This window comes from Medicago sativa, chromosome 8 (assembly GCF_051527215.1).
Source record: "Medicago sativa cultivar Bolivia chromosome 8, Bolivia_mono, whole genome shotgun sequence".
In the NCBI taxonomy this organism is placed as follows: Eukaryota; Viridiplantae; Streptophyta; class Magnoliopsida; order Fabales; family Fabaceae; genus Medicago; species Medicago sativa.
In genome coordinates this window covers 74,907,151-74,979,239 of record NC_140756.1, presented here as the reverse complement: position 1 = coordinate 74,979,239, position 72,089 = coordinate 74,907,151, and the positions used below count along the sequence as shown (strand labels likewise).

At 35.0% G+C, this 72,089-nt stretch overlaps 4 protein-coding genes and 2 pseudogenes across 6 annotated transcripts; 4 read left to right on the top strand and 2 right to left on the bottom strand.

Annotated features, from left to right (window-relative positions):
* Window positions 1-28,269: 28,269 nt before the first annotated feature.
* Window positions 28,270-28,812, bottom strand: LOC146901491 (glutathione S-transferase T3-like). Its single transcript, XM_085737056.1, has 2 exons — window positions 28,634-28,812; window positions 28,270-28,591 (listed from the first exon to the last, which is right to left on the bottom strand). Exons 1-2 carry the CDS (start codon window positions 28,810-28,812, stop codon window positions 28,270-28,272), a joined length of 501 nt encoding a protein of 166 aa, XP_085593182.1.
* A 4,172-nt stretch (window positions 28,813-32,984) lies between these two features.
* LOC146901490 (21 kDa protein pseudogene) lies at window positions 32,985-33,880 on the top strand (annotated as a pseudogene). Its single transcript, XR_015021164.1, has one exon. The product of XR_015021164.1 is annotated as a 21 kDa protein pseudogene (transcript).
* A 2,165-nt stretch (window positions 33,881-36,045) lies between these two features.
* Window positions 36,046-41,389, top strand: SCO1 (Translation elongation factor EFG/EF2 protein). The gene is made up of 4 exons (XM_085731623.1): window positions 36,046-36,393; window positions 38,267-39,681; window positions 40,121-40,633; window positions 40,888-41,389. The coding sequence occupies exons 1-4, from the start codon at window positions 36,150-36,152 to the stop codon at window positions 41,053-41,055; spliced, it is 2,340 nt and encodes a 779-aa protein (XP_085587749.1). The 5' UTR covers window positions 36,046-36,149; the 3' UTR covers window positions 41,056-41,389.
* LOC146901489 (nudix hydrolase 24, chloroplastic-like) lies at window positions 36,992-37,683 on the bottom strand. Its single transcript, XM_085732862.1, has 4 exons — window positions 37,666-37,683; window positions 37,479-37,543; window positions 37,206-37,383; window positions 36,992-37,093 (listed from the first exon to the last, which is right to left on the bottom strand). The coding sequence occupies exons 1-4, from the start codon at window positions 37,681-37,683 to the stop codon at window positions 36,992-36,994; spliced, it is 363 nt and encodes a 120-aa protein (XP_085588988.1).
* Window positions 41,390-43,388: 1,999 nt separating the features above from the next.
* Window positions 43,389-45,473, top strand: LOC146901487 (elongation factor G-1, chloroplastic-like). The gene is made up of 4 exons (XM_085731624.1): window positions 43,389-43,463; window positions 43,752-44,014; window positions 44,395-44,907; window positions 45,139-45,473. Exons 1-4 carry the CDS (start codon window positions 43,454-43,456, stop codon window positions 45,289-45,291), a joined length of 939 nt encoding a protein of 312 aa, XP_085587750.1. The 5' UTR covers window positions 43,389-43,453; the 3' UTR covers window positions 45,292-45,473.
* A 6,790-nt stretch (window positions 45,474-52,263) lies between these two features.
* On the top strand, window positions 52,264-58,517 carry LOC146901486 (legumain-like; annotated as a pseudogene). Its single transcript, XR_015023804.1, has 9 exons — window positions 52,264-52,632; window positions 52,801-52,965; window positions 56,170-56,326; window positions 56,610-56,695; window positions 56,784-56,983; window positions 57,262-57,310; window positions 57,418-57,627; window positions 57,721-57,927; window positions 58,193-58,517. The product of XR_015023804.1 is annotated as a legumain-like (transcript).
* Window positions 58,518-72,089: the final 13,572 nt, after the last annotated feature.

Here is a 72,089-nt window from a genome sequence, read left to right as displayed (position 1 = left end):
TTATATTAAATGTGTAGTTTTTTAATAAATAATAGTTGTTTTCAATAAGAAGTTATTACTTTCAGTTGCTTTAACATGTGCAATATTGCATCTAAAAACCCATAGGTCTAGCCACTGTATATGTTGTACACCTAATTTTCTAGTTCTATCTAGTGGAGGTTCGGTTTAAAATTAACATAAAAAAAAATACACATTTGTTGGCTAGTGCCCCTTTTAAAATAGATATATTTTGATTAATGTGTATATACACTCTTTCCAACTTTGTTTGTATGAGAGGTAGTACAATTCTTATATTATTGAGTAAACGTGTTTTATTCAAAATATTGATTGTTATAATGATTTTTTTAAATTACCATTTACATGCTCTTCAAAGTCAAATGAGGTTTGGGTTTTATCATTTTTTAAAAGTGAAAACGAACCAAACTGAATTGATGGTGTATGGTTTGGTTCGACCAAAATTGCATTTAAATAAAAGAGGAATTCCCTCAAAAAAAAATAAAAGAGGAATTTTTTTTTCTTCAAATGTTAGTATTTATTTAATACTGAAAATAAAATATATGAAATTCCGTGAGAACACATAATTCAGAAATAAAGTTGCAATAAAAATTTAGATTTTTTTTTAGCAAAATTCAGAAATAATCATAGTAATAAAATTCAGAAAAACTTTTGCAACGTAAGAATCTAGAATATGTCAAAAAAGAAACTTAAGAATCTAGAAGAGAAGCTGCAACAAAGAAAAATGAAACCCTAATTCAAAATTCTTATAATGTAACACTAATCCAAACAACACAAAGAAGAAAAATAAACAAAAGCCTTAAAAAGACTAAAATACACACTTATTACATATGATTCGTGGTATAAAATGAGTATATGACAAATTACCAAAAAAAACGAAAGTTTGGCCCTGACAGTTAATATAGGATGCGCGACCTTGAAATGAATATATAGATAGGAAACTACTTTGTTCTCAATATTATAAAGGTCTCTGCAAAATAATGAACACATTGTAAACAAAACCGATAAAAGAAATTTCAATAATGTTGAGTTTTCTCCCAATTAGAAGAAACACAACCAAACTGGAAGGAATTAAAGTCGATTAAACTGAGATATACTTTAGTTATAAATCCGATAAGTTCTTTGTAAATTTGAGGAACATTGAGTAGCAATATGGTCATCCGCAAACAAATATATGGGAAAATAAATATGTTACATTAATAGCAAAAGAAATTTAATGAATAAGATCATATCGTTATATGATGAAAATAATGTCTCAAATGAAGCATTTTCAAAAATGATATATAGTAGACAATTATTTGGAACAAAATATAAATCATGAGAGAATTGGAACAAAATATAAATCATGAGAGAAGATTCAAGATCCCTTTCGTTTATGCCTTTCTTCAGCTTCAAAATCAATTTCTCAACAAATTATTTGATAACTAACATTCTCCCTCTTATTTTCTCCTGTACAACTAAAAATCCAACTATTAGCAATAAAATCCTAAACCATGGTCACAAACGATGATGAAGGGGAACGGTCTGATGCAATCAACAATAAAATTTGATGAAATTGTAGGAACTAAAAGTGTTTTTGATCTTCTTACCGTTCTCAAAACCATTTTTGAAAAATAGTAATAGTGATGAGAATTTGATCTTCAAATTCCGGCCACCACCAATAATACTCTTAAAAGAATAATCAATTTGTTCGAGATAAATGATGATTTATGAACACGAAATCCCATCATTGAATTTAACAAGATTGAGTACTTCTAAGAAGAAATTGTTAGGGTGAATGGTGCTAACACTATTTTTTTTGTTTTTTTTAAGGAACTATTCTAAAAAGGTTTATTAGTGGTGACTGCTCATACATTTTTTGTTTTACTATTTTTACAAGACTCGGTCAAATAAAAATCCTATATCAGAGATTTTCATCTCATACGCAAGATGCCTTTATTAAATTATTAATAGTAAAAACCTTAGTCTTATTTATTTAAATTAAAATGTTGTTGAACAGGAAAATTCTCGACTTCTCGTGGTATAGTCTTACTTTTACATGATGACCATTCAATTCAACGGTTTATTATGAACCGATTCTTTAGTAGTTGAATTTGACCATCTGAAAAAGTTCCATAAGCCCCATATGTGGAAATAGAACCCAAATCCAATCGAAAATCATACAGTAAATCGCTATTAAATGAATACATGATCAACATAATAGTGTTGTCTATCGAGAAACAAATGAAGTACTCCTTGGTTTTTTTATTTTATAAGAAAACTAGTATGTAGACCCGTGCCAAGCACGGGCTAGATTTTCGACTTTTTTTATTATATAAATATTATTTAAATGGAAAATTCTTTATTTTATATTCAATTTATCAATAACACGTATTGTTATCGTATTTTTAATTAAATATTATATATCAATATTAACGTGTATATATTTATTTGGATTTTTGTAACATTAAACAACAGTAATTTAACGAATGTAATGTTGAAATATTAATCTTTAACGTTGAAATATTTTACACGGTTGACTAAAGTTAAGAATATATTTTGAACATATTTATCGATAATAAATGGATTAATTCAAAAACGAAACAAAATTAATTATGGAGTTTTTTTTTTTTGTGTTCTATGTATATATAGTGTTGCTTGCTTGGTTTTTTTTTCTCGTCGGTCTCTATTGATCTTGTGCAGGGAATTGACTATTAATAACTTATTTAATAACTGGGGTGTCTGAGTTTCGAACTCGGCCCCTATATATATATATATATATATATATATATAGAGAGAGAGAGAGAGAGAGAGAGAGAGAGAGAAGCAACATACTATTTTTTTTGTCAATTTATTATTATATCACCAACACTACTAATAGTTATTCTCTCAAAAAAAAAAACTGCTAATAGTTATGTTAGGTTTATGACATTAAACTAACAACAACATCACAACCCCATATAACATAAAAAATTAAAAATAAAAACCGAACATATAAATGAAAAATATGGACACTCGTGCCAAGAACCGACTAAAATTTAATCATACTTGAGGGAGAGAATATTGTTATGTATGAAGTGTCAGTTAAAGGCTCCCTAAAAAAATGCCAGTTACAGGCTTAAAGTCGAACATTAGATAAATGAGTGGATGTTGAGCAACAAATAAGTAAAAAAAACTTATATACTTAAGCCTTAAACATGTGGTATCATTCTCACTTGCGTAGTTTCTTTTTATTCAAGAAGTGGATCCACACCTGTGTTGCTTGCTCCAGAAGGCCCAATGATGGTATCATATCTCGGTTCAACATATGGGAGAGCGGGAGTGTCAATTGTGGGTTACAATTTTACATTATATGCAAGAGTAAATGTTGAACAACATAAAAGTGAGATAACCTATACACATCATGTCTCAAGACTTTGGATGAACACGTGATATCAACCTCATTTGTGTGGTTCATCTTAGTCTAATGTAACGATACAACTCAATGTAGACACCCAAGAAAGTCCCAACAATATCATGATTTATTTTGTTAATTTCTGGATGTTTTTTTTTTAATATTTTATCTTAAATTTTAGTCTTTGGATATCATTCGCTTTCATGCAAATTTTTTATCAACCTCTATTATTTCAAAATTCCTTCACTTTTGGTCTTTGGTCGGATCTGATAATGCAATAATGTAGATGTGTTCTATTGAGTTCACAAAATATGTGGTTATTAGACAATGTAAATTAATGTGACTTTTGTTTAGTCTAATATTTTGGCAGCATAATTACCCAACAATTAATCTCAAATTCCTTCAATAAATTCATAAAATTACCAACAACTCACTATATTTTCTATACTTTTACAGACTAAATACACACTACTTAGTTGTTTCCCTTATCATTTCTCTCATTTTGAAGTTGCTTTTTAATCTTTTTTTTCTAATTTACTTTCTCTTTTCTAAAAAAAGAAAAATGGAACAAAGACACCCATCTATGAAACATCTACTAACTCATATATATATATATATATATATATATATATATATATATATATATATATATATATATATATATATATATTTATCATGTTGTGTCTCTGACCTTATTTTACCATCTCAACATATTACAAACACCAAGAGTCTCTTGTATAAGGAGAAAGGTTAATGTGTCATATGTGAGGTAAATTTTACATTAGATGCATGAGTATATATTGAGAAACATAAGTGAGATGACCGATATATAAGTGTGATTCCCAAATTACAGACTCAAATCAAACGAGGTTACCCTAAAAAATAACAACATGCAACCTTGCTTAAAAGCTTAGATGCAGTTCACAATCTACCTAGCTCTTTGCTTAAAAGCTTCGGAGTAGTGCACAGTATTACAACTCAAAGCGCAGTCCTAAACATGCATCAAGATGATACACGAAAGGCTCACAAGATATAAGACTCAAAACCTAAACAAAACTCTATTTTGTAAAACAATGTCTTGAATGATTCTTCAGGTCTTGCAGCCTCCTTTATATACTGAAGCGAGACGTGTCATTCCTTCAATCAGGCTTCAGATCAGATCAGTGACTTAATGCTCAATCAACATAGCCGGATAAAGAAACTCCTAGAAAGTAGGCTCATTAAAAGTCGCATTAAAAATACTTTCCTAAGTCATTTTAACAATTCCTTAAGAAATCACATATATTTTGATCTCCTCATGATTGCACACGGTTCAGACCAACTCAAGCTGGTGTGGATTCCTTGAATCAAGCAAGCGCGTGCGTAAACATAGGCAAAACACAGAACGTATAGACCAGGTCTGGATGTTGGAACATTGTGTTCCACATCTGAAGTGAATATTTGTTTTAGGCAAAAGTGAAGCCAACATACACATATCCAACAATCTCCCCCTTTGGCAAATTTTTGGCTAAAACAAATTAAGCCCACACCTGTTAAAAACAGAGAGATAACACATGCAACCTTTCCTTCAATCTTCACAATAAAATCTTCCTTGAAGAAAGGTTCACATTCTCAGATTTCTAAAAGATACCAAAATATAGTTCTTCAGTCATCACTCATAATCTTCAGGACAAAGAAGAAGTATATTACAGGTCTCAGATTCTGCTTCCAATATTTTCACACAACAATTAACATATGGAATTATGCAGACAAGAGAAACTAAAAGGTATCAGAGAGAAAATCAGAGTCTTGCAGCAGAGGACGTATAAGGAAAAATAAATTCCTGTACATCCTAAACAGACAGTCAACTGTCACAACACGCTACTTAGAGAAATATAGTAAAACAGTCTTCAGTAGCTCAAACCAGCAGGATGTTCCAACATCCACAAGGACATTCAGGGACACAGAAGTTTACTCCCCCTCAAGGAGTACAAACAGATATCTTTTACTCCCCCTGAATACATGCACTATATATATAATTTTTTTTTACAAACAAACTAACAAGAATACCAGAAAAACCAAAATCACAAGAAAGCCAGAATCGAATGTCTCAACATCCATAAGCACATAGTCAGGAAACATACAGCAAGGATATATCTACTCCCCCTTTTAAGCCATAAAATATGCCAAATTGAGATTTGATAAAAGCATAAATTACAGCTAAAAGTACCTGACACATTGAACAGTGGTTGCTATTCCTCATGGATGCAAACACCCATCTTGCTCCGTAGTTTCTCAAATTGCTTGACATTTAAGGCTTTTGTGAAGATGTCAGCCAGTTGTTCTTCAATTGTTACATGCTCCAGAGTTACTATCTTGTCTTCAACAAGGTCCCTAATGAAGTGATGCCGGATGTCAATGTGCTTTGTTCTGCTATGTTGTATAGGATTCTTGGAGATGTTGATAGCACTTAAATTGTCACAGTACAATGTTAGAACATTTTGTTGAACATCATACTCTTCCAGCATTTGCTTCATCCAGACTAACTGAGAGCAGCTACTACCTGCAGCAATATATTATGCTTCTGCTGTTGATAGAGACACATAATTTTGTTTCTTGCTGAACCAAGATACCAGATTGTTTCCAAGGAAGAAACAGCCTCCTGAAGTACTCTTTCTGTCATCTGCACTACCTGCCCAATCTTCATCACAGTAGCCAATCAACCTGCAACTTCCACTGTGAGAATAAAGAATTCCATAGTTTATGGTGTCATTTATGTACTTCAGAATCCTCTTGACTTGAACAAGGTGACTCATTTTGGGATCTGCTTGATATCTAGCACAAACCCCTACAGCAAAAGTTATGTCAGGTCTGCTTGCTGTAAGATATATGAGACTTCCAATCATGCTTCTGTACAGGCTTTGATCAACAGCTACACCATTTTCATCTTTGGATAACTTTACGTGAGTGGCTGCTGGTGTTCTTTTGTGACTGGCATTGTCTAGCCCAAACTTTTTCACAATATTCTTGGCATACTTGCTCTGGGAGATGAATGTCGTGTCTTCCATCTGCCTGACTTGCAGACCAAGAAAGTAAGTCAGTTCTCCCATAAGACTCATCTCAAATTCAGACTGCATCTGATGAACAAAATGTTGAACCATTTGCTTCGACATTACTCCAAACACAATGTCATCAACATAGATATGTGCTATCATGAGTCTTCCTTTGTCCTTCTTAACAAACAAGGTCTTGTCTGTTCCTCCCTTCTTGTATCCTTGATGGATCAGAAATTCTGTGAGTCTTTCATACCAAGCCCTAGGTGCTTGCTTCAACCCATACAGTGCCTTCTTCAGCTTGTACACATGATCAGGAAAATTTGGATCAACAAATCCCTTTGGCTGTTCAACATAGACTTCTTCATGGAGACACCCATTTAAAAAGGAACTCTTCACATCCATCTGAAACAATTTGAACTTCAGGATACAAGCCACTCCCAAAAGTAACCTAATAGATTCCAATCTGGCTACATGTGCAAATGTTTCATCAAAGTCTAATCCTTCTACTTGTGTATAACCTTGTGCTACCAGTCTTACCTTGTTTCTGGTAACAATGCCATTTTCATCTGACTTGTTTTTGTAGATCCATTTTGTTCCAATGACATTTATGTCATTTGGTCTTGGCACCAGATCCCATACTTCACTTCTTTTGAACTGGTTGAGTTCTTCAAGCATGGCTTCAATCCAGAAATCATCAGTGAGAGCTTCCTTTATATTTTTAGGTTCAAATTTGGACACAAAACAGGAATTAGAGAAAACATCATTAGATCTCCTGGTTCTGAATCCCTGATCTGGATCTCCAATAATGAGCTCTTAAGGATGATTCTTCTGAACTCTGATTGAAGGTCCTTTGCTTGATTCCGCATTCTCCAGTTTAATATCTTCAGAGTTAGTCTCAGGTTCTTCATCAGCTTCAGACCTTCCTTTCTTTTGAGCAGATGTTTCAGGATATGCTTCAACACCTGATACAACTTCAAGCATTGGTTCTTTAACCATATCATCTACCACTACATTGATGGATTCCATAACAACTTGAGTTCTGTTGTTAAATACTCTATAGGCTCTGCTGTTAGTAGTGTAACCAAGAAAAACTCCTTCATCACTCTTTGGGTCCATTTTTCTTCTGTAATCTCTATCTGCTAGAATGTAACACTTGTTACCAAAGACATGAAAGTAATTTACAGTAGGCTTTCTTTCCTTCCATAGCTCATACAAGGTAGTTGTAGTACTTGTTCTCAGAGTGACTCTGTTATGAACATGACAAGTTGTATTCATAGCTTCAGCCCAGAAATAAAGAGGTAGGTGTTTAGCATGTAACATGACTTTGGCAGATTCTTGTAGAGTCCTATTCTTCCTTTCCACCACTCCATTCTGTTGAGGTGTTATGGGAGATGAGAATTCATGCCTGATTCCTTCATCTGCACAAAATTCATGAAATCTGGAGTTTTCAAACTCTGTTCCATGATCACTTTTTATCCTGACAATACCTCTATTTTTCTCTCTTTGTAGTTGGATGCAAAGTTCCTTGAGTGATTCAAAGGTATCAGATTTCTCTCTGATGAAGTTCACCCAGGTAAATCTTGAAAAGTCATCAACAACCACCAGAACATACTTCTTTCCACCAATGCTAGCAACTTGCATGGGTCCCATTAGATCAATATGAAGAAGTTCAAGAGTTTTTGTGGTTCCACGATGTTCCAATCTAGGATGGGACATCCGAGTCTGTTTACCAACTTGACATTCACCACAAATATTGCTATCAGTGATTTCCAGTTTGGTTATACCTCTGATTGCTTCTAGCAAGATAACTTTCTTTATTCCTTGCATATTCAAGTGACCTAGTTTTTGATGCCACAACTTTACCTCTTCAGCTTTGCTCAGCATGCATGAGGATATGAGAGCCTGTTCTTGAGAAATCCATAAGTAGCAGTTGTCATTAGACCTAGTACCCTTCATACTCACCTTACCCTTCTCATCTATGATCCGGCACTCAGTTTTACTGAAACTTACACTTAGCCCATGATCACATAATTGACTAATACTGATCAGGTTGGCAGCCAACCCTTTGACCAACAAGACATTATTCAGTCTTGGTGATCCTTCACTAACTAAGTCTACAATCCCTACAATATTTCCTTTAGCACCATCCCTAAATGTGACATAACTTTTGGCATAAGGTCTGACATTTCTTAGAAAATTGTCCATCCCTGTCATGTGACGAGAACACCCACTATCAAAGTACCAATCTTCACTGGAGGATACTCTTAAGGAGGTATAGGCTATTAGACCTAAGCATTTAGGTTTCCACTCCTTCTTGACCCCTCTCAAGGTTGAACTAGGTTGATGTTGTCTAGGTACACCATACAAATCAAAACAAACAGATGTTTTATGACCCTGTTTGTAGCAAAAATGACACTTCCAAGGGAGATTCTCTTTTACTGAGTCAGTTTTAAGATGTTGTACAGGATGTTCCAACATTGGACCTCTATCAGTGACATTATCTGCTATAAATGAGGGTACAAACTTAATTTTCTTTACTGGTTTTCCCTTTTTGGCCTTATGATAGTGTTCTAAAGCCTGAATATAGCTACTGTTTTGTTGTTCCTGTTTCAGGTGTTCATGTGTAAAGCCTATGCCATTTGGTTTACCTATCACTTGACCTTCTAACATCCTATCTAGAACATCAGTTCTAGTGGTCATCATTCTAACTTGTTTAAGGACATTATCAAGTTGAGAATTTAGTAACATTACCTCTTTGTTTAGATCAGAGATCTTAGCCAGATGACCAATCATTTCTTTCTGAAGATGATTAATGATTTCTTCCTGCTTCATCACATGTTTGGAAGTGCTATCATTATGAATGTCTTGATAACCACGAGGCACAGTTACTTTCTCATAGTCAGAATCTTCATTTTCAGACTCAGGTTCCACTCTCCCAATCATAGCACTGACACGTTTAGCAGCATCATGTTATACCCTAATTTTGGACCTAAAAATACTAATCAATCTTTCCTTTCTTGCCTTATAAGTCATTTGAACTGTCTTTGACCAATTGCATCTTTCTCTGCATTTTATTTCAATGTTATTTGCAAAATTTACATGCAAGGGTATTTTAGTCATTTCCTATGTCAAATGTCTCTCAATCTTTCAAAACTTTGTTGAGCCCTTTCAAATAGGTTGAATAAGTCTGTGTTTCATTCTATGTAAAAATCCATTTTAAAAAAAAATTGCATTTGAAGTCATTTTTGAGTCAGTTTTGCCCCTAGGGGCATTTTGGTCATTTCAAGTGTCAAGTTACTGTTTAAATCCTAAAAATTGTCTCTGAGTCTTTTAATGTTGCTTGTACGAGTCTTTGATTCAATCCCTTGTTAAAAATCCATTTTAAATTTGCATCTGAGTCGTTTTTAGCCCTAGGGGCATTTTGGTCATTTCACACGAAATTTCGGCAGAGAGGTACTTTAAAGTACCTCATTTAGGCCATTGGTTCGTTTTAGTCCGTTTTGTCAATTTTAGACGTTCCACTTTACGTTATTTTCCAATTACCAATTTTAATTCATTTTATTTTATTTTTAGTCCTAAAGTTTCTAGTATTTGCATTTTAGTCCTTTTTTTGTCCAAGTCATTAGGTCTGTACAAGTGTCAGTTCCTTATTGGTCCATTTGTCCAAGAGTTTGTTACAAGGTCCAGTGCCACGTGGCAATATTCTATTGGTCCAGAAGCTACACTTGGCAGCCTATAAAAGGCTCCAATCATTGCAGTGCCATTCAGATGCTAACAACTCAGCAAAGAATCAGAAACAGAATTTGCATTCTCTCTCCACCACCAAAACAGATCAAACGCAGAAAAACTGAAGAACACATTGAAGTTCATCAAGAACTTCATCATCCAAGAACCCTAACAACTTTCTCAGATTCCAATCCAGCACCAATACAGAATCATCATCAACAATTCATATCGCAAAATCAACAAAAACACCAGAAATCACATCAGATTGAGAATCAATTTGCAAAGTGTTCATCAACAACAAATCACGAATTCAACACGCAACAGAATCCAGCAATTGCAACAAGTTTGAAGCAAGGTTCTCAGAGATTTCCTACGAAATCATCATCATCGAATCCATCGACTCTGCAATTCCAGCGCAATTTCGTCATTAGATTGACGAATTGCACGATCACAGAGAAATTCGGGAGAGAAGAAGAAGGAACAAAGAAGATTCGAATCAGAGAGAGAGAAGAGAAAGTTCATCGTTTCAGTTCCACAAATCGTTCATCAGAAGCACAAAGGTCCTCGTCATATCATCGTTTGAGTTTCCAGGTAAATTCGCAAAAACTTCCTCGTCTAGGTTTCAATTCATCATCGAAAGTTCATAAGCATGCATGAACGGTGAATCAAAGCAGAATGTCCAAAAAGTTTCGAAAAGATTTGAAACCGAAACCCTAGAAATGCAGTCTGTAAAGATCCACCGTTCAATTTGCAAATCCAAGTGCATAATCATAATTAGCGAGGAAAATAGTGCATATTAGGGTTTCAACTCAAGGTGTTCGAAGACCTTTGAAAATCTGAAAAGTCATAGGATTCAAACTTAGATCTACTCCGATCTAAACCTTCTTTGCGAAAAATAATTTCAAAACCGTAAAGAGGAAGAGAAGACGAGTTCAAAGATGTAAAAAACTTTGAAAAAACTCCACCGGTACGGCGGCGCCTCCGGCGGACCACCGTACCGGCATGTTTGAACTCGCCGGAAGAAGATCGAAGAAGAAGACCTGTTGTTGCAGAGCTTCTCTCTCTAACTTATGTTAGAGAGAGAAATATGTGTGTATTATGTCCCTCTCTCTCTGAAAATTGCTTATATACCCTGCCTGTGATCACACGCGCGCGCGTGTTATATTCTCTCTGTGCTCCTTCATGTTTGGACCGTTAGATCTGCCTTTGTTATGAGTTGTATGGTCCTGATGCATGCCTGATTTGTTTCACTTTGTTTTGTGCATCCTCAGCCCTTGGATCTCGGTCAAGCGTGGACCTGGATCAATCTAAAGGCTGTGAAGCCAATGGATGATCCAGGATCCATCAGAGACCCTGGACCTGGGTCTTCTTTGCTAGTTTTGTCGTTTTTTTGGTTTTTCTCACTAGTTGCACCACTGGACCTTGCTTCCTGCACCTCTTGCGCATCAAAACTTTTTACAAAAATTCCAAAATATATTTTCATGACTTCTTGATGACTTTTAGATGTTTTCCTGATATTTTTGCATGATAAATCTTGATAAAAATTTTTATAGCTTTTTCCTTTTTTTTTTTTTTTTTTTGCTAAAACTAGCAATTTTCTTGTAACTTTTAGCTTAAAAAACCTTTAAAAAATTCCATAAAATTCATGTAGATTTCTTGATATTTTTGTAGTATCTTGTGATAATTTTCACATGTAAAATTGGTTAAAAAATTAGGTGTCAATTTTCTTGCTATTTTTGTCATATTTTGTGCTAAAAATAAGTGGATCTTTGCTTGATTTTGATCCAATTTGCTTGATAAATGTTGGTGACCTATACTACTTGAGTTCATAGGATTTTAGCTACTGTTTGTGCTTAATTTTGTTGCCTAATTGTGAATTTTGGTAGGTTACTTAGCTTACAAGTCATTAGGTAGTTAAATAATGTAAATATGCTCCAAATTTGTTTTAAAAAAAATGTCAAGTAAATCATGTAGCCTTAATTCCCATTCCAAAACTTGTTTCTAAACCTTTAAAATGTAATTGGAATGTGAGAATTATAGGTCACTTGGTTCTTGCATTTTATGAACAAATTTTAGCCATATTTGCACTTATTTTCTATCTTTTATATTCTAGTATTTCTCTTACTTCACTTCTTTGATATTGCCTTATGCTACTAACCTTTTCATTTCATATTTCATATTCATCATAAGCATCTCCATTTCATCCTATATTCATCTCTATTTGTACCAAAAGTTAGAATGTAAACACTTAGGAAATTTTGTAATATTCTTTCATGCTTTTAATTTCTTGGCAAAGAGGCCATAGAATGTATCTAGGGTATGATGTAAAGGACAATGGACTCTAATGATGTACACCGACACAAGCACCGACACATGCACACACATCACTATATAGCTAGAATATGCATGTTTAGATGTATGTTTAGGATTGTATGTTTAGATGAATGTCTAGGATTCGTACTTAGAAAAAACCAATTTTCCAAACAAATGTGAACAACTTCACTCAAACCTTTTCCAAATAAACCTTGGGATCCGATATCCCATTGTATTTTCTTTTCCATTTTCTTAATCAAATTTCAATGAAAATAATCAAACTTTGACTTCTTTTGCAATTCACTAATTCAACCTCACTATTTTCCAATCTCATGCCCTTGAGGCCTCTTTCTATTCTTCAAACTCCATTTTCAAACTTAAAATCAACCAACAAAAATAAAAACATTTTTGAAAGAGAACTACGGTGGATTTGATCCCTTAAACGGGTACGTAGGCAAGGAACAAAATTCCTTCAATTCAACTAAAATAAAAAATCCAAACACATTCTTCTCCCTCCAATTCTTCATTTAGCAAATCTTAGGTGTAAATAACATTTCAAAATAGCATTTAAAAATAAAGCGCGCGCGTAGAAATTAAAGACGGTTCCTATAGGTTACTATAGTCGTTATGGGTGCCTAACACCTTCCCGTAGCGAAAACAACTCCCGGACCTCGATTCTCAAGGGTTTTGCTTACTTTTTCCCTTCCCAAGAAAAAATAAGATATCACCGGTTTGAAAGGTTCAAACGTAATCAATGTTTGACACCCGAAAACCAAGATAAAACAGCTGGCGACTTCACTGGGGAGATTCGAGAGTTACGCCTAGTTTTTATTTCCACGTTTGCGCTTGTATTTTTACTTGCTTCTTTTACTTGCTTTCTTATGTGAATAAATGTTTAATTTCTTGCAAACGTGTGGGGTGAGAATATCAAAAGTCCTGCACCCGGGCTGAGTGAACTTAGGATTTAGGAGGGATATAATCGACAATTCATTCCGGGGGTTGCCTCGTGTTTTGGATTATGCGATCAATCCCACATAGCTGAGGCATTTTGGGGGTGATGTTGTCGGCGCGAGTTGTCGCGTTTAGGCACTTTGCTTCTAATTGTTCTATGACGCTATGAACCGTAGATAACCAAACCCATCCATGGCCATTTTCTAGGATGTAGTGCGGAGGCTAAACCGGGTGTTGTCTCGAGTTTTAGTTGTCACGCGATACTACACTCAAGTTAGACCTTCCACGTATAATCATGGAGCGAGTGTTGACTCGTGACACCATGAGATACGTCGGAGAGGTTGCAACTTGGGAACCTTTTTAGAACCCGGTTACTATTATCCTAAAACCCTAGTTTCACCGGACACCGTGTCCACCCATGACTCCTCGACTTTGAACTTCAAACCCACCATGTTTTCTCCGAACTTGAACATAATCATGCATTCATGCATACATGCATACATGCATAAACTTTTTTCCATGCATTTATCGGAGGACTTAGACAAGCCATCTTTTGAACATCACAGATGTGAACACCAAGTGATACCATCTCAACTAAACTTCTAGTTTTGCTCAAGATCTTCAAATAAAACCGTGTTTCTCCGTGATGTTCACAACCACTTTGATAAGTCTTCTGACAAAAAAAGAGTCTTTTTGCATTTGCATATCATGCATCATATGCATCATTCATCGGTCACAAATGGCTTCCCGTGCTCATTGTCTCCTGGTTCTTCTGCCGCAGTCTGAAAGGTGGCTCGTGCTCGCAAGATTCACCAACCAGATAGAGTTTATCAGACAAGATTGTGCAAGAGAAGAAACATGGCTAACCTTGAGGAAGAGAATGCCAGCCCCTCGGGCCAGCCCATTAAAGAGTCTAATCTGGATGAGGTTTTGAGGCTCATCGAGAAGAGCGATTATAAAATTGTTGACCAACTGCTGCAAGCTCCATCAAAGATATCCATCTTGTCTCTGCTTTTGAGCACAGAAGCTCACAGGAAGGTGTTGATGAAGATACTGGAGCAAGCTTATGTTGACCATAAAGTCTCTGTGGATCAGTTCGATGGAATAGTGAGTAATATTACCGCCCGCAACGACTTGGGGTTTGGTGACGACGAACTCCCCGAAGCAGGGAAACGCCACAACTTGGCTCTACATATCTCGGTGCATTGTGGATCTGACATGATATCTAATGTGTTGGTAGACACTGGATCATCTCTGAATGTAATGCCTGAATCCACCCTAAGGCAATTGAGCCATCACAGAATTTCTCTGAGGGGTAGCAGCTATCTGGTTAAAGCTTTTGATGGATCCCGCAAGGATGTTCTCGGGGAAGTGGACTTGCCAATTACCGTTGGACCCGAGACATTCCAAATAACCTTCCAAGTCATGGATATCAATGCCTCTTACAGTTGTCTCCTCGGAAGACCATGGATCCACGACGCTGGAGCAGTCACATCCACTTTGCATCAGAAGCTTAAGTTCATGAGGAACGGTAAGATTGTCACTGTGCATGGTGAGGAAGCATATCTAGTTAGCCAAGTGTCATCTTTCTCTTGTGTTGAAGCAGGGTCCGCCGAAGGGACGTCATTTCAAGGCTTGACTGTTGAGGGTGCAGAGCCCCGGAGGGCTGGTGCTAGCATGGCCTCACTGAAAGATGCCCAGAAGGCTGTTCAAGCAGGGCAAGCTGCCGGCTGGGGCAAGGTGATTCAGATCTTGGAAAACAAGCGTAAAGAGGGCCTGGGATTCTCCCCGACATCTGCTGTTTCAAAGGGAACTTTCTACAGTGCTGGGTACATCAATGCTATTACTGAAGATGCTGCTGGAGGTAGCCACGTGCCTACATTTATTATACCAGGAGGCACTGTGAGAAATTGGGAAGCCATTGATGTTCCTTTAGTCATGCATGCTTCCATGTAATGTGTTTTGTTGCTCATGTTTCTTGTTTTCAAAATAACAATCCTTTCGCTCTGCCCAAGGCGAAAGTGATATCTTTGTAAGGGCGTGTTTGTTTCGGCATTGCCGTTAATCAATAAAAAGTTGTCGTTTTTCTCACGACTCTTTGTTTTTTTACTTTTTTAGTGCCTTTTTTCTTGGAAATAATGGTAATGCCAGAAAAAACCAAAACATCTGTATTTTTCTTATTAATTTCAAAAATCTGCATGAAAAACTTTTTCTAAAATCATCCCAATCATATTATGCAGATTGAACCATAATAAACCCGTTGAACACAGTGACCCTATGGTTCCTCCAAATTTTGAATTCCCTGTATATGAAGCTGAAGATGAGGATGATGATGATGAAGAGATACCGTATGAGATCACTCGACTGCTTGAGCAAGAAAGAAGAGCCATTCAGCCTCACCAGGAAGAGATTGAGCTTATCAACCTAGGTACTGAAGAGAACAAGCGAGAGATCAAGACCGGTGCTGCACTGGAGCCAGAGGTGAAGAGGAAGATCATTCAACTTCTCCATGATTATCCAGATGTCTTTGCATGGTCCTATGAAGATATGCCGGGACTAGATCCCAAGATTGTGGAACATCGGATACCGACAAGACCTGAATGTCCTCCTGTCAAACAGAAATTGAGAAGGTCTCGCCCAGACATGGCTCTTAAGATCAAGGACGAAGTACAAAAGCAAATTGATGCAGGTTTCCTCATGACAGCTGAATACCCTGAGTGGATTGCCAACATCGTACCGGTACCAAAGAAAGATGGGAAAGTTCGAATGTGTGTTGATTACAGAGATTTGAATAAAGCCAGTCCAAAAGATAACTTCCCATTACCTCATATTGATGTGCTTGTTGACAGTACTGCTCAATCCAAAGTGTTCTCCTTCATGGACGGTTTCTCTGGTTATAATCAGATACGAATGTCTCCGGAAGATAGAGAAAAGACGTCCTTCATCACTCCGTGGGGAACGTTCTGTTATAAAGTGATGCCGTTCGGCTTGATAAATGCTGGTGCTACCTATCAAAGAGGTATGACAACTCTGTTTCATGATATGATTCACAAAGAAATTGAAGTATACGTTGATGATATGATTGTGAAGTCAAGTGATGAGGAGCAGCATGTTGTGTATTTGAAAAAGATGTTTGAAAGACTGAGAAAGTACAAGCTGCGGTTGAATCCTAACAAGTGCACATTCGGTGTACGATCCGGAAAGTTGCTAGGCTTCATTGTCAGCCAGAGAGGCATTGAAGTTGATCTTGACAAAGTCCGAGCCATCAGAGAAATGCCGGCCCCTCAAACTGAGAAGCAAGTCAGAGGTTTCCTCGGACGTCTAAACTATATTTCAAGATTCATATCTCACATGACTACTACCTGCGGACCAATTTTCAAATTGCTCAGAAAGAACCAGCCTATTGTGTGGAATGATGAATGTCAGAGAGCTTTTGATAGCATTAAAGAATACCTGTTAGAGCCACCTATCCTTGTCCCGCCAGTGGAAGGAAGGCCTTTGATTATGTATCTGTCAGTGTTAGATGATTCAGTGGGTTGTGTTCTCGGTCAACAAGATGAGACTGGTAAGAAAGAGCATGCTATCTACTATCTGAGCAAGAAGTTCACCGACTGTGAGACTCGGTATACAATGCTTGAAAAGACTTGTTGTGCTTTAGCTTGGGCTGCCAAACGCCTGCGTCATTATATGGTGAATCATACAACTTGGTTGATATCCCGAATGGATCCAATCAAGTACATCTTTGAAAAGCCTGCTGTTACTGGAAAGATCGCACGTTGGCAGATGTTGTTGTCTGAATATGATATTGTGTACAAAGCTCAGAAAGCAATCAAAGGAAGCGTCCTTGCTGAGCATCTTGCTTGTCAGCCTCTTGATGATTACCAGCCAGTTAAGTTTGATTTCCCTGATGAAGAGATTATGTATCTGAAAGCAAAAGACTGTGAAGAACCACTGATCAATGAAGGGCCAGATCCCAATAGCAAATGGGGATTGGTGTTTGATGGTGCTGTTAATGCTTATGGTAAAGGAATTGGAGCCATCATTGTAACTCCGCAGGGGCACCACATTCCTTTCACCGCTCGGATAACTTTTGAATGCACGAACAATATAGCTGAATATGAAGCATGCATCTTGGGCATTGAAGAAGCCCTTGATCTGAGAATTAAACACCTTGACATCTATGGAGATTCTGCACTTGTTATTAATCAGATAAAGGGTGAATGGGAGACTCATCATGAGAAGCTGATCCCGTACCGTGATTATGCAAGACGTCTGTTGACATACTTTACCAAGGTTGAGCTGCATCATATCCCTCGGGATGAAAATCAGATGGCTGACGCTCTTGCTACTTTGTCTTCCATGTTTCGTGTCGATCACTGGAATGATGTGCCTGTAATCAAAGTGCAGCGTCTTGATAGACCCGCTCATGTGTTTACTATTGAAAATATGCCAGGTCAAGCTGATAGAGATGTGAATGATAAAAAGCCTTGGTATTACAACATCAAACAATTCTTGCAGAATCGTGAATATCCACCTGGTGCTTCCAACAGGGATAAAAAGACTTTGAGACGATGGGCTAGCAAATTCCTTCTGGACGGAGAAATCCTATACAAGAGGAACTATGATATGGTCTTGTTGAGATGTGTTGACAAACAAGAAGCTGAGAAGTTGATGCATGATGTACATGATGGTACCTTTGGGACCCATGCTTCGGGTCACACCATGTCAAGAAAGCTGTTAAGAGCCGGCTATTACTGGATAACTATGGAGCGTGACTGCCACAAACATGCTAAAAGATGCCACAAATGTCGAATTTATGCTGACAAGATTCATGTGCCTCCACACGCCCTCAATGTTATATCTTCCCCATGGCCTTTCTCTATGTGGGGCATTGACATGATCGGAAGAATTGAACCAAAGGCTTCCAATGGACATCGTTTCATTCTAGTGGCAATTGACTACTTCACCAAGTGGGTTGAGGCTGCTTCCTATGCAAATGTGACCAAACAAGTGGTTGTCAAGTTTATCAAGAATAACATCATCTGTCGATATGGTGTTCCCAACAAAATCATCACTGACAATGGTTCCAATCTGAACAATAGCATGATGCAAGCTTTATGTGAAGAATTCAAAATTGAACATCACAACTCTTCTCCTTATAGACCTCAGATGAATGGTGCAGTTGAGGCCGCTAACAAGAACATCAAGAAGATTGTTCAGAAGATGGTCACTACTTACAAAGATTGGCATGAAATGCTACCTTTTGCCCTGCATGGTTACCGTACTACAGTGCGCAGTTCAACCGGGGCAACTCCTTTCTCTCTTGTATATGGTATGGAAGCAGTTCTCCCTTTGGAAGTGGAGATTCCATCTCTTCGAGTAATCATGGAAGCAAAGTTAACTGAGGCTGAATGGTGTCAAAGTCGGTATGATCAATTGAATCTGATTGAAGAGAAACGTATGGATGCTATGACTCATGGACAGTTGTATCAAGTGCGAATGAAGAATGCTTTTGACAAGAAAGTCCGACCTCGAGAATTCAAGGAAGGCGAACTGGTATTGAAAAGAAGAATAAGTCAGCAGCCCGACCCAAGGGGCAAGTGGACACCTAACTATGAAGGTCCTTATGTTGTCAAGAAGGCCTTCTCTGGTGGTGCTTTGATTCTTACACACATGGATGGTGTTGAGCTTCCAAATCCTGTCAATGCCGATATAGTCAAGAAATACTTTGTCTAAAAAGAAAAGAACAGCGTGGTAGGTCGAAAACCCGAAAGGGCGGCCTAGGCAAAAATGCGCTTCCCGGTGGATCGAAAACCCGAAAGGGCGATCCAGGCAAAAGTTAGGGACAAAAAAAAAAATGAATATGAAAGAGCTCGCTGAGATTGTACGCAACTCAGGCAAGAATGAGCGCCTCGATGAGCCGAAAACCCGAAAGGGCGGTTCATGCAAAAATGAGGTTGATAAAAGACAAGTAACTATATCTGGCAAATCACCATCACCCCTTGGGGCATCTGCAACTGTCAATGATCATCTTCATCAGAGGATTCTGTACTTGTGAATTCAAAATTTCTATGAAATGTAGCGGTCATCGTGTTCAATGTATCACCAACCAATAAAATTACCATTTTCCAAGCTTTGTAAATCCGTGAAGTCATGCCTTTGGCTGACTCTCACTCTCCTACATCAATTTGAGCCTGTGCTATTGTTTGAAATTCTATTTTTCTTTCTACTTTCAATGCTTTATACAAAATATTTCCTTTCCATTTGATAAACATCAATACCGGAAACAAACATCTTTTGAAAATTGAAAAAATCTTTTTCTGTCTATTTTGAAAGCAAACCTGAGCAACAGGGTATATTTCAATGAAACATGCATGAATGAATGAATGTCAATGTCTATTTCAATACATGTTACAAGCAGGTTACTCCCCAGGATGATCTGTGGTCAATGGCAAGAATGAAAAAACAGAATGAAGATGAAAAAGGAAAAAAAATGAAAACAAAAGCTCGCTAAGTTGAAAACCCGAAAGGGCGGCTTAGGCAAAAAATGAGCACCCCGCTGATTGACAACCTATGAAGGCAATTCAGGCAAAAATGGGGCAATGAAAAGAATATTACTCCCCGGTGAATCGAAAACCCGAAAGGGCGGTTCAGGCAAGAGTGGGTTTTGAAAGAATGAAAATTGAAAAGCATTGACCACAGATGCGAACATCCAATGTTTACCCAGCACTGACACGCCTAGCAACGGCGACCTGTATCCAAGAACCTTCCAAGGGTCCCTCCTCTACAAGTTTTATTGCCCTCAGCCATGGTCTTGATACGTCTCTCAAACGACGGTCTCTCCAAAGAGGTTTTTCCCCTGTGAATATGTTGCAGCACGAGCCACTACGTGCCCAATCTTCCAATGTCTTGTCTGTCTCTGTGAAACTTTCCCTGTCAAACTACAAACCAATCATGCATTTCAAGCATTCATACATGCATAATCATGCATTTTATGTGCTCATACATCCAATAACCTTGTTATACCATACATACATGTAGCATATCCAACTTTCAACCGCCAAATTCAATGCAAGTTTCAACTCTCCAACTTCAATTCCAATCATGTCAACTGTCAAATTCGAAGCAATTTCCAATCTCAATTTCAACTTCAAATGTCAAATTCGAAGCAATTTCCAATCTCCAATGTCAATTCCAATCTCAATTTCAATGTCAAACTGTCAAATTCAACTCAATGTCAATTGTCAAATTCGATGCAATCTCAACCTTCCAATCTCAATTCCAAACCATGTCAAATGTCGAATTCGAAGCAATCTCAACTCCAATAACAATTTCAATGTTGACATCCAATGACAATGTCGATGTCAATCTCCAATTCCAATGTTGACATCCAGTAACAGTGTCAATGCTAATCTCTAATTCCAATTCCAATGCCAATTTCCAATTTCAATCCAATTCCAATGTCAAATTCCAATTTCAATCCAATCTCAATGCCAAAATTCCAATTTCAATCCAATCCCAATGCCAAAATTCCAATTTCAATCCAATTCCAATGTCAATTTCCAATTTCAATTCCAATTTCAATGTCAATGTCAATATCCAATGTCAATATCAATTTTCAATCCAATTTCAATCCAATTTCAATATCAATTGCAACTCTCCAATCCAATGTCAATGTCTATGTCTCAATCTAATTCCAATTTCCAATATCTATGTCTACGTCTCTGTTCAATCTCAACTTTCAATGTCAATTCTCAACCCAAATCAATGTCAATTTACCCTTGGGCCAACAAAATGGTCATGTCTATTCTCAGATCAAGTCAATGACAATTTACCCTCAATTGGTATCTTGTTAAGCCAGACTTTCAATTTGTATCTTTTTACTGGTCAAGTGCCAGGTTCGATCCAAAAAAGAACCACTTGTACTTACTTGTATACCTATGCTTCCGGACAAACGGCAAGTTCGATTTGCAGAACAGTTTGTACCCAGCTTATACTCTGTTATCGGTCAAACGGCAAGTTCGATAGAACAGTTTGTACCCAGATTATGCTCTGTTATCAGTCATACGGCAAGTTCAATCTGAAGAACAGTTTGTACCCCAGCTTGTGCTTTGTTATCGGTCAAACGACAAGTTCGTTCTAAGAGAACAGTCTGCACTCTCCCACATGATGTGGTGATAATCCAACAAGCAAGTTCGATCCAAAGAAACAGCTTGTATCAACCCTTTTGTCTATGTCTCCAGCCAAACAGCCAGTTCAATCCAAAAGAACAGTTTGTGTCTGCCTATCTGTTTGTATCTTCAACCAAGTGTCAAGTTCGATCCAAAGAACCGCTTGCGTCAGCCTATATGTCTATGTTTCCGGTCAAGTGCCAAGTTCAATCCCGAGAACAGCTTGCACCTATCTCTTGTTTTGTATTCCTTGGTCAAGTGACTAGTTCGACCCAAAGAACAACTTGTACCCTGTATTCTACTCCCTGGTTTGTTTACCCTGTCAATGTCCACCTGAATCCCCAGTGACATGATAGGTTCCATAGACTCCAGTTGTTTGTCTTGCATTCATAATCAAATACTGCATAGCATCCATAACTTTGAAAATCTGAAAACGTATTTTTATGTCCAAAAGCAGTGCAAATGTTAATATTTAAGTATCTTCGTCCCGTCAACTCTAAGACTTCGTCTCTTGACTCTCCGGACAAAGAAACTTAAATAGGGGCAGCTGTTATACCCTAATTTTGGACCTAAAAATACTAATCAATCTTTCCTTTCTTGCCTTATAAGTCATTTGAACTGTCTTTGACCAATTGCATCTTTCTCTGCATTTTATTTCAATGTTATTTGCAAAATTTACATGCAAGGGTATTTTAGTCATTTCCTATGTCAAATGTCTCTCAATCTTTCAAAACTTTGTTGAGCCCTTTCAAATAGGTTGAATAAGTCTGTGTTTCATTCTATGTAAAAATCCATTTTAAAAAAAAATTGCATTTGAAGTCATTTTTGAGTCAGTTTTGCCCCTAGGGGCATTTTGGTCATTTCAAGTGTCAAGTTACTGTTTAAATCCTAAAAATTGTCTCTGAGTCTTTTAATGTTGCTTGTACGAGTCTTTGATTCAATCCCTTGTTAAAAATCCATTTTAAATTTGCATCTGAGTCGTTTTTAGTCGTTTTTAGCCCTAGGGGCATTTTGGTCATTTCACACGAAATTTCGGCAGAGAGGTACTTTAAAGTACCTCATTTAGGCCATTGGTTCGTTTTAGTCCGTTTTGTCAATTTTAGACGTTCCACTTTACGTTATTTTCCAATTACCAATTTTAATTCATTTTATTTTATTTTTAGTCCTAAAGTTTCTAGTATTTGCATTTTAGTCCTTTTTTTGTCCAAGTCATTAGGTCTGTACAAGTGTCAGTTCCTTATTGGTCCATTTGTCCAAGAGTTTGTTACAAGGTCCAGTGCCACGTGGCAATATTCTATTGGTCCAGAAGCTACACTTGGCAGCCTATAAAAGGCTCCAATCATTGCAGTGCCATTCAGATGCTAACAACTCAGCAAAGAATCAGAAACAGAATTTGCATTCTCTCTCCACCACCAAAACAGATCAAACGCAGAAAAACTAAAGAACACATTGAAGTTCATCAAGAACTTCATCATCCAAGAACCCTAACAACTTTCTCAGATTCCAATCCAGCACCAATACAGAATCATCATCAACAATTCATATCGCAAAATCAACAAAAACACCAGAAATCACATCAGATTGAGAATCAATTTGCAAAGTGTTCATCAACAACAAATCACGAATTCAACACGCAACAGAATCCAGCAATTGCAACAAGTTTGAAGCAAGGTTCTCAGAGATTTCCTACGAAATCATCATCATCGAATCCATCGACTCTGCAATTCCAGCGCAATTTCGTCATTAGATTGACGAATTGCACGATCACAGAGAAATTCGGGAGAGAAGAAGAAGGAACAAAGAAGATTCGAATCAGAGAGAGAGAAGAGAAAGTTCATCGTTTCAGTTCCACAAATCGTTCATCAGAAGCACAAAGGTCCTCGTCATATCATCGTTTGAGTTTCCAGGTAAATTCGCAAAAACTTCCTCGTCTAGGTTTCAATTCATCATCGAAAGTTCATAAGCATGCATGAACGGTGAATCAAAGCAGAATGTCCAAAAAGTTTCGAAAAGATTTGAAACCGAAACCCTAGAAATGCAGTCTGTAAAGATCCACCGTTCAATTTGCAAATCCAAGTGCATAATCATAATTAGCGAGGAAAATAGTGCAGATTAGGGTTTCAACTCAAGGTGTTCGAAGACCTTTGAAAATCTGAAAAGTCATAGGATTCAAACTTAGATCTACTCCGATCTAAACCTTCTTTGCGAAAAATAATTTCAAAACCGTAAAGAGGAAGAGAAGACGAGTTCAAAGATGTAAAAAACTTTGAAAAAACTCCACCGGTACGGCGGCGCCTCCGGCGGACCACCGTACCGGCATGTTTGAACTCGCCGGAAGAAGATCGGAGAAGAAGACCTGTTGTTGCAGAGCTTCTCTCTCTAACTTATGTTAGAGAGAGAAATATGTGTGTATTATGTCCCTCTCTCTCTGAAAATTGCTTATATACCCTGCCTGTGATCACACGCGCGCGCGTGTTATATTCTCTCTGTGCTCCTTCATGTTTGGACCGTTAGATCTGCCTTTGTTATGAGTTGTATGGTCCTGATGCATGCCTGATTTGTTTCACTTTGTTTTGTGCATCCTCAGCCCTTGGATCTCGGTCAAGCGTGGACCTGGATCAATCTAAAGGCTGTGAAGCCAATGGATGATCCAGGATCCATCAGAGACCCTGGGCCTGGGTCTTCTTTGCTAGTTTTGTCGTTTTTTTGGTTTTTCTCACTAGTTGCACCACTGGACCTTGCTTCCTGCACCTCTTGCGCATCAAAACTTTTTACAAAAATTCCAAAATATATTTTCATGACTTCTTGATGACTTTTAGATGTTTTCCTGATATTTTTGCATGATAAATCTTGATAAAAATTTTTATAGCTTTTTCCTTTTTTTTTTTTTTTTTTGCTAAAACTAGCAATTTTCTTGTAACTTTTAGCTTAAAAAACCTTTAAAAAATTCCATAAAATTCATGTAGATTTCTTGATATTTTTGTAGTATCTTGTGATAATTTTCACATGTAAAATTGGTTAAAAAATTAGGTGTCAATTTTCTTGCTATTTTTGTCATATTTTGTGCTAAAAATAAGTGGATCTTTGCTTGATTTTGATCCAATTTGCTTGATAAATGTTGGTGACCTATACTACTTGAGTTCATAGGATTTTAGCTACTGTTTGTGCTTAATTTTGTTGCCTAATTGTGAATTTTGGTAGGTTACTTAGCTTACAAGTCATTAGGTAGTTAAATAATGTAAATATGCTCCAAATTTGTTTTAAAAAAAATGTCAAGTAAATCATGTAGCCTTAATTCCCATTCCAAAACTTGTTTCTAAACCTTTAAAATGTAATTGGAATGTGAGAATTATAGGTCACTTGGTTCTTGCATTTTATGAACAAATTTTAGCCATATTTGCACTTATTTTCTATCTTTTATATTCTAGTATTTCTCTTACTTCACTTCTTTGATATTGCCTTATGCTACTAACCTTTTCATTTCATATTTCATATTCATCATAAGCATCTCCATTTCATCCTATATTCATCTCTATTTGTACCAAAAGTTAGAATGTAAACACTTAGGAAATTTTGTAATATTCTTTCATGCTTTTAATTTCTTGGCAAAGAGGCCATAGAATGTATCTAGGGTATGATGTAAAGGACAATGGACTCTAATGATGTACACCGACACAAGCACCGACACATGCACACACATCACTATATAGCTAGAATATGCATGTTTAGATGTATGTTTAGGATTGTATGTTTAGATGAATGTCTAGGATTCGTACTTAGAAAAAACCAATTTTCCAAACAAATGTGAACAACTTCACTCAAACCTTTTCCAAATAAACCTTGGGATCCGATATCCCATTGTATTTTCTTTTCCATTTTCTTAATCAAATTTCAATGAAAATAATCAAACTTTGACTTCTTTTGCAATTCACTAATTCAACCTCACTATTTTCCAATCTCATGCCCTTGAGGCCTCTTTCTATTCTTCAAACTCCATTTTCAAACTTAAAATCAACCAACAAAAATAAAAACATTTTTGAAAGAGAACTACGGTGGATTTGATCCCTTAAACGGGTACGTAGGCAAGGAACAAAATTCCTTCAATTCAACTAAAATAAAAAATCCAAACACATTCTTCTCCCTCCAATTCTTCATTTAGCAAATCTTAGGTGTAAATAACATTTCAAAATAGCATTTAAAAATAAAGCGCGCGCGTAGAAATTAAAGACGGTTCCTATAGGTTACTATAGTCGTTATGGGTGCCTAACACCTTCCCGTAGCGAAAACAACTCCCGGACCTCGATTCTCAAGGGTTTTGCTTACTTTTTCCCTTCCCAAGAAAAAATAAGATATCACCGGTTTGAAAGGTTCAAACGTAATCAATGTTTGACACCCGAAAACCAAGATAAAACACATCACTATCAACATCTCCATCTGTTCCTTCATCATCAGACCAGGACACAATCATCCCTTTCTTTTGCTTCTTGAGAAAAGTTGCACATTCAGTTCTGATGTGACCATAACCTTCACATTCATGACATTGCACACCTTTGTATCGGCTATTTTTCTCTTCATTTTTATCATACCTTTGATTACCTTGTTGCCTGTCAGTGTTCCATCTGATGTTCCGCCCTTTACCTCTGGATCTGCTACTTACTTGTTTGAGAATCTTGTTAAACTGTCTCCCTAGCATTACAAAGTCCTCTGACAGATTCTCATCCTCTATGCCCTCTTCCAATCCTTCATCATCAGCTGTGTTTGCTGTGAAGGCTATGCCTTTTCCCTTCTTCTCAGATCTGTTATCAACAACAAGCTCAAAGTTTTGAAGAGAACCTATGAGCTCTTCCACCTGCATGTTGGATACGTCTTGGGCTTCCTCAATGGCTGTGACCTTCTTGTCAAATCTCTTTGGCAGAGATCTGAGAATTTTTCTTACCAATTTTTCATCTGACAGTTTTTCTCCAAGAGAGTCAAATGAATTGTCAATGTCAAGGACATTCATGTAGTAATCATGTATAGTCTCATCCTCTTGCATTCTTAGACTTTTAAACTTGGTCGTCAGGAGTTGAATCCTTGAGCTCTTCACCTTGGATGTACTTTCATGAGCTGTCTTCAGGATGTCCCAAGCATCTTTGGCAACATCACACTTTTTGATAAGTCTGAACATATTTTTGTCCACTCCATTGAAAAGGGAATTTAGGACCTTGGAGTTTGCAAGAGACAGTTCATCTTCAGGCAGTGTCCACTCATCTTCTGGCTTCAAAACCGTGGTTTTATTGCCATCTTTGTCAAGAACAACTGGATGTTCCCAACCTTTCATCACAGCCTTCAAAGTCTTGATGTCAATAGACTTGAGATAGGCACTCATACGTGACTTTCAGTAGTCATAGTTTGTTCCATCTAGTAACGGTGGTCTGTTAACGAAACCTCCTTCTTTCTCCATATTGCCAGAATAGATCTCCTCTGGATCTCACCCAATAACAGGCAGGGTGCATGCTCTGATGCCAATTGTTATTCTGGCACGTTAGACTTACGATGTTCTAAACGATGTTCCAACACAGAACGCAGTAAACAGATGTTGTATATGATGTTTAGAACATTAAGCTAACAATCATAAACATAACAAAGAGAAATAACATACATGAAAGAAAAGAGGCACATATAAATTGTTAACCCAGTTCGGTGCAATGTCACCTACTCTGGGGGCTACCAAACCATGAAGGAAATCCACTAGTGCAGTCCGTATTCAAAAGCTCTCAGCAAACCACGTTTGTACTTATGACCTAGGACCTACCCCAACTAGACTTCAACCTAGAAACTCCTAGATCTGAGATCCCATCTCACTCCCTTACAACAGATCACAATCCCCTGTGATTCCTAAATTACAGACTCAAATCAAACGAGGTTACCCTCAAAAATAACAACATGTAACCTTGCTTAAAAGCTTAGATGCAGTTCACAATCTACCTAGCTCCTTTCTTAAAAGCTTTGGAGTAGTGCACAATATTACAACTCAAAACGCAGTCCTAAACATGCATCAAGATGATACACGAAAGGCTCACAAGATATAAGACTCAAAACCTAAACAAAACTCTATTTTGTAAAACAATGTCTTGAATGATTCTTCAGGTCTTGCAGCCTCCTTTATATACTGAAGCAAGGCGTGTCATTCCTTCAATCATGCTTCAGATCGGATCAGTGACTTAATGCTCAATCAACATAGCCGGATAAAGAAACTCCTAGAAAGTAGGCTTATTAAAAGTCACATTAGAAATACTTTCCTAAGTCATTTTAACAATTCCTTAAGAAATCACATATGTTCTGATCTCCTCATAATTGCACACGGTTCAGACCAACTCAAGCTGGTGTGGATTGAATGCATCAAGCAAGCGCGTGCGTAAACATAGGCAAAGCACAGAACGTACATGCCAGGTCTGGATGTTGGAACATTGTGTTCCACATCTGAAGTGAATATTTGTTTTAGGAAATATGAAGCCAACATACAAATATCCAACATCTTTGAATTGAACCCACTCCTTTTCCACCTCCTCCAAGCCAGCGTCCTTGCTTTTCTTTTTTCCTTTTTTTTAGCTGCCTCCCTACCCATTGGACGAACACTAGATCCTACAGAGTCCTCGTGAGATCTTTTAGATCCGCTACTTCCTGAGCCAACATTTCCTCCCACTTAACTGCCTCCCACTTGACTGCCATAACGAGGTTGATCACGGAGAGCGCGACATTCTTCCTTTAAAGTAAATTGAACATTCTTCCTACATGCATATATTTCCTGGGCTTTTGCCAACACATCATCTTCCGACCAACCGCTTGCTTGCTTACGCTTAGCGGTATCATAAGCACCAACCCATTTATTTATTAATTTGCTCATATAATTAAAACGGTTTCGGCATGCAATGACATCGCGTGGAGAATCGAATGAGCAATGGTCATTACAATACTCAGCAATTTTACCCCAATATGCTTCACTTGTCTGGTTTCTTCCGACAACACTGGATGTTCCATATTTTATCCACCCACTAATTAACACCTACTTTTGTTGGTTTTTCTTGCTCTTAGGAGTTGTATCCTCTGGAGTGACTTCATTAGATCTTGTCATTCCACCACGATTTATTTGTGATGAAAATTCAGGATATTCACCAAGACTCTGAAAATTTTCATTCATCATCGGCATATAACCATTAAATGGGGGTGTTTGAGATGAATATCCCATCATAGATCTATATGGATGAAAGTTGTTTGGAACAGAGGATGGGTGATTGAAATTTGAGGCAAAACCAAAATTAGGCATGTTTTGAGGATTTTGGTTGAGAAATTGATTTGGGTTTTGAGGATGTTGGTTGGGAAATTGATTTGGGTGTTGATAATTGTTGGGATTTTGGTAGTTAAATGGGTAATCAGAAGAATTTTGGGTGTTGAATTGATTGTTATTGGGATCCATTTCACTAATCAAAGACTAAAACTTCAAAAGAAAGGCTAATAATAAGGTTAAGAGAGTGAAAAACTTGATTTTTTTTTTCTGTGTCCAAATCAAATGATCCAAGTCTCTATTTATAGAGGAAAAAAATCACGAATTTTGGTAAAAAAAAAATTAAAAAAATTATTTGCAATGAAATAATTGAGTCCAAATTATTAAGAAGATAAAAATCCAGGCAGCCAATCGTAGCAAGCCACGTGTCAATGCTTTATCAACAAAGTCTTCTCTCTCTCTCCGCGTTTGGCTTCTGTCACGCTCCCTGTAGGAGCGTGAGCTACACGCGCTCGTTTGAGCCAGTAAAATTTGGACGCGTGGCAATGCGGGACAAGCATTAAACATGTTGAATGTGTTAATCTACTCTCTCCTCCACATCATGTTCAATAAGCTTGCTTCCAATGGTTCAATAACTCTCAATACCCTTTCAATAGGGTCATTGGAGATGGTCTTATTTGGAAAGAACGTAATAATATAATTTTTAATAATAGTATCACTCCTATTGAGGAGCTAGTGGAAAAGGTCAAGTTCCATTCTTATTGGTGGTTGCGTGCTAATAATGCCGCTTTTGTGTATGGTTGTCAACAGTGGCGGTTGAACCCGTTGCTTTGCTTGGGTATAGGCCAATGCTTGCTTTTGTTTTGATCCGTTTGTTGACAGACTATTTGTATTTAGAGTGACCTCTTTGGCACGCCTTGTGCTAAAGAGGCGCCTTGGTTAGTGTGAATATATATATCATTTTAGCTTTTTCAAAAAAAATAAAATAAAGTAATGATAACCATTAATAAATCAATCATTCTCTAAGAGCATCTACAATGGTGAGGTCTTCACCATTCAAGACCTGGTACCTAATAGGTACTCCCATTGTGGAAAAAAAAATTAGAGGTCTTAAAAGATCCAAGGTCTAACTTAAGACCTTCATTCTTAAATGGGCCTACATCATTTTTTATTACAATAATAATTTTCATGGCTATTAAATAATATTTGTGGGACCCTATTAGACTCTTTGTTAGAAGATCTCTATTGGAGTGGTTGACTACCTATTAAGTACTATTATTAAAAAATTATTAAAAAGTGATGTGTCCATGTGGGACCCATTTAAGACCTCAAAATTGAGAGTCTCCATTGTGGATGCTCTAAAAATTGCTCTTTCAAAAAATGTGACAGATTTCTTCATTTTTCGTGATATTTTCCACCTTCCAAAACCCTCCATTTTCCTTCCATCCAAACTCCCAAACAAAACTCAAATGTCATATTTTGATGATAGAAAAATCATTTTCCTTACTAAAAGTCTAAAACTGGGCAATCTAGGAATTGATAAATTTGCTATCCCAAAAATTATAAAGATGATTTGGTGAGGAAGTTAAAAAGTTGATTGCTAAAGAGCTCAAAGATTTGATACCCATCTAGTCTGGCCTAAAAACTAAATATACTACTTCAATATATTACTATCCCCGCCCAACATAAATCATCTCACATGCAAATCCCTCCTTCCGGTCACTATTATAAGTAAAAGTTGACTTTTTAGATTCATTCAATAAATGATGTATGTGGTCTATATATAGGCTACATACATCATTTATTGAATGAATTTAAAAAGTGAATTTTTACTTATAATAGTGATCAGAGGGAGTAATAAGTTGGAATGAATCCATTTGGAAATTAAAGCCCACATTTGCAGACTGCCATAATCTGTCTTTACCGAATCTCAGAACCCGACGAATCAATGTTTGAGCTTTGAGTGAGAGCGATATCATGATATGCCACAAATAAAATTACATATTTAGTGTTCTTAATTTTTAAATGGAAAATGCTAACCAATATCTCGAAAATACCAACTAAGGAAGCAAATATAGTAGATACTACATTGAAAATTGTATAATCAATTCATAAAAAATCAAGAAAATATATTTTTCAATTTAAAACTTACATTTTTAGTTTCTTTAACCATTGCACCCCGTTAACAAGACCCATTTTATATTTCTCTATCAAAACTAGGGGTGAACATGTTTCGGTTCAGGATAAAAATTGAACCGAACCGAACTAAACTGTTTGTTATATTTAAAATAACTGAACCGAATGGAGCCGAACTATTTGTATTTCGAACTGAACTAATTTTAAGAAAATTCAAAATTTATTATTCCAAACCGAATAATTTTTTAACCGAATTCTTACTATTAATCGATTTTTTCGTTTTTTTTTCTCATCCCTGATCAACACACTTAGAAGGGTTCAATTTATAATTCGTTTAATGCCTACAAATACATTGTACCGACAACCCTGGTTTAAGTGTGTGCATAATCTTAAACAAGCATATTCTTAAATATAAAAAAAAAAACACACACACACATATATTCTCATCTCACCCTTGCAAATTGCAAATCACATAATGAAAGTAATAACACGCTTGGAATTTGAAAATTACAGCACACATCTGCAGACATATTCTTAAATATAAAAAAAAAAACACACACACACATATATTCTCATCTCACCCTTGCAAATTGCAAATCACATAATGAAAGTAATAACACGCTTGGAATTTGAAAATTACAGCACACATCTGCAGACATATTCTTAAATATAAAAAAAAAAACACACACACACATATATTCTCATCTCACCCTTGCAAATTGCAAATCACATAATGAAAGTAATAACACGCTTGGAATTTGAAAATTACAGCACACATCTGCAGACTGCGATAATCCATCTTTACCAAATCTCTCACACTTTCTCCATTTTTTGGGTCCTAATCCAATAAAAACATAGTTAGTCAATAATAATGTCGTGGAGGCAAACATTCCGCACACAGACATCTTATTATTATTATTTTATATATAAGTTTGGCTGGGTTACATGAGATATGTTTTTTATGTAGATGTACTATATAATTCTCATACATATTTGGATTACTATTTGTTAAAAATAAAGTAGATAAACTTTAATTTGCATTCATTAAATAATATTATTTAAAACGATATTGCTCAAAAGTTCAATATTTAATAAAGGGAAAATTACACTCACCTCCCTTAAGTTTTCTTTAAATGACAGAGACACCCCCTCTAGTTTTAAAATAGACACTAACCTCCCTTAAGTTTTCATTAAATAGATTGATTCCTCCATTCTCTCTTAACACTCTCTTAAGTCTTAACAGTGTTATCTTTCAGAAGTGAATGTTTACCCTCTTTCTCATTTTCAAACTTATCTGGTTTCTATATCAATGAATTGAATGATCTTATGCCTTAATTGAATGACCTCTAGTTTTATGTAGAAATAATTTATATAATCTGATGAGCAACAAAATAGTTTTCGTAGAAAAGAGCGAAAAGAGTTCTGATGCAATAGAGAGGGGAGCAAGTGTAAATTGTTAACATGATTACCATTTCAAGTATCAACAATTTATTTTGGTACTAGTCTGTTATGAGTTATGAAAGATTTTTACATTGAGTTAACCAAAGAATATTAATCGATTTCTTACGACTAATTAGTATAAATGAAAACAAGTAGAAGAGGAATACAGTGTCATCACATCATTTCATGTTGCCATGTCTAAAGATTTGGATTAATATTGGTGGGTTGAATCAGTGTTGCAGATGCATTCAATCATATAGAGAGGGGTAATTCATAGCATTAAGGCAAGCTAATGTTAGTAAACTAACAAATGGTTAAGAGAGTTAAATTGAGGGGAGGTTACTAAATTTTTAAAACTAGAGGGGAGGTATGTGTCTTTTAACCAAACCTTAAGGGAGGTCTTTGTAATTTTCCCTTTAATAAATATTGAACTTTTGAGCAATATCGTTTTAAACACATTGAGCTTGATCACGAATTAGCATCCAAACACACTAAGTTTAGGTATGGAAGCACTGGAAGAAAGTTGATAAGAAGCCACTTCCATTTTTTACTAGAAAAAATACATAAAAAAATTATTTTTCATACTCCATTGGTACCTATAAAAGTCAAGCTCCACATTTCCATTCTTTACATTACATTTGATATTAGAAATCATAGCTAAGGCTCATGAAAGGAAGATTATTACTCAAACTTTCTTTGCTGGTCCTGATGAACCTTGTTCTTTACATGGCTAGCCCTGCTGAATCAACAATTGCAAAAGGATCCAACCAAAATTCAATAAGCTTTATCAAATCCTCATGTAGAGCCACTCGTTACCCTGATGTATGTGTTCAAACTCTCGTGGGCTATGCAACCTTGATTAACCAAAACGAGCAAAAACTAGCCATCGTTGCCTTGACAGTGAGCATATCAAGGACTCAATCAAGTGCATCATTCATGAAGAAATTTTCCAAGGTAAAAGGGATTAGGCCTAGGGAATATAGTGCTGTGCAAGATTGCAAAGCGAACATGGATAGTAGCGTGGACCGTCTTAACAAATCGGTTAAGGAGCTTGGACTTTTGGGTAAGGCTAAGGGAGAGGATTTGGTTTGGCACATAAGTAATGTTCAGACTTGGGTTAGTGCTGCTCTTACCGATCAGAACACTTGTATTGACAACTTTTCTAGTCCTCATATGGATCGAAATTTGAAGGCTGCAATTGGTGCTAAGGTTGTTGGTGTTTCTCAATTTACTAGTAATGCACTTGCTTTGGTTAACAACTTTGCCTCCAAGCATCGTTAACTATGTACATACTCGTGAAAAATGACATAAGTTGTATGATAAGTGTGGTTTGTTGTTTAATTTGTTCAATTTTACGTTCATGGTTTGTATCCCCTTTTATTCCTCCTTCTTCCTTCTATTGTTGTTGAAGTGTGAAATTATGTTCTCCCAATAATACTATATTTAGTTTTTGGAAGTGTTTTTGTTTTTTTGTAACTGGAATCATGTCGTATAAAATCATATTTTGTTTGTGTTTTTTGTGCGTGTAGTGTTTAACGTTAATGTATTTATTTACACTGTTGAAGGTATTTCATTTGTGATTGTACAATGTTATATAGTTAACGAGCTGGATATTTTTTCAAAGATCCCTATTTTTTTTGTTAATCTCCCGGTTTGAACGGGAGGGACACTGGTAAACTGAAGTTCGATTATGAAGTAAGAATAGTGTAACCAAGAATTGTTTTACCTAGCAATCGAGTTTGGATTCTCTCTCGAATAATTCTTCATTTGATAGAGTTCATTAACCACATGAGTCTAATTGGTTGATCAAAGATCTCTATTTTGAAGCCCTCGTAGTAAGAAGAAAAAAATACATTAGTTCATGGCAAATTTTAAAGGTATAGGTCCTCAAAATCATATCACATTCACAAGAATAGATTGAATACAAATTTAAGAAAAGGCTGACATATAGAAGGTGAAAGTAATGGTTGATACATCGTTCAACAAGCACCGCGACAATTTAAAAGAAAGATAGTTGACATCAAATAAACAAGATCGATAACTAGTAATCGACAACCAAACAATGCTAGTAAAGTTGATAAGCCAACTTCGGCATGTGCTCGTTGGCTTTCAACGCATCAGCGTTGAAAACAACTAATTTAGTATGAATAACCGCCACAAATGCTGCTTTGAATGTAGTGGACAATTACTTAATCCTAATATCTTCATGGATACTTACCTTCTGAAGGCTACTCCTAAATTAACGCTTGTAGACTTTGAGTTTAGGATTAAGTAATTAACCTTTAGAACTTAAGTATCCATGAAGATATTTAAGAATTTGAGATTCAATTTGGGCATATTGATTTTCGGTCAAATGTCAAAGTGACCATTTTCTACTTTCACTTTAGTCCCTGTAACACCTCATGCACCTGGTCGACACAAAACATTCGCCACCTCATCAGTTAACATAAATTTTTAACGCTAGGGACTAAACTGATAACAAAAGTGCGTACATCAGAGACTACTTTGTATTTAATCTTGAGTTAGAGACTTTTGTAAGAGTGAGGTGTAGAGACAAGGATTAAAATAAGCATTTACTCGTATAAATATTCAATATTAAATCTAAAATTTCAATTGATAAATTCATGTCCATGATTAACAGGGTTCAAGCCTAGTTGGAAACTTTCCAATCGCAGTCATCTGCTCCTAAAGATTGGGCTGATTGTTGTCCACGTTGCCTTTTGTCTCCAACCATGGAAAATGGATAGCCTCTAAACTCAAATAATGTAAGGTAATAATCACATACTTCCTCTAAACTCATTCGAAACTTGAAAATATAAGTAATGGTATTTTTAAAAAAAAATATAAGCAGATATAACTAATTTCATATAGATGAATAAAATCATGTAAACTTATTTAGTTTGATCGAGAAAAAAAGCTAATGGTATACCCTTAAAAAAAAGTTAATGATATTATCCTGATTTTTATTCAATTTTGTATATGATTTTGTTTCATATCACTTTAAGATATTTTAAAAGTAATGCATCATAAAACTAGATATGCTTATTTTCTGAGTTTAGTATGTTGCTCCAACTACTCCACGAACCACTAATAATTTTGAGAAGAACATTTTTTTTTCATTATTAATTTTTGTTAAATTTATTTCTGGTGGAGCTTAATTTTTTTTTTTTTGATTTTTTATAAGTTCAATTTTCTTATCGATATTAAATAATTATCATTCTCATCTAAAGTATATTATAATGTCTAACTCAACTGAAAATGCCGATCTTTTTTTTAAAAAAAAAAACTGAAAAATACCGATATGATGTTTTTTGTTTAAAGAATTCAATTTAATCCATCAAAATTGACATTGAAAGATATGAATCTCAAATCTTAAGAGAAACACGCTTCAATGTCCCAACCCATCCATCACTATCAAGTAAACCCGAGTGGGTTATAATATGATATTGTTAAGCTGAACACATTCATTCATATTTGCCACTTTATCTACATAATAATATCTAGACCAAAAAAGAAAAAGAAAAATAATAATAATAATAATAATAATAATAATAATAATAAATAGGATATTGTTAAAAAAGAAATTAATAAATAGGATATATGAGCTAAAATGTTGGAATTGAGTGACACAATCTAGTGTCTCCTTACCGAAAACTAGAGGCCAGTTTCTCCTCTGTGCCTTTCTTTATCCCAAACACCAAAGGGATAGAAGAAAGCTCTAAACCATGGCTGCAGAATCATTTCAAGTGGCAACTTCTTCACTCTGTAATCTCAATGGCTCTCACCGAAAACCAACCCTTCTTTCTCCACTTCGTTTCATGGCCACAGGTTTTCGCCCAGTACAATCCCGTTCTTTTGCTTCTTCTTCGTTATCACAATTCTTTGGAACTACTAGAATTAAATCCACTTCACCCCAGCTTGCTCCAAGAAGGAGAAATTTCTCAGTTTTCGCCATGTCCACTCCAGAGGGTATGTATTTCTTTCACTTTTCTGTTTTGTGTTTTGTAAATTTCATCATGCATGTCTTTGTCTTTGTTTCAATCTATTAATATAAATTGGTTGGTTTCTTTAATCAAAAAATTAACTCCCTTTATTCAAAATTACACGTTTTTGGCCTGGTTCGTTTGTATATTATCTATGAACCATTGACACATACCGGATACGTTGTTTACATGTGTCGGACACTGAGCACGCCTTCTTTCACATGTATCTATGCTTGAAGAGTAGAAATAACAGTCTGAACTTGTATGGCTGCTAAAAAAAAGGTTTGAACCTATGAAGCATGGACACTTCTTGGATTAGGCGTGTTCCGGTGTCGGACACGTGTCGTGTCCAACACCGACACGATACCGACACCTATAATCACATTGAATTATATGATGTTATTAGCGGTGTCGACGTGTCGGTGTATGTGTCGTGTCCAGTGTCCGTGCCCGTATCCGTGCTTCATAGGACTTTGAACTTGGATAGCATCGCTAGACTTAGACAGAGATAACGGTAAAACAGCTGAGTATATGATTTCAAATGTTTGCAGTACATACTATAAATTTAGTTTGGTAATTAAGTATCAGTGTATTCCTTCTTGTACCTTTATGCCAAAATACGGAGCTGCAGCACGTTCTAATAAAAAGAAAACGGGTTTGTCAAATGAGGATTTCACAGGGTATAGCTGGTAAAAAACACAGACAAGAAATGTAGGTTAGGTAGTTAAGTATTAGAAAATCATTCAATAAAAGAGAATGATGGAATCTAACATATTCTAAACTAATCATAACTAATACTTCGTTCCGTATACCTGGAAGATGCTCCTCTCCCAAATGCTCGATTACATAGCCAACTGCGCTGGTTCTTTCCTCAGCTCTCTTCAGTAATGGATGCAATGAAACACAGTGACCAAAGGGGCTTCCATCATTGGGAAAAATGAACACGTTGTTAAAGCCTCTCAAATGCTCAACGAACCTAAACAGTTTCAGAGTTTAACCATTCATGAATGACAAAACAGGATATGACACAAGCATCGTAAAAGGAAAATGAAGAGATGGAGTAAATTTTACCCGTTGTGAATGAATCCAACAACGTCGCCCTCAATGACAAATGGAAGAAATTCCGATTGTTTGTCCTACAAGCAATTCCAAAATCAATAACACAGTCTATTTACAAGGAAAATTAACTTTAATAGTTCAATTTGTATATATGTACCAAAAAAATCTTAGTGAATTAAGAATACAAAGAAACAGTTACATTTATGAAATTGAGCATTTTACAAATACTTAAACTCAATAACATTAACATAGTCTACGACCACATATTTTGTGAAAATCTGTTTGTTGGTTTCACCCCGCTTTTCACCAATATGTGCACCATCTATATATATATATATATATAAACCATTTCAGAACAGCATTAATTTGTCAATGAATGAAAATATGATCATCAAAATAATTCTTGTGTATGACCTTACGTCATGGCTTCAATTGTCCAAGAATCTACTGTTGAGGTTAATACTAAACTTGACTCACAATGGTTAATGTGAATGATGTTAAACTTATGGTTATCAAGGGTATACATACGTTGTTACCTGTCAAGTAGTTTTGCTTTCATCCTTTTGAAAATGATTATGAGGTCGTGTGAATGAATCTTCTCATCACAAGTTCGAATGAAGATTTTTTGTATTTCTGTCTCTTCCTTCTTTGGTCTTAAATAGATAAAACACTGTCAAAGTTCATTGAAACATAGGTTGATACAATACTTTTAAATAAACTTATTACGTGAAAATCTTAATCTATTTCATGCATCAGCTTTTACATATGTGATGACCCTTTTTAACTTTCTTTGTTTGTAGAGGCGAAGCGTGCTGTTCCATTGAAAGATTATCGCAACATTGGTATCATGGCTCACATAGACGCTGGAAAGACAACTACAACTGAACGGATTCTCTTCTATACTGGAAGGAACTACAAAATTGGAGAGGTGCATGAGGGAACGGCAACAATGGACTGGATGGAACAAGAACAAGAAAGAGGGATTACCATTACTTCTGCTGCAACCACCACTTTCTGGGATAAGCACAGGATCAACATCATTGATACTCCTGGTCATGTTGACTTCACCTTAGAAGTGGAGCGTGCTCTTAGGGTGCTGGATGGAGCTATATGCTTGTTTGACAGTGTTGCTGGTGTGGAGCCACAATCAGAAACTGTGTGGAGGCAAGCTGATAGATATGGAGTCCCGCGAATTTGTTTTGTCAATAAAATGGACCGCCTTGGTGCGAACTTTTTCCGAACAAGAGACATGATAGTGACAAATTTGGGTGCTAAACCACTTGTACTTCAACTACCAATTGGTGCAGAAGATTCCTTTAAGGGAGTTATTGATCTTGTTAGGATGAAAGCCATAGTTTGGGGTGGAGAAGAACTTGGTGCCAAGTTTACCTATGAAGATATACCTGCAGATCTCCTAGAGCAGGCTCAAGATTACAGATCTCAGATGATAGAAACCATAGTTGAGTTAGATGATGAGGCTATGGAGAACTACCTAGAAGGAGTTGAACCAGATGAAGCAACTATAAAAAAATTAATCAGGAAGGGATCCATAGCAGCCACTTTTGTGCCAGTGTTGTGTGGATCAGCTTTCAAAAACAAGGGAGTGCAACCATTGTTAGATGCCGTAGTGGATTATCTACCATCACCACTTGACGTACCACCAATGAAGGGTACTGACCCTGAAAACCCAGAAGCAACAATAGAGAGGATAACTAGTGATGATGAACCATTTTCTGGACTAGCTTTTAAGATCATGAGTGATTCATTTGTAGGCTCCCTTACATTTGTTAGGGTGTACTCTGGAAAGCTAACTGCTGGGTCTTATGTACTCAATTCAAACAAAGGGAAAAAGGAGAGAATTGGTCGACTTCTAGAAATGCATGCAAACAGCAGAGAAGACGTTAAAGTAGCTTTAACAGGGGATATTGTTGCTCTTGCTGGTTTGAAAGATACTATAACAGGTGAAACGTTGTGTGACCCCGAGAGTCCGGTCGTGCTTGAGCGGATGGACTTCCCTGATCCTGTGATTAAGATTGCAATTGAACCCAAAACTAAAGCTGATATTGACAAGATGGCAGCTGGTTTAGTCAAGCTTGCACAGGAAGACCCTTCTTTCCACTTCTCCCGTGATGAAGAGATAAATCAGACAGTGATTGAAGGAATGGGAGAATTGCATCTTGAAATCATTGTTGATCGTCTCAAAAGAGAATTTAAGGTTATAATCATTATTTGGTTTTTAAGAATTTTTCAATATCTGTTAACATGTCTGTGTTTTTTCTCTCTCTCAATTTATCTTTCATATATTTTAAGTTAAACATCCAATGTTGATGCTGTGCATGAATTATTACAATTTCAAATCCTGATAAAAAATAAGGAGAAGGAATGAATTAGGCATGAAAATAATATGCTTATGAAACATGACTCTGATCCTTGATTAAATCCATGTCTATCATGCGATCAAGCATATGATTGTTTGTTAATTGATACCATTTTCCTTTCCCTTTTATATGATAAGTTTCTTGGGATTATAATCCTCTTTTCTTTCCTTCCTTCAGCAGTTTTATGCAAAAATGTGTTTTTTGTTTGTTTGTTATGTTGATCTATAATATTATTAATTTTGTGAAAATCACATTATCTAACACTTGTTTATGCAGGTTGAAGCTAATGTTGGTGCTCCCCAAGTAAACTACAGGGAAAGCATTTCCAAAATCCATGAAGTGAGGTATGTGCACAAAAAACAATCAGGTGGACAAGGTCAGTTTGCAGATATAACCGTACGGTTCGAACCGATGGAACCAGGCAGTGGATATGAATTCAAGAGTGAAATCAAAGGAGGAGCAGTTCCAAAAGAATACATTCCCGGGGTTGTTAAAGGATTGGAAGAGTGTATGAGCAATGGTGTTCTGGCCGGATTTCCAGTTGTCGATGTACGTGCAGTACTTGTGGATGGTACTTACCATGATGTAGATTCAAGTGTGTTGGCTTTCCAGTTGGCAGCAAGAGGAGCTTTTCGGGAAGGAATAAGAAAAGCCGGACCGAGAATGCTTGAACCTATAATGAAAGTTGAAGTTGTTACTCCTGAAGAACATTTAGGAGATGTAATTGGTGATCTCAACTCAAGAAGAGGCCAAATCAATAGTTTTGGTGACAAACCAGGTGGACTCAAGGTAAGTCACAAAACCCCGTTCTCCATGTTCATTTATTAAATTTGAAGGTATGATTTGAAAGCTATGTAGCACGACACTTCATATTAATGACGTATCTGGTGTCCAATACTTGTAGTTACATTCAATTTCATCCATATTTAAAATTGTTATTGATGTCAATGTGTCAGTATTTGTGTCAGTACTTCATAGCATGAAAGTGCTTGTGCCGTACTAATTAGAACTGAACATTGTTTTCTTCCTTTTGGTGAAAACAGGTGGTTGATTCATTAGTACCTCTTGCTGAGATGTTTCAGTATGTCAGTACACTAAGAGGGATGACAAAGGGTCGTGCATCCTACTCTATGCAATTAGCCATGTTTGATGTGGTTCCTCAACACATTCAGAATCAACTTGCCACAAAAGTGCAAGAAGTTTCTGCATAATGTATTTCCTTGGTATCCTAACCATGAGGGTTATCTTCCTTTTGATACTTGTATTATGTTCATTTTCCTATAGTTTTATTTTTTGGGGGGTATTTTTTATTGTAATTTTTCATGTACTAATACAAGGTTAGCCAAAAAAAAGCATTCAGAAGGAAAAAGGAACACGATTTTTCTTCCATGAATTGTTATTGGACAAATTTTGTTGTATATTTATTTTTTTGGGAGAAAGTAAGGCGTTTAAACTTGGATTTTGCAGAACCCATAGTTATTTAAACATCTGTAGTTTTTGTCAACATGGTAACGTGTTTTGATCAGAAGTGATGTTCATTCTGAATGATGTTGGCTTACTTCATTTAATTTCTGGTTTCTAGTAGTATTATCATTATTCCAATCTATATCAATATCGATATAAAATATAAATGTATAAGACATTGCTAGGACAACAGCTTTTTATGTGTCAAAATCACATCTACTCTCTTCCACAATACACAATTGCACACAAATTTCACTAAATATAGCAAATAGGCACATCGAATGAGTTTATGCTAAATACGTTTCTCAAAGTTAACCATATGAAAGATATTTTTTTACAATTTGTTTTTTGGTTTGCAAAGTCTATTGTAATTTGAATAAATTGTCACTTTTGGTTTCCTAATTATCACTCTAATTTGGTCATCTACATGTTAAGGTTGGAAGAACACATATTGTTGTCCCAATAATTTTGCAGATCTAACCTCTTGTTAATATGGTTTATTTGGATGGTTTTCGCTGTCCATAATTGGAGTGGTGGTAGCCCTATTTTTGTTTGGTAACATGCTCTTGTATGTCGATGGTTGTAAATTGTCATCAAGGAGTGTGGTTGTAAATTGTCATCAAGGATTGGTGCAAAACCTATTTTGATCATTGATTTTTTAAAACATGTATATTAAGAATTATAATGATTTTACTTAATATGGTGAATTATTTTTTAAATGACAACCAAGTTTTGGTCATATATTTCCCGCTATCCTTTAAGTTAGATGTTTGTAACAAGTTAGTCCTCTAAACATATATTTTTTTTGTTATAGATTGATCTTTAAGTCATATATTATCTGCACTATTACCCTAGTTTTAGCAAGCTCACTTAAAATGTGTTTATGTAGACGTTTAATGATAAGTTGATAGGTTCAAATTCACGGTTTTCAAAACTAGAATTCATAAGTGTATCATTAGTGCATAAGTACTAAGTGCTATGTGTGATAGGGTGGATGAATGGGTCAATTCATCTTTTCATCCATTGTGATGTGACGAGAAGGGTTTGGCAAGGTATAATGCAGTGGTGGGAGAGGATTTTCATTATTCCTCCTAATGTTTTCGTGCTTTGGGAGTGTTGGAGTGGTGACGAGAGGAATAAAAGAATTCGTAAGGGGCTCCGTCTTGTTTGGCACGCGACGATTTGGGTCTTATGGAAAGCAAGGAATAATAGAGTGTTTAACAATTTGAATCCGGAGGTGGCCGAGATGGTGGATGAGATAAAGGTTATGTCGTGGTGTTGGGCGTTGGACAGAATTTGTATGCCAACGTGTATGTACTATGAATGGTGTTGGAACCCAAAGGATTGTATGTTACGTTAATTCTGGGGTTCTAGTTCTGTTATTGGTGTTCTGGTCTCCTCGTCTTCGGCTGCTGTGCGGTTGTGTGCTGGCGGTTTGGCATAGCCTTTGGTGCTAGTTTTGGTGCCTTTTTGTGTTCTGTGGTGCTGCTGTTAGCGTGGGGCTGTTTTGTGCTCTCTGGTGTGTTTAGTTTGGGCTGCTTTGGTTTTGTTAACAGTCCGAGCACAAGGTTTTTTTTGCTGTTCTGCTACTGCTGGTGTCTGCTGGTGCAGTTTGGAGTGTGTTAGGAGGCCTGCCAGTTTTTGGTGGTGTTGACAGATTGGTTTTCTTTGTGTTGGTCCTTGTTCTGTTATAGTATTAGGACCCTAGGAGGTTTGGTGTTGGTGTTGGTAAGAGGTATTATCTACTATTAGGCCCTCTTCGTTGTACTCTTTTTCCTCCTTTGCGGGTTAAGTGCGTCTTGTGCTAGCCTTTGCTTAATAATATTCGCCGTTTCAAAAAAATAAAATAACTGTATCATTAGGATTTCATTTGAAACACCTCATTAGTGTTAATATTAGATGTCATCCCAAAATTTCAAGCCTGGACTTGGAAACTTTCAATCGCAGTAATCTGCTCCAAAAAAATTGTAGTCCACGTTTTGTCTCCAACCATGGAAAATAGGATAAGAGATAATGGCTTTCAGTCCACACACTCGCTCCTTCGCTTCCTTTAATTATTCACAGTTCTTTGGGACTACTTGAATTATTTCCACTTCACCTCAACTTGCTTGAACTCAAACAAGGAGAAATTTCTCAGTTTTCACAATGTCTACGGGTATATTTTTCATTCTAGTGTTTTGTGTTTTGTAAATTTTATTGTGCATGCATGCATGCATGTCTTTATTTCAATCTACATATATTATTAAATAGATAACATCCTATCAAAATATAGATACATTACTTTATTATAACCTTGTCAAGAAAAAATCTCAATCCATTTTATGCATCAGCTTACACATGAGATGGTCCTTTTTAATTTCTTTTTGTTGGAGATTGATATTTTTCTGTTTTGTTAATTATTTTCTAATGGATGGATATTGTTATACTCTTGTTGGTTTGAAAGATACTATAGCCGGTGAGACGTTGTGTGACCCCAAGGGTCCATTCGTGCTTGATCAGATGGACTTCCCTGTTCCTGTTATTAAGATTGCAATTGAACCCAAAACTAAAGCTGACATGGAGAAGATGGAAGCTGGTTTAATCAAGCTTGCTGAGGAAGACCCTTCTTTCCGCTTATCCCAAGATAAAGAGGACCGGACGATCATTCAAGGAACGGGAGAATTGCATCTTGAAACCATTGTTGATCGTCTCAAAAGAGAATTTAAGGTTATATTCTTTATTTCGTTTATGAAAATTTTCTGTATCTGTTAACATGGTTGTGTTTTTTCTCTCTCAATTTATCATTCATATATATACTTACAATTCCAAATCATAATAAGAAGTAAGGAGAATAAATGAATGAATTCGTCATGAAAAAAATGCTTACGAGGCATGACTATGACCCTTGAATAAATCCATGTCTGTCATCCGATCAAGGATGATTATTTGTTAATTGATGCTATTTTTCTACCCCTATTATATGATTACTTCCTTGAGATGATTCCTTTTTCTTTCCGATCTTCATCAGTTTTATGTAAGAATGTGTATGTTTTTATGTGATAGCATAAATTTTGTGAAGATCACATATCTAATGTTTGTTAATGCAGGTAGAAGCTAATGTTGGTTTTCCCCAAGTAAACTATAGGGAAAGCATTTCCGAAGTCACAGAAGTGAGGCATGTGTTCAATAAACAATCAGGTGGACACCGTCAATTTGCAGATGTAACCATACATTTTGAACCCATGGACCCAAGTAGTGGATACAAATTTGAGAATAAAATCAAAGAAGAAGCACTTCCAGAAGAATTCATTACTGGGGTTTTTAAAGGATTGGAAGAGTGCATGAGCAATGGTGTTCTAGCCGGCTTTCCGGTTGTTGGTGTACGCGCAGTACTTGTGGATGGTAATTACCATGATGTGGATTCAAATGTGAGGGTATTCCAGTTGGCAGCAAGAGAAGCTTTTAGGGAAGGAATGAGAAAAGCCAAACCGTTAATGCTTGAACCTATAATGAAAGTTGAAATTGTTAGTCCTGAAGAACATTTAGGAGATGTAATTGGTGATCTCGGCAGAAAAAGAGGCCAAATAAATAGTTTTGGTGACAAACCAGGTGGACTCAAGGTAAGTCACAAAACACTGTTCTCCATGTTCATTTATTAAATTTGAAGGTATGATTTGAAAGCTATGTAGCACGACACTTCATATTAATGACGTATATGGTGTCCAATACTTGTAGTGACATTCAATTTCTTCCATTTTTCAAATTATTATCGATGTCAATCTATCAGTTGTGTTTGTTGTATCATCTAGAATTGAATATTGTTTTCTTCCTTTTGGTGGTTGTGAAAACAGGTGGTTGAGTCATTAGTACCTATTGCTGAGATGTTTCTGTATGTCGATACACTTAGGGTGCTGACAGAGGGCCGTGCATCCTACTCAATGCAGTTCGACAGTTTTGGTACGGTATCTCGAAACATTCAGAATGAACTTACCACAAATTATTGACAAACGTGCAAGAAGTTGCTGCTTAATGGATTTCCTTGGTGTCCTAACCAGGAGGATTATCTTCCCCTTTGATACATGCATTATGTTTCATTGTCATATAGTTGTTTTATTTTTTATTGTATTTCTATTCCTTTACTTTCTTACAAATTTAAATTCTAAATCATTTTCCATTTTACTATTTATTCTTCAGGTAAGTTTTTTTTCAATCACGATCTTTCACATTAGTTGTCATTTTATTTTCAAAGCAAATCAATCTTAAACTTTTTCCTAGCCAATTCTATCAGTAAAACTCAAATTTAATTTGAAGACATTTTCAAAACTAACTCAGTATCCCATGAGTTTATCTATTAACTTGTTCGAATATCAGCTATAATTAAACATTTACTTTGTTTCATATTTGATTGACTTTCTTCATACTACTTGTAAACATAGCCATTGTAACACAATAATAAGAAGATTGAACTGTGCGGAATCCATTTTTTATATGGGCAAGACTTACATACTGTTCCATACACGCGGTTCAACCTGTGCTTCATGTAATTTTAATTAAACGACATCGTTTAAAACAATTAATGAGGTGTTGGTTGGCACGTGATTTAGCCAAATTTAGTACGGAACAGCATACACAGTGCGTAAGTCACTGTACATAAGTAATTTCCTTTTTATATTGGATAGGTTTGGCTAATAGTACAACATATATTTTATGTTTAGTGTTTGGTACTTGTTTGAGTTGTGACACATAATATAAGTATCTTTTTTACGTTTTTATTGAATAATTATTGTATCTTATCGGACATAGAAAATGGTTTATATGAATAAGTTCATACTTAAGTATGAATTATGAATTGCAACCTAATAATTGAATTTTTAACGCATGAATTAATTCATTTATTTTAGGAGAATTAGTCACTTTAGTCCCTGAATGGGAGAGAATTCGTCACTTTAGTCCCTGAATAAAGAGAAATTGCAAAACAGTCCCTGCATGGTCAATTTCAGGGACTAAAGTGACTAACGAAGTCTACATCCAGGGACTAAATTGACTAACGAAGTCTGCATTCAGGGACTAAATTGACTAACAAAGTCTACATTCAGGGACTATTTTGCAATTTATCTGCATTCAGGGACTAAAGTGACGAATCCCTTCCGATTCAGGGACTAAAGTGACTAATTCCCCTTTATTTTATATGAATCACTAAAGGTATACGATCAAACCATTCTAATTCCTAAATTTGACCGACAACTATCAAAACACCATATGTTAGAGAACGATGCAATCATATAAAATACCGAAAGATACAAGTACATACAATTAAAAAAATAGTTAATATAATTTTGAACTTTGAAAACAAATATAAGTATTTAAAAAACGATAATAAAAAATGAACAAATGAAATAATATATTAACAAAAAAAAGTTGGAACAAATTGTCAAAAAAATATCTTAACTACTCTTGTGACGTGTTTAGACTTAAGTTAAAACTTCAAAGATAAATCCACATATTTTAATTCAGTCCTAATACGAAAATGACTGGGTATTAATTATATTCTTTGTTAGAATGATCACTGATAAAATTATTGCATTTAGAAAAGAAGACACTGGCTCTAATAATTGTCGCTGTCATTGTTTAAGAAAACACAACCAAGGGTTTGCAGGCCGCAGAATTAAAACAGATGGGCAAAGATATTGATAATTAGTTACGTTTGAATAATACTCCAATCACAGGAACCGGATATTCTCTTTCACTACCTTTAGCTTATTGATTTAAAATTGGAAGCATCTTAGGGGTACTTCTTCAACTAGTCAATATACCACATACTCGGTTCATTTTATATTGATTAGTTTGACTTTTTTTTTTTTTTTTAAACATTGCCATATAAATTATTTATTTGTGTCGAAGTTCATTTTATATAAATACAATATTTTTTGACAAATAATATATATATTTTTTCCCTTTTTTTTGCTATATTATGTGAATTAAGAGTTTTTTCACATCTTTAGACTGATTATGTGACTAATTATCGGTTCAGCTGATTGAACAAAAGTTAACCCCTTAGTTTTCAGCTTTTTTTATGAGGACAACTCACAAATAATATTCCAACTAAATTAATAGCTTCTACTCAATCAATCCCTCATTATCGATTATTATTATTCAATTATGATATAGTTTTGGTGCACAAAGTAGCTAGCATAAGAATACATTTGATAGAGAATCTATCTTTCAAAAACAAAAAATTGATAGACAATCTAATTTATTTGAGTGTACAAGACAAAAGAGAAAGTAGGTGCTACTAAAAGTCGTATATGTAAAGACAATAAAATATGTGGTTAAACATAAATTGATATTTCACAAAAAAATAAAAATAATAAACTGATGTTAATTTGCAAATAAAATAAAATATATAGTTAAACATCAATTCCCTTAAAAAAAACATCAATTGAAATTTTAATAATATTTTCTATTTATATATTTAATCGTAAATATTTTTTTACATTATCAATTTTTTTTGTTACAAAACTAAGAGAAACAAAAAGAAAAGACAATAAAATGAGGAGAAAATAATAATCTATGGAATGAAGTTTTATACGGTCTGCAAAGAGGAGGCTTGATAAGTCTACAAGTGAGAGGTGTGAACCATGAGCTTCAAAGTAGAAGAAACACCAATTTTCGTTTGAAAGTCGGCACAACTATTTCTTTCATGGAGGATGTGAGCAATGGAAGCAAGCTAATCAAAGTTGAAAAGATCATTGATGTCTCCTTGAGGATATGGACACAATGGCGGAAACCTTTGTAGCAAATAACAACTTGAAAATTCAACTCCTCAGTTAATAACAACCTTTATTGAATGATATGAAGCCCAACAAATAGGATGTCAAATGTGCTTGCAATGTAATTAACCTTAAAAATTTAAAATCCATGACCTAAAAGGATGAATAAGTAAGCCTCCAAATCCAAGTCTGATGTGATTACCTAAACAATTGTCATCAACATTAATAATAATGCAACTATGATTGGTAAAGTTCCACTGAACCCATTTATCCCTAAGACTTGTGGTCAGTGAACTAGTGAAGCGAGAATTAAGAGTGATACTATTAATTTATCATGAGCATCAAATCATCAAAACATTTAATAAATCAGGTTGATACGGGAAAATGTGTTATATCCTATCCCACAAACAAGAGATGTTTAGTTAGATCATTCAACAAGAACGTATCATCAGCTTTAATCTTGTCCTTACTTAGGAATTCCTACTGATAACACTCGCAAGGTTTGCTGGAGTGTCGAGTTTCAACTCTATCACAGTTCAACCTCCTCCTAAAAAGTTATAAAGGAATAATAAAGAACCAAAGTAATACACACACACACACACACACACATATATATATATATATATATATATATATATAGAGAGAGAGAGAGAGAGAGAGAGCGAGAGAGTGAGAGAGAGATTCGTTTTAATATGAGAGGGCTGTCAGATGCAAAAGAGAGAGGAATTAAGGAGAAATGAACAAAAGAGAGATTCGAGAGTAAGATAGAGAGGGAAAAAATAGAATATATATATATATATATATATATATATATATATATATATATATATATATATATATATATTATCAAGATGAGAAAGGAGAAAGGAGGGATGAATGGACGAAAAGAGACTCGAGAGAGCGAAGAGAGAACTTGCACGACTACTGATGTGTCGGATTAAGCAAGTGTACCAAATCGTTTACCAAGTAATAAAGTGTAAGAAGAGTATCGTATCCACAGGGATTGTCGTGTCGTCCAAACAATCCGCGTTACTTATTTTTGAACAATAAAATAAATAAAAGAGATGAGGGTTAAAGATTGCAATTTTTATCTGTTTGCACCAGAGCAAGTTACCTGTTTTGGTTGCAGAAATGTAAGCAGCGGTTAGGATTCTTCGAATCTCCCCTATTCATTTGTTGGAATTAAATACCATTCATGTCGCGTTTAGTTATCTTAAGTAGACTATCTAAGTGATGAGTCCGTTGGGACGTTCTAACCTAACCGGGTTGTCAAGTTGCACTTGCTGATCGCACGGTGATTCTTACGTGAGAGGTCTTAATCTCTCAGTTGATTTCGGTCTATCCCTTCAATGTTGAGTTGCACCTAATGGTCACACGGTGATCCTTACGTTTGGGGTCTTACTCCCTCAAAAGTAATTGAAACATAGACTTGAATTGGTATTCCTAAATTTTCAAAGGTATGGTGGCCAGTGTTCCTAAAGGGTTTTTCCATCTATGAATCTTAGGAGTTTCGCGGCACACTTTCCCTCTCGACAGTTCTACAAACGGGCAACCCTATCAGCGTCTACCTTACCAAGGGTCGAGGATAATGATTCTACTAGGCTTGATTTAAATCATGAAGTTACATCCTATGTTCAACAGATTTTATTCAATATTAGTAATGTCACATCCTAAGCACTTACTACTAAGCTCAACTCGCTGTCAATATCTTTCGTCTAGTTACTAACTAATTACACCCTCCGGTCACTAATATAAGCAAAAATCCACTTTTTAGATACATTCAATTAATGATGTATATGACATATAATAAAGACTACATACATCATTAATTGAATGTATCTAAAAAGTGGATTTTTGCTTATATTAGTGACCGGAGGGTGTACTTCTTAGATAGACAAATATAAATATCAAGATATAAATATCAATATTAGGCTATGTCACTACCTAAGTGCCTAAACTAGGGTTGTGCCCCAAAGGAAATAAATCTAACCTAATAAAACTATATAGCGAACAGAAAATAACTAAATAAACGACATTAAATTAAATAATTATCCAACAAAATAAATAGAATTCATCTTAGAACTCTGGCCTAAAAAGATTTAGTTACTCATGGTATCTAAATGACTAATTACAAAAGAAATAAAACTTACTCTAAAAACATGGAGAAGAGAGAGAAACTCCTCCTGAAAGCTCCTAGAATCCGCCTTCCTCTTAAACCAGTGGCGGATCTAGCGCCCGGCGACCCCGGGCGGTCGCCCGGGCTTGATCCGTAGTTTCCTCACATTAGGTCCAACCTATAGGCCAATTTACACACTTCAAAAAGAAAAAAATTGGGCAAATTGGGCAAATCAATAAATCTTACAAGGAAGGCTTTACAGTTCTTCGAAGGATCCTGCGTATTTTTATTTGTGGATTTGTTCTCAAAGATGGAGAAATCAATTGATTCGTTGTCATTGTGCTAGGGCGTGAGTCATGGACAATTAAGGTTAGGTTGGTGTTGTTCGAATTTGATGTTTCTGTGATTCACTTATTGATGTTAGAATTTGGGAGGTTTATTTTCACATCAGCTATTTATAGTTATTCACTTATTGATGTTTCTATGATTCATATTGTCTGTGTGTGAATTTAAAATCTAATTTGATCACATGTTGGAATTACGTGTTGCTGTTTTTCAGTTTCATATATGCACGCAAAGTGTTTGATAAAATGCTGCAGTGAATTCTCATCAGCATTAGCATCTCCAGGTTTGATGTTTTTTGCTTTTTTAATTCATGAATATTTCAATAACTTTGCTTATTTGTTTTTCCATAATCCAATTTTGATTTGATTAGTGTGCAAATTATGTTGTTTTCCAATTAAATTATGTTTATGGTTCTCAAGTTAAGAAAAAAGTCAGAAACATTTGGTATCCCTTAATTGTCCTATCTTGACATCTCTGGATGCATCATTTTGCAGGTGATTCTTTATCTTCTAGTTTTTTGGTTATCCTGCTTATGTATGGAGTATGGACTGATGTTTGTTGTTTTGAATTATAGGCAACTCACTGATGACTGCTTGTCTGCAACAACCCGTGCCTGTCCACTAATTGAGTCATTAATATTAATGTCATGCCCATCAATTAGGTTAGATGGACTCTGTTTCCTGCATTGGCTCCCAAATTTAGCTCTGCTTGATTTATCATACACTTTCTTGGTGACTCTGCAGCCTGTTTTTGACTCTTGTAAACAACTAAAGGTTAGACGAACCTCTCTTTTAAAATTTTTTGCATATATTTTTCGCCCAGGCTCTATGAAATTCCTGGCTCCGCCACTGTCTTAAACTACTCAAGTTCTGAACGAGAAATTATGAACGAGGAAGACAGTATTTATAGGAAAAGTTTCCACATGAACTTAGGCTAAAAATGCGGGCTTAAAGGGTAAAAACGTCACAAATATCGTGACTCTTTTCGCAAGACGCCATGCCTGGGGCGTACAAGCCATGCTCGGGGGCACATGTGCCTTGCAGCTCCATGCTCCAGGCGCATGTGAGTTTTTAACCGTACAAAACTTACGTTTAGGGTCCCATATGACATTACATCAATTTAGACAGGTTACAATATTGCTTAAAAGTTATTTATAAACACATATCACAAAATTACTTGACGAAGGATGAAATATAATGTTGGCTTGGTGACTAAGGTGTAAAAGTTAGGGAGTAAAATGTTAAATATGGTCTCAAATTCAATTTCCACATCCAACATAAAACTAACAAATTAACGTTTAATATACGAACATTGATCATTTCAAAAAAATAAAAACTTTACATAAAGAGCATTTTAACTAACATTAATCCATTTGATTTTTTAATTTTTATTTTTTTTTTAAAAATTATGATCCTAATTTACCTAATTTGTGTCAATTCTCACGGAACCAAAGCAAAGGTAAAGGTAGCTGTGGAATTTAATATTAAACCAACATACGGCAGCAACAGAGTTCTATTCTATACAATAAAAGGGTCTCATTCAGGTTCATCGAATATTTTCCAATTAAGAAAGAAAGGAAGAAACTAGAAACAAAACATCATAATAATAATAACAAGCAAAGAAAGCTAATACTAAACGACATCAACCATAAAATATCATATACAAAAGATTACTAGGTAGGTTCACAGTATCAATCACATATACATATACATAAAATATACACGCGTATACACAATACTTCCTTCACTGACTCCACAATCCAACATATATAACGTGTCACCCTCTTGTTTTGCATGGCACTTTGTCTTTAACAACCTAGTCAATTCTTTAACAAGCTTCTCGTACCTTCCCCTGTTTTTATGAGCCCTTCTTTTCGTTTTTTGGTTATGGCGGTTCATAGCAAAAATATGTTTTCCGGTGTTCTATCTTTGTGGCCATGGCTGTTGTTGTTGCTCACTATGCACGGTTCGGTCGCAAGACCGAACCGTTCAGAGTGGGACTCGGTCATTCGATTGCCGAGTGAGGTGGTGGATGATGCTGAGGTGGATGAAGTTGGGACACGATGGGCTGTTCTTGTGGCTGGTTCAAGTGGTTACGGCAATTACAGACACCAAGTGAGTTCAATCAGTTTCTTAATTATATAGTTATTTTTTAGATAGACGAAATAACAATACTCTTTTGTCATGATCTCCGACATAACAATTTCGACATTTAATTTATAAAATGACTTAATGAGTTAATTGATGTTGTGTTATGTTTTAATGAGTTGGTTTTGATTACAGGCAGATGTGTGCCATGCATACCAGTTGTTGATAAAAGGTGGAGTGAAAGAAGAAAACATCGTTGTTTTTATGTATGATGATATAGCCAACAACGAGTTGAATCCTAGGCCTGGAGTTATCATCAACCATCCACAGGGACCCAATGTTTATGTCGGCGTTCCTAAGGTACTTTACGTTTTCCGTTGGTAAAGTGCTATAGTACGTACTATTTTGTTTCTTGCAAATTTCTAGCCAATTTTTTTTTTTTTTTGTGAAGAATTTTCTAGCCAAATTGATGGTCGACATTACAAGTATGGTCAAAATAGTCCTTATTTTTTTGTGAATTGACAAATAGTACATAGCTGAACTTGTCAACAACAAAAAAGTTCATCTCTGAAATTATAATTAGTCAAACTTTTGAGTTTTCTTTTCTTGTTACAGTTTTCTCGAGCTCTCTCTGTTTTTTTGTTTGGTGAATTTCTCTAGCTCTTTCTAATCCTTTTTCTTAAGAAACTATATACTATTGAGTAATGCTAACGACACTCTTTTTTGAACACTCTATTACTCACTCTCTTATTGGTTTAAATCATTGTGGGTCTACACTTTGAAAATTGACCTCACACAAAGTGGTGGGACATGCATTGATTTCATCCAATAAAACAGTGAGTGCTAGAGAGAGTGTTGAAAAGTGAATGTTGCTATCATTCCTCATAATCCTCTAAGGGACCCAATGTTTAAGACAAAAATATAAAAATTCTGGATATTATTTAGATTCGAAAGGGAAAGTTTTGAGAAAGAGAAAAAGGTTGCACCGTGCCTTAGAGGATTATGTGAGATTTGTTTGGCCATTTCTATGTTGAACAAAAATGGCTTAAATTTTTTGTAACATAAACAATGGTTTAGATCAATTAATACAACTACTAGTGGCACTTAAAAAAAGTTACAAGGACAACTAATAAGCTAACAACCAAATATTAAATTACCAAAAAGAAACGCACTTGAATGGATATTCTTCACTCAAGTCTTTGATGGCTAGTGCATTGGAGCATTTTAATTAGTGGATTTTCTTTTTGCTTGAAAGCTAATTGTTGACTAACCAATTACTTATGTTAAGAATATTTTGTCCCTCTGGTCCCTCTTTGATACTGGCGTTGGAATTAATTAGAGGAATTGGAGCCCTTGCTGTATCCATCATAATTGACTCCTTCCGTCCCATATATTAAATGATAGAGTTGATATTATTATAAATTATAAAAATTGATATTTTAAAAATATTCATCGAAACAAATTCAACATTATTTTATATGTTATAATTTGTCTTATATATTAGAAAAAAAATATAGTCAAAATATATTATGTGAATAATACACATGATCAATATAAGTCGATTAATATGAGACGGAGTTGAATAACTTAAAGTCTAATAGTTTTTTATAAGAAGCTTTTTTTTTTTGTGGTGGCCGATGTTTGAACCCTGGATGAGACGGAGTTGAATAACTTAAAGATTAATACTTAAAGTTTAATAGTTTTTTATAAGAAGTTTTTTTTTTTTGTGGTGGCTGAGGTTTGAACCCCGGACCTTATAAGAAGTTTTTTTTTTTTTTGTGGTAGCTGAGGTTTAAACCCCGGACCTTGCATATATTATGTAATTTACCTACCAGCTGAGCTAAGCTTAAAGTCTAATAGTACTCACTATTTCGAATTGAAATATAAGTTCAATATCCAAAATGTATTTAGTCTAGTCTTTTTTTCATCAAATCCTTTCAAAATATAAGTCTAATAGTACTCACTATTTTATTCACAATTTTTTTCATTAATATGAATGTTAAAATATATACTACCCACCTTTGAAAAATAAATTTTATACTCCCCTCCCTTAAGATTCTTGAATTATAACCCCTTCTCTTAATAATTAAATATGCACTACACTTTAATCTGTTTTAATATAAATAAATATTTTTATAATATAAACTAATTTTGAATCATCATTTAAATTTAAATGTCAATGATAATCAAATTTAAATATTTTGATATTAATTTTATAATTTAGAGTATAAAATTCACTTTTTAAATAACCATATTTAATCGACTTTAATAATTTTACACATATTTTAAATTTATTTTGGGTAATTTCATATTTTATAATAGGGTTTGAAACTATATATTAATGAAATTGTGAATTCAAACTAGCGAAAAATATGTATTCAAAACTGGCTTATATTAAAATGTACCTGCAATGCTATTTTTATTTGAAGTGTGTTAGACTATTTATTTGCTAGATTATTAGAAATAAAAAAAATATTGAGGGACTAAAGTGTAGATTTTAACATAAGAGGGGAGGGGAATGTAATTAAAGCTTCTTTCAAGGGAGGGTAGTGAAATATTTTCTAATATCTTTTGAATAAGAGGGGAGGGAAATATATATTTTAACATAAGAAGGGAGGTGAGTGTAATTCAAGCATCTTTGAAGGGAGGAGGGTGTAATTTACTATAAAATATGAAACAACCAAAAATAAAATTAAAATATGTGAAAAATTACTAAAGACAATAAAATACGGTTATTTAAAAGTTAATTTTATACTTTAAATTAAAAAATTAATAGCAAAATATTTAAATTAATTATCATTGACATTTAAATTATTTAATTATAAAGAAATGAATTTATTTTTCTTAGATGGTGGTTCAAAATTAGTATATATCATAAAAATATTTATTTACTTTAAAATAGATTAAAGTTTAGTGCATATTTAATTATTAAGTGAGAGAGTTGTAATTCATGCATCTTATAGGAGAGGAGAGTATAAATTTTACTTTTCAAGAGAGGAGAGTGTATATTTTAACATAAGAGAGAGGAGAGTGTATATTTTAACATAAGATGAGAGTGAAGTGTAATTCAATCATCTTTAAAGGGAGGAGAGTGTAATTTACTATTATTATTTTGGAACCGGGAGAGTACATTTGATCTTTGGATCATTTTGTTTATATTTCTTTCAAGATAGAGTATTCAATTTGATAGCAAGAATAAATTTAAATTGGTCTCAAAAATTTTGTAAAATTGTTATATTTACGTTTTCCTTAATCTATGTGCAAGAAACTAAGACGATTATTATTTTTAAAATCGAGAGAGCACATTTGATCTTTGGATCATTTTCTTTATATTTCATTCTAGATATAGTATTCGATTTGAATTTGATAACGTAAATTGGTCTCATGAAGCAATAATTGGGTTGTTCAAAAGTCTTTAGAAAGGTGAGACGTATAAGCAAACGAAATTGATGTTTTTTTTAGTATAACAGTGAAGGTTGTCTTGGGACTGTTACTTCTTGCTAGAGAATAGCTTCTTTTGCGCTATTTCACTTTGGGTGATGCTTATTCTCTCTATATCTGCAGGATTACACTGGTGACAATGTGACAGCTGAGAACCTATACGCTGTCATTCTTGGAGACAAGAGTAAAGTAAAGGGTGGAAGTGGCAAGGTCATCAACAGCAAATCCGAAGATAGGATATTTATATATTACTCCGATCATGGAGGCCCTGGAGTTCTTGGTCAGTTAAATAAGCATTTAAGCAAAAAAATTAATTCAATTTTAGTGTTAAGACTAATCTTTCGAGTATGGTAGAACTGAAACAATGAATTTAATAATGTCATGGAAAATTGCAAGTATTACAGTTTGCGGACTAATACGCTCCTTATAGAAATTGATCATATGATATAGAAATTGATTGTATAAATTAAATTTTGATGTGAATTATGAGAATGATTAAACTTAGTTCAACTAGGTTTGTCTTGGGTTGAAATTACAACTTAGTGATTCTCTTTTTGATGTAGGGATGCCAAATATGCCATATGTATATGCTATGGATTTTATTGACGTTTTGAAGAAGAAACATGCATCTGGAGGTTACAAAAAGATGGTAATATTTCATTTTTCCGGTAAATGATGCTTGTAAAAAAATGTCACTTTATGTTTGGTCGTTGATGTGTGATTTTGTGCTTGTATAGGTTGTATACATTGAAGCTTGTGAAAGTGGTAGCATGTTTGAGGGTGTCATGCCAAAGGATCTTAATGTTTATGTGACAACTGCATCCAATGCACAAGAGAGTAGTTGGGGAACTTACTGTCCTGGAGTGGAACCTGCTCCACCTCCAGAGTACATCACTTGCCTCGGGGATCTGTATAGTGTTGCTTGGATGGAAGACAGGTATATTTTGCCGACTATTTGGAATTAATGTGATGCTTTTTCATGTATACATGTTTGCATCCCTAAATTCAGGGACCTAATTGCAAATCATTTAAAAATTTACAGACCCAATTAAAAACATTTTAATTTAATGATCAAATTACGATCATTTTTAGTTCAAAGACTTATTTAAAAATCTCCAAATAGTCCAGTGACCTACTGAGTAATTAACAAGTGTACGTTGATTGATTATGTTTTGCAATTCATTTCAAACATTTCCTTTGGTTTGAATTATGCAGTGAGTCGCACAATCTAAAAAGGGAAACGGTGAAACAACAATACAAATCGGTAAGGATTTTTTAAAATGTTACAGCAATGTTGAGTATCCCTATTAGCATTTCCGGAGAAGAATAAGAAAGTTAAGAAACAAATTTATGTTTTAATATCTTGTGCAGGTTAAAGAACGGACTTCAAATTACAACAACTATGCATTAGGTTCTCATGTGATGCAATATGGTGATACCAACATTACAGATGAAAAGCTATATTTGTACCAAGGTTTTGATCCTGCAACGGTGAACCTTCCTCCTCACAATGACAAACTAGGATCTAAAATGGAAGTTGTAAACCAAAGAGATGCAGAGATTTTATTCATGTGGGAAATGGTATTCTCCTCAACCTTAACTTATTATCAACCAAATCCTTGTTCAAATGATTGTGCAGTAGAATATATAAATAACTCTTCACTTTCCTTTCAGTATAAGAGATTAGATCATCAAACGGAAAAGAAAAGAGAAATCCTTGAGAAGATTGCAGAGACGGTGAAACATAGGTACCATTTAGATGGTAGCGTGGAATTGATTGGAGTTTTACTGTTTGGTCCAATAAAAGGTTCTTCAGCTCTACAAGCCGTTAGAACGCCTGGTCTACCTCTTGTTGATGATTGGGAATGCTTAAAATCAAGGGTATACATAAAAACTTATTTCTCGTTATTATTACTACTTTCATAGCACGACATTTTCACTTGAAGACATGTCGGGTATCGGACATAATGTAGACACATTCAATTATTCTTTTGGATAAATTAGAAGAATCAGTGTTGACGTGTCAATATTAGTCTTGCGTCTAATATCTGCCTTCATAACTTATTAATTAATATAAGTAATAACATACAATGGTTGTAAATTGTTATTACTTAACATGTTTTTAATGTTCAATTTGGTTTTGTAGGTTCGGTTGTTTGAAACTCATTGTGGGTCACTGACTCAGTATGGGATGAAACACATGCGAGCATTTGCGAACATTTGCAACAGCGGTATTTCTGAGGATTCTATGGAGACGGCGTGTATAGCAGCATGTGGTGGGTAATGTAGAGCTATTACACCCATCAAACAGGGGTTATAGTGCTTAATTTTGTGTGGTACACTACATGGTACAACCGTAGCAGCTCTCAAATGATGTAATACTCGTCAATTGCGAAATCACTGGTTTCTGCTATTTGTGTAAATTAAAACTTGTTCCCTATGCGCCTCCAATATATGTTCAATATAATGTGTAAGCAGGTAAGCCTAAGATAAGGTAGAAACTGTTGGGTAGGAATAGAATGCGTAAGCATTCACATGCACAGCACAAGATATGTGGAATGTTATTTGCAATTGAGAAATGGTTGGGTGAGGATGATTGTATTAGTATTTTTGGTAGTGTAAATAAATGAGTTTGTGATGCTTTTCTAATAGGCTTAATTACACTTTTGGCCCCCTAAGTTTTTTAAAGTTGTGATTTTGGCCCCCTAAAAAAAAAAAACTCTTTCCAGGCTCCTTAAGTTTACTTTCTGTTGCAATTTTAGCCCCTCATGGCAATATTAGCCCCCCTAAGGCTTTGTTTGGGAGTTTGGAGGGGAAGGGAGGGGAGGGCTTTGGGGGGTTGAAACTATATAGAAAAATGGACAAAAAATTCACATTTTTTGAAAGAACAGTTTTTTAGAGAATGATAAACTAATACTTATGATTAATATACTTTTAATTTTAAGAATATAATAACAACATAGATTGCATTTGAAAAATTCATATAAATCCTCCATAACCCCCCAAAACCCTCCCCCAATACAATTTTTGAGTTTCCCTAAATGAGGGGGATTTTTTATTATGAGTAAAAAATTAACCTCCAAAGCCCTCTCCTCCCAATGTCTTCTATTTCTTCTACTTGCTCCTTCCTTTTTTCCAAAACCCTTCCCTCCCCTCCAAACTCCCAAACAAAGCCTAAGTTTACTTTCCAGGTCCCCTAATTTCGAGTCAAAAAGTAAACTTAGGGGGCTAAAATTGCCATGAGGGGCTAAAATTGCAACAGAAAGTAAAATTAGGGGGCATGGAAAGAGTTGTTTTTTTTAGGGGGCCAAAATCACAACTTTGGGAAACTTAGAGGATCAAAAATGTAATTAAGCCTTTCTAATAAGGTAAGACAAATTAAATTAGGATAAGTGCCTATTAAAATTTGTTTGACCAGCTTATTATATGTTGCTTTCCTCATTAATTTCTTTTTTTTGGTATAGAAGAGGGCCTTTAGCCCAAAATCCAGAGTCAACTATACGAGTTCAGTAATTTGCATTATTTACCAACAAGACGTGTTATCTAGGCTTCGGATTCAACATGAAAGTTGCAGTCCTGTTTCTCATCTTTTCAACGCATGCTTCAATCAGATTAATGTAGTCCGAGTTATGATATGAAGAGTGAGCAAGAGTCAATATGTGATTAAATCTGAAAATTAATCAAAGAAATTTATTAACACTCAAATCTGACCCAAAGTATGCAAATATGCTAAAAAGCAAATATTAAACATGAAAAGCTTTCTGCCAAAATGCTCTCATCAGTGTGTGCGCATAAATACTCGCATATCGAACCCATGCCTCCGAGAGTTCAATGTTCGGTCTGGTTTTGTTGATTTGATCACATTGATTTATACGGTGAAGGGTTCTACTCTTTATTATGAACTTATTTCAGTCCTTATCTCTTTTCCATGTGACACTTGGTTTTTTTGTCTTTCCCAAACATATGGAACCAAGCGTAATTAATTTCATCCAATGCTTTCCAAGTCAACATGGAGTATCCCTAAGATGTTCGATCCAATACTTCCCGAATAACTATGTTATCTTAGACAAATGCTAGTATTTTTTAGGCATATGTTTATCCCTGATATTTTTTTTCTTGAAACGGCAAAATTTATTAACGCAAAGCCTGCACAAGAAGCGCAAAAGCCAGCACAAACAACAATACAAACAAAAGGGTGCCATATGTAGGCGGAAGGAACACCCTGCAACAAAACCACCAAAACAGAGGGGGGAAGGGGCGAACAGCACGTCCAAACAGCAACAAACAGCCCCAAATAAAACAGCAACCCACCACAAGACCAATCAGGCCCAGTCAGAAAAACACTACCAGCACCCCTAACAAAACAGCAGCAGCAGCGCTCTAGCAAGAGGGAAACCGCCCAGCAGAGAACAAAGCTGCTGCTAAAAATAAAAACACCAAGGTACTGCCACCCACTAACATACCCCTCCCCTTAATTAAACCTCTTAAGACATTCTCCAGGGTCCCAACACCATTCATAAAAAAGATAAGGAGTAACATTCAATCTTGACAACACCCATTCCAAGACAACACTTTGATTTCTTCCACCAACTCCTCCTCCTCTTTTATATGATTGTTGAAAATCCTCTCATTTCTTGCTTTCCAGATCACCCAAATGATCACATGCCAAATTAACCACACACCTTTACGCATCTTCTTGTCCCTAGCTTCACCACTCCAACATTCAAGATGGACAAAGAAATTATTTGGCATAATCAAATTGAATCTAAGCCAATCCATAATTTTCCTCCAAATATTTGAAATTACCCTACAATGCAAGAAAAGATTAGTTGAAGATTCCTCCGAACTATCACAAAAAACACAATTGATTGACTCATCCGGATGTAATAAATTTCCAAAAGCAAGGTTTCTTCTCGTAGGGATCCGATCTCGAAGTAGTTTCCAAGAAAAAACCACAACTTTGGATGGGGCCCGACTTTTCCAAAGATAAACAAACACCTTTTCCTTCACCGGATTTGATCCTTCCTCTATGATTAACAAATTTTCCAACGCCTTATACATGGACTTTACCGAGAAGATTCCGTTATCCTCCAATCGCCACTTCCACCGATCCTCTTCTTGGGACACTCTCCTAACCCCAATCCTTGTCAAAAGGTTAATTAACAACTCCTCCTCCCAAACAAAAAGGTTGCGACACCAAGTAAAGACCCAATTCCAATTTGAACCCTCCCACTCCCCCATCTCCCCTATTTTGCCCTCCTTTTGATTAGTAATAGAGTAAAGCCGAGGGAAACTCACACAAAGAGCAACATCCCCCACCCAAATATCCCTCTAAAAGCTAGTGTTTTCTCCGTTACCCACCCTTCTAATCAATTCTCTATTGAACCAATTTATTTCCCCTACCTTCTCCAAACTCACCACATTCTTCCACCATCTAGAGGCATAACTTGGTACAACCTCTCTACCCCCTTCTATCATATTATTAATACCACCCCCATATTTCGCCAAAAGCACCTCCTTCCAAAACGGAACACCTTCTTGAAGTAATCTCCACCGCCATTTTGCCATAAGACTTAAATTAACCGCTCTAACATCCCTCACCCCTAGACCCCCTTTCTCCTTTGGATTACAAATCGTTCTCCATTTCACCCAACACACTTTCCGGCCCCCCATAACACCACCCCAAAGAAAGTTCCTTTGAAGCTTTGTTATCTTCTTACAAACTGCCACTGACATTTTAAACAAAGAAAGGTAAAAAATAGGGATAGAATTTAACACCGAATTTAAAAGGACAATCCTTCCTCCAAGGCTCAGATACTTATTACCTCACACATTAAGTCTATTTTTGAGCTGTTGATGTAGTATTTTTGCATCAAACTAAAATAAGTATTTATATCGTCTCCTCAGGGACTAGTGCGATATCATGGATCGTTCGACACCAATTATCATCTTAAGTTAAAAGAGTTGATTGATTGTTTGTTTGTAAGTAAGTTAACTATGTTGCGAATAATAAAGTTGAGATTAATAAGGCGTGAAACTTGTTAGGATTAGAGTTCCTTGATCAAGCGTCACACGTAACCTAGTGATCATATACGGATTCTAGCTTGTCTTTGATATTATCACGTATCCCTCGACAACATCATTCGTGTCCAAACAATATTGTGAGATCAATTGTATCGCTCAATCGTCGATGTCTCAAACTATTAAACGATCCAAGAGTCGTTCTTATCATTTAATCGACAATTTCTCAATCTAATAAATGATAAAAAAGCATTAAGTTTGGATACAAGATGTGATTATCAAAACATCCATTCCATGTCTAGAATTTATGTGTTGATAGATGATTATTCTAAACCTAGATTCAAAAGTATTTTTCAATCACTAATAAATCAAACATAAGCATTAAAGTGCAAGAACAACATCAATATCAAATCAAATGCTAGAACCATATATTTATAGATCAAAAGATTACATGTTTAGCTGAGATCAAGTACCTCTAATCCCAACAAAGGAGATTTAGCTACTCATTGTCATGGAAGTTTTGCAAGAATGAATTGAAAGGAGAAGTATTACAAGTGAAAAGTATGAGAGACTAAGATATGTCTAATGAAATGATCAAGGGCTATTTATAGAAATTCTGATCTGCTTCAACTCGCCTCGCGAGCTCCTTCATTCGCCATGGCGAGTTGAGGTTCCTTCACCAGTGGGTTTGTGCCACGTCATCTTTGAGGAGTCTAGGCCGCCCTAACTTGCCTCGCGAGTAAATGCACTCGCCATGGCGAGTTGCTGCGCCTTTGGTTCGCCTTAGCGAGTTGATGGCGAGGGAATTGGTCTTCCTGCCTCTTGCCGCTTTTGCTACTCGCCACTGCGAGTTGGAAGCGAGTGAATTTATGCTTCTGCCTCTGCTAGCTTTTCAACACTCGCCGTTGCGAGTTGGAGGCGAGTAAATCCATCTTTCTGCCTCTTTGTACTTTTCTCTATTTTTTTCCCTTCTTTGTTTAGTGTCTTGAGGTTAATTCCAGCACAAAAGGGTAGAGCAAGACATATAAAGCATAATAGGGTGATTATCACTTATATTTCAGCTTTTCCCTCAATAACTTGCAAAGCAAGTAACAAAAGTGCCTAAAATATATCATGAATTTAACAATTCCTAGCACTTATCAGCTGCTCCAAAAGAGGTTCCCAAGTAGACAAAGAATTTGAACTAGCCCCAACGGGTAGTCCCAACTACTTAAAAGGCAAAGCACCTTGGTTGCAATTTAAAAAATCACAAGCCATCTCCATAAAGTCACCCAGCAAATTAATACCAATCAAACCACTTTTGAAAAAATTAATCTTCAACCTGGACACCATTTCAAAACCCCTAAGCAAAGCCTTTAAAGACCAAAGATTCTCCACCGAAGCTTCCCCTATACATAAGGTATCATCCGTATATTGAAGATGCGATATTACCAAACCATTCCGGCCCACTTCAAAACCTCTAAATAAATTTCGATTAACCGCGTTCCTCATCAAACCACTAAAACCTTCCGCTACTAGAAGAAATAAGAAAGGCGCTAACGGGTCCCCTTGTTTAAGGCCTCTATGAATACTAATTTCCTCCGTTAGACTCCCATTCACAAGTATTGACATGCTCCCTCCACACACACAAGCCTTCGTCCAAGCAATCCATTTCAAGTGAAAACCCACTCTACCCAACATATACTCCAAGAATGACCATTCAACCGAGTCATAAGCTTTTTCAAAGTCCATCTTAAGAATCAAAAGTTGCCGGTTTGTCTTCTTAGCTAAATCCACCACTTCATTAACCACCAACACTCCATCCACCAAACTTCTACCTTTTAAAAAAGCCGATTGAGTAGAAGAGATAATAGAATTATACTGATAAGCCGATTTATCCCTGATATTCATAATTAAATTATATTGTGTCTAACTTATCCTTTTAAAAAATTGCTTGAAACATGAAAGGAAACCCGGGCCTACCTTTGTTCTATTCGAGACTTGAGTTTTTCTCCTAATAGATTATTTTTGCAAAGGGTGATTGGTATTGTTAGAAGTGCAAGATCATTATTAATTATTAATTCAATACATGCTTGTTTTTTTTTTAATCTAATATTACATTAATTCCATACATATAGGTGTAAAGTTTTTTTTTTGACAAACTATAGGTGTAAAGTTGTCGACTATCAATTTTATAAACTTGTAATTAATTTATATATCCAAATATGCAGCAACCCTTGGTATGTGCTATGTAGTATCAGTATATACTTGGTTAGATCTATTCTACGCTGCAGGACCACTCAAATGCCCCTTGTTAGATTTCCAGACTTCAATTACATTTTCTGGAGATGGTGGTTGGCATGTGATTGTAAATTTTACTAATGTGCGAGGATAAAATTGAGTGAGATGGTAATCATTTCTACTGGCACTCTTCCAAATTTCTGTTTGGCATGGTATTCTCAATATATATATTTTTGGTACAAGGTGTTCTCATTTCTTTATCATATAATTATTGACTTAATTGGAAATTCTATTTTGAAGGGGACACATAATACAAATATCATCATCGATGCACAAAGTTCTTGTCTGTGTTGCCATTTAAATATATATTTTTTGGTCGACCAAAATTCGAATTATTGCTTTGATACAAAAAGTCACATTGTTGTTGTTAACTCTCCATTTCTTTTTAGCCAGTAAAATAAAAACTCTCTTAATTTCTTTTTGAGGAAACACTCTTCATTCCTTAACGTTTGATGTTTAAAATATATTTGGGATTCCTACATCGCGATTGTGCCATTTTTGAATTTCATCTTCTTTTTTTGTGCGATTTTGATCACATATGATTTCTTTCTTTGTGATTTGGTATAGACTCCTAAAAAATTTCTCTTGAATTCACATTGATGTGACATTTTTTATTTTCGTTACACCCAACTTTCATTCGCTCTTAGGTGTAAGGGGTGATTTTTGAATTTTTATTTCTTTTACATAAAGTAAGCTGATTTATAATTGAAAATAAAGCACTAAATGTACTATAATAATATTATTAATGAAAAAAAATATTATTCATATTTATTTAGGTCAATCCAATAGATCTATTTTAATGTAGTATAACCTAACCTCTTTTTTTTTTTTTTTAGCTATGTAGTATAACCTAACCTCTTTTTTTTTTAGCTAAATTGACTTTTAAAAAAACTTTAATCTTCTCAATATATATAAAATGTAAAATCTTGCTTGGACTTGATGTAGATTATATCGTTGAACATTAGGTAAGGCTAACCTGAACTATTCTCAGTCTCAAGGGAGAGGTATAAGGTAATCTAGTCATAAAACTTTAGGGTAAATGATAGATTTTGTTCATACAGTGCAACAAATATAAAGAATATTAAAATTAAAAATGTATTTACTTTTCATCTGATGAGTTTTTGTGTTTGTATTTGCAGAAAATATGAAATATAATATGTTTTTTTTTTCCCAAGAAAATATTAAATATATGATATGTAGAAAACCTCATCATAAATTTTTATTCATCGCTCTATATATTAAGTTAATGTTGATGGTAGTTCTATTGGTAGCACTGGTAGATCTGGACTTGGGGTCTCCTCAGGAATTATCTTGTGCAGATTAACTCGCTAAATATTTGTCCTTTCTTCTCCTGTTTTTTGCTGTTTCTCAGATTTGCTTTGTAACCAAAAAAGTATATTTAAAATATAAATTTATAATCTTCTAAAGAGTTGGGCATATTATTTTCAACACTCCTCCATGACTAAATATTTTGGTCTTTGAACTTAGATCCTTCATTTTTCTCTTCTTCGTCAATAATATGTTCACTCTATTCCCTTCCTTCAAAAATATGTTCACTCTTCATCAAGTCTAAAATAAACCTCTTGTATATTATCGGGGGGATTGATCTTCTTTATTGTTTTGATCTTTAATCACATGATATTTATGTTCTAATAATACTTCGTAACCTTTATCCAACAACTGAACTACACTTAAAAAAGATTTGATCAGTTCCATAAACATATAAAATATTGAAAATAAGTTTAAAAACTCGGGTGACTTTTAATTGAGACCATTCCAATGCCTTCTACTGCAATGTATACTGCATTCCCGATTATGGCTTTAAAAATGGAACTTTTGTTCAGCTATTTGAAAAAAGTATCGATCAAAAAGTTAAATGGTTTGTGCAATCATTGTTAATAACTCAAGCTTTTGAGAGTTTGTTTGTTGTAATACATGGCATTTACAAGTAGTAATTTCTCTTCCTCTTTATGTTCAGGGCCGCCCATAAGAATTCGGAGGCTCGGCTCTGGGCATGGGCGGAGGCACATACAACTCAGGGGATTCAACTGAACCCCCTCAATTCTATAAACTCTACCCAATTTTCTATACTATTCATGTGTTGAATCCCGTGAAATTTAATACTTGCACCTCCTATGAACCAATTACCTCTCCATGATTAAACAACTTGCACTATCTCCTCTCTCCAAATCCCACTATCTCCAAATTTAATGCACTTCCATTCTTCTCTAGATGAATCTAAAGCCAGCGTGAATTAAATAAAACTAAAGTAATACTAAACATTCAACTAAAATGGATATTGTGGGAATCTAACAGCTGCTTAAGAATGTAATTTAATCAAAAACTTACCACTATACTAAACGCGTACAACTGAAAAAGTTTTGTTTAGAGTTATACATATTTAATAGTGGAAAACATATACATAGTTAACATGATTTTCACAAGTTATAACAAATACCGTAAGATAAGTATATTATAGTATATAAAAAATTAAGTGTATGATCTATAATATATAAAAAATTATACAAATAATAATAATAATAACAAGCAAAACTTTTTTAAGCGAAAAATCATTTTTTATGTTCATTGAATAACTTATGTATCAGATCTATGATATTAAAAATTTGTATAATTTTTTCCATACGCATATAAAATAATAATAATAAATATTTGAGATATTTTTTTTTTCAAAATGACAACATCAATAATGAACCGATTATTCAACGATTTGAAGAAATGAAACCACATAGAAGACAATCATAAAGTGTGTGTGTGTGTGTGAATATGTGAAAATTTAAAAATTTGAACCCCCTGACCCAGGGTCCTGGCAACGCCACTGGCTCTGGGAATGAAAAGAGGTCAGTGATAAAATCAAAACGTATTTTTTTAAAAGAGTAATGTTCTATTTATATTTTTTAAAAGATAAATATAAAGTGTCGTATATATGCGGTACACCCAAAGGTGAAAATGACTGCCGTATACATGAGGAATCCCCACCTAACACCAAAAGCAAGAGGACCTAATTCTAATAGGCCTAAAAGGCTAAAACAAGAGGACAGAAAATGGCTGGGGGTATTAAAAAAAATTGAAGGGCAGTAGTACTAGTGGATATTAAAAAAAATTGAGGCTCATGGCTGAGGGAGGCCCATCTCTGTTGAGTTGTTTGCACCCCCTCAGAGTCGGGCCTGTTTATGTTGAGATTCGGATAGCACTTGTGTACCATAATGGTATATACCATTGTCCAATTAGAATGTGCCACGTAGCATACCATTTAAAAAAACATATCAAATAAAACATTTATAAAGTAACATTGGTAGGTGACACACTCTAATTGGCCAATGGTATATACCATTGGTACCTTAATGGTACACAAGTGGAATCCATGTTGATTCTCAACAATGTTAACATCTTGTTTTGACGAGACTTGCATATATACATATTTTGCGTCAAAACTCCACCAACATTTCTTTTGTGGGTGATTAATCTTCTTGTAATAGTTATCCTTATTTATTAATTTTATTAGGTATCTACAACAACTTAACCTAATAATTTCCCTCTAAAATGCTGCATTAGGTTAGCAACAATTTAACCTAACAAATTCCATATAAAATGCAGCACACCAATTTAACCTAACAACTTCCCTCTAAAATGCAACAGTCCCTAATATTTCTCCTCACTGACGGACTTTTCATTCCTATCATGTTGTGTCATTGTTTGTATATATCTATTGTTTCTGTAGACTTTTTTTTTTTGACAAGTTGTTGTACACTTATTTCATACGTTTACAAACAGAATACCTTAATTTCCATGCAAACTCGGCTACACTAATTTCCATGCAAACTCGGCTATATATAGCAAACCCTAAACCGTGTTTCTCTAAAAAAAAACCTAAACCGTGGTAAATTACACAGACAGTACAAGTATCATATATTTTTACTAGATTGTGGACCCGTGCGTCGCACAGGTTTATTGTTAAGGGATTGACATACGAATAATAAAATGCAATATATAATTGGTAACGGTGAAAAAAAGAACAGGTGATAATCCATAGTAGACAAAATAAAACACTTCATAAAATGTATAAAATCTGAAAATATTATAAAAAAAAATTCGGTAATCCTATCAATAATTCGGTAAAAGAAATATGAAAATTTTAGTACATTGGCATGTAGTTTCATCACACATTGTGAAATACTTTCTCATATACAACGTTAGACGTCACATTGGTATCTTCACCATCTTCACCATTCGTATGTCAATCCCTTCAATTTGGTTTCCTATATATTACAAGAACTTTTCGACAATTCTGGAATCTACAAATTAAGTTCCTAGTAAATGTGTACCTTAATTATTACTCCCTCCGTTCCTTTTTAAGTGTCTCTTTTGGAGAAAATTTTTGTTCCTATTTAACTGTCACTTTCAAAGTTCAATGCATCATTAAATGTTGTTTTACCAATATTATCCTTTGTTATTTATTGCGGAGAGAGAAATATATGAAATGAGATGTTAAATTAATAAGGTCATTATAGTAAAAGTATAACTTATTGCATCAAAAGTAGAAATAATTATTGATTGTCTTGGTTTGTGTAAAATGTCAAAAAGTGACAATTAAAAAGGAACGGAGGTAGTAGAAGGGAAATGTTAACTTGTGCCCTTGGGGCACAAGTTTAGAAACTAAACATAGAAATTTTTTCTTGGAAATTGTGAATTCAATATATTAAAAGTTTGAAATTTTATCTTTTCAATACAAAAGTTACTTTTTATTTCCATTTTTAGTTTCTTAACTTGTGCCCTAAGGGCACAAGTTAACATGACCCTTATTAGAAATACCCAATAATTTATCTTAGTATTCCTTGATTGTCTTATTCTCCCTAACTCTTTGTAATTTGCTCTCTCCTTAAATTCAACGCGCACATGCTCTAAATCCTTTCATATCCTTCATATTTTTCCTTTATGTACTTCCAAATTATTTTTGCGGTTTTGTGAGTCATGATTCCGATGAAAGATAGTTTTTGAGACACCTACAAACAAACATGTATTTTGTAATCATGTTTTATAGCTTTTAGGCATATCCCTACTCTTACAGCCCTAAGATCATAGATTTTCTCCATCAAATATAGGTGGTGCAACTTTTGAAAATTTTGATTCAACTTCAATCTTCAAAGACCTATATTTATGGAAAAAATGAGCTATATGTGTTGTAATGTGTCAACTGTGAGTTTAAATCTCACATTAGATGGAAGAATTTTAGGTTTAGCAACCTATAACTGAGATGCGTTATATACCCAACATCTTTATGTTTTGGATGAAAAATTTTGGTGTCCATTCTCACTTGTGTGGTTGCTCTTATCCCAATTGAATCGGCGAGACTCTCCCTCATGACATAATAATGAGAGCTCACTTCGACTTGTGTGAGAGTGGGAGAGATTCTTGGTTTTGAATCAAGGATGTTGATTGTCTCACACTTGAGGGAGAGTTGTTGTGATGTGTCAAATGTGAGTTAAAGTCTCACATTAGATTGAAAAGTTCATGTTGAACAACATATAATTGAGAGGACCAATAAATGCAATGTCTTAAGATTTTGAATGAAAATGTGGTGTCTGGTCTCACCTGAATGATTGCTTTTTGCGCAATATAATGGTTCAACTCAGCGAAACTCCCGTTCACGATCCAACAACATGATACATGATAATCCTCATTCTAAATTTTTATCTATATAGAAAGTTAATTTATTACAAAATATAAATCCTAATAATGTTTTAAATAGAATTTCAAATATAAAATATTTTCTAATATGATATATTGTCTCAATTTATATGTAAAATAAAAATTATTATCTTCTACGTTTTTTGTTTTTTAAATGATCAGTGTTATAGTTAGTAGTTATTGTTAGAGGAGAAATTGAACTAGTTTTATCACACCAGTTCATGTGTTTATCTACCAAACCACCTTATATCTCATAATAGAGCAACATTTACTTGGGAAGAAACCTAAATAAAAATGATTTAGAAACACACATTAAATAATATATTGTTAACTTATTTTAAAAATATGCTTTGTTTAATTTTTTTTTTTTTTTTTTACTTTTCATTCATGTGTGTCTAAAAGACTAAAACCTTTATATTTACATTTGTGACAAGGGTAGTGTTAACTTGTGCCCTTATGGCACATGTTAAAAAACTTAAAAAAGAAATACTCCCTCCGTCTCACAATAATTGTCTCTTTATCCTTTTGTCACTTTAGAATACCAATGCAGCATTTATTATTTTTTTCCATTATTATACCCTTATTTATTGAATTTCATCAAACTTAACTACTCCACTAATTACAATTAATAAGGGTGTTTTAGTAAATGATACTAATTTTACCATCAAAATCAACACAATTAATCATTTCCTTAATACCCGTGCATAAACCTTAAACGACTATTATTTAGAGACGGAGGGAGTATTATCTAAAATTTTGTGCATTCAAGTCCCTAAAAGATTAAAATTAAATGCAATGCACACATTCCAATAAACTATTTCTATATTTAATTCATTAATTTGTGTCTTAAGGGCACACGTTAGCGTTTTCCTTGTGACAAAATAAGAATCGGCCTTCATTAATAGTATAATCTTCAACATATATTTTGGCATATTATTCACCACCAATTTTCATAGAGCACTTTTTGAGGAGTTGCCCATTCTCGATCAGTTGAACGTGGGGAACCGAAACAATAATGTGTCTATATCAACAATCATTGTCTATGATCCCTCACCCTTCAGGTGTCTTTCCACTTAATTTGCTCTTTCCATTACTTTCAGGTTATTTCATTTACGGTAAAATAAATTACACAATAATTTGCTTATAGTATATGTTATCTAAACACTCCAAAATAACTTCTGATCGTAAACAATTTTATATTATCTATGCTCATTTTTTTTGAGGGGAAATATATGCTCATTTTTTAAAAAAATTTAAAATGAAAGACATGATGATATAAGTGATTAATTTTGAATATATTTTCGTGATTTCTTGAACCTAATTAGTTTATACTCAGCGTACTCCTAAATTTTCTAGCACAATTAAGGTAAAATACATAATATTTTGGGATTAATGAAGCTTATAGTGGTAGCCATGGTGGCAGATATTGTATGATGGTGGGGGATACGATGACAATTGGATCACGTCTGAGACTTTTGTTTCACTACTTGTTTGCTTGTTTCAACTTTCAATCAAACTGTAAACTCATTTACTTTAGCTTTCATCATAACCTTTTCTTTTGCCATCTATATTTTTCCCTGTTTTCTCTCGACCTGTATAGCCGTAGAACAATCGCTTGGCGTACCGGCATGAACAACTACCAAACATTTCATTACACGTGTCATTTTATGTTTGGTTCAAATTTTCTATTACTGGAATTGCTACAATCACAGCAATATTACTAAAATATCCCTAAAAAAAACAATATTACTAAAATAAAATATTATAAGTAGTTTGCTTGACAAAGTATTTCACGGGCAATTTTTCTTTTTTTAAAAAACTTTTGTATTCGGCTAAGAACCGATTAAACCATGAGCCAATCTCACCGTCCACTAGTGAGAATATAATTGAATCCAAAGTAAAGTCATGTATGCGCTTACCTAACATATAAATTATTGTTACGAGGAGGATTAGAATCGGAAAACTAGAGGAGCACGATCTGAGAACCCAGGCCTACACAACGATAATGACATATGCATATCGACATAGTAGATACT

What these genes read in the sequence shown, in the direction of transcription:
- LOC146901487 (XM_085731624.1), top strand. An exon ending in GTCTCAAAAGAGAATTTAAG is followed by an intron (nt 44,015 to 44,394) that starts GTTATATTCTTT and finishes TTGTTAATGCAG; the next exon opens with GTAGAAGCTAATGTTGGTTT. An exon ending in ACAAACCAGGTGGACTCAAG is followed by an intron (nt 44,908 to 45,138) that starts GTAAGTCACAAA and finishes TTGTGAAAACAG; the next exon opens with GTGGTTGAGTCATTAGTACC.
- LOC146901489 (XM_085732862.1), bottom strand. An exon ending in GTTGGATTCATTCACAACGG is followed by an intron (nt 37,384 to 37,478) that starts GTAAAATTTACT and finishes GAAACTGTTTAG; the next exon opens with GTTCGTTGAGCATTTGAGAG. An exon ending in TTCCAGGTATACGGAACGAA is followed by an intron (nt 37,094 to 37,205) that starts GTATTAGTTATG and finishes GTTTTTTACCAG; the next exon opens with CTATACCCTGTGAAATCCTC.
- SCO1 (XM_085731623.1), top strand. Translation starts at nt 36,150, where the DNA reads ATGGCTGCAGAATCATTTCAAGTGGCAACTTCTTCACTCTGTAATCTC. An exon ending in CGCCATGTCCACTCCAGAGG is followed by an intron (nt 36,394 to 38,266) that starts GTATGTATTTCT and finishes CTTTGTTTGTAG; the next exon opens with AGGCGAAGCGTGCTGTTCCA. An exon ending in ACAAACCAGGTGGACTCAAG is followed by an intron (nt 40,634 to 40,887) that starts GTAAGTCACAAA and finishes TGGTGAAAACAG; the next exon opens with GTGGTTGATTCATTAGTACC.
- LOC146901491 (XM_085737056.1), bottom strand. Translation starts at nt 28,812, where the DNA reads ATGGGATATTCATCTCAAACACCCCCATTTAATGGTTATATGCCGATG. An exon ending in AGCAAGAAAAACCAACAAAA is followed by an intron (nt 28,592 to 28,633) that starts GTAGGTGTTAAT and finishes TGGAACATCCAG; the next exon opens with TGTTGTCGGAAGAAACCAGA.